Source organism: Phodopus roborovskii, unplaced genomic scaffold, assembly GCF_943737965.1.
Source record: "Phodopus roborovskii unplaced genomic scaffold, PHOROB, whole genome shotgun sequence".
Taxonomy (NCBI): domain Eukaryota; kingdom Metazoa; phylum Chordata; class Mammalia; order Rodentia; family Cricetidae; genus Phodopus; species Phodopus roborovskii.
The window spans coordinates 14681974-14754062 of record NW_026126547.1 but is presented as its reverse complement, the minus strand read 5'-3'; the positions used below and the strand labels follow the sequence as shown (position 1 = coordinate 14754062).

The 72089-nt window shown below is 42.5% G+C and overlaps 1 pseudogene; it reads right to left on the bottom strand.

Moving 5' to 3' along the window:
* Nucleotides 1-23932: 23932 nt before the first annotated feature.
* LOC127233900 (vacuole membrane protein 1-like) lies at nucleotides 23933-62408 on the bottom strand (annotated as a pseudogene).
* Between the last annotated feature and the right edge of the window lie 9681 nt (nucleotides 62409-72089).

Genomic DNA, 72089 nt, shown 5'->3' with positions numbered 1-72089 from the left:
GATTCTAGTTTGACTCAGTGTTTAGTTATGGGCGTTTGCTTCTGTTTCCAACAGGAACTAGATGAGGGCTCCATGATGGTGGATAAATTAGTTTTTCTTAAAGGATGGAAATGTGTTACTAAAAATAAAGAAAATGTCTTTAACACTCATGAGCTAAAACATATATTCAAACAAGAGGATCAAAAATAAATCAACTTTTTAAATAAGATAATTATTTATCAAATACTGTTTTATAATAGAGCTGCCTTAATGAATGGGCTCAGACTTAATCTGAATGATGTAGCTTATGTTCCTTACCTGGGATATAAACCATTTGTGTGAGTGTGCCTTTAGGTTAAGGGACACTCAGGTAAAACTATGACACAAAAAATAAAAAAACAGACAGCATTAAAACTAAAGCACATTTGCTTGTAAAATATTAGCAATAGACTCAATGAGAAATATGTTAAATGTTTGGTTCATACATGGATTTTTCTCCTAGCCAGCCTACCCATCCCACTCACATCAAACCTAATACAAAAAAGCTCTGAAGTTAAAAGTAGTTTGAATTTTACCAGCATATAAAATTATATGAAGAAATATTAGCTCATTATATACTTAAAAGTAGAACTTTTTGTACTAATTTTAATATAATGTAAATGATTAATGTAAATGTATAATAATTAATTATATTTAATAAATTTTTCCTTTTCTTTTAATCACAACAAAATAAGAAAAATATATTTCAAATGGTATTAAAGCACATTTCTGTATCTTAAACTTTAAAACATTCATATATCAGATATATGATTTAAAAAACAAAAACAAAAAAAACCCAGATACTTGCAACTCTATAGATTTCATATGTAATCTTGCTGTATGAAAGACAATAAGAAAAATGTTATAGATCATGAGGATCTGATGGAGCTTAGATGGTTCCAAACCTTTTAAAATTGCAGTTTACTCTCTTTAAAGCTCAGGAGTGACTATTTAAAGTAAGTACACATGTTGGAGTAGACATTCTAAAGACTCACAGAAATCCAAATGAACTATGATGCTTAAAATAAGTGCATATTTGATGTCAAGTGACCATCTCTGTCTTGCCATAGCAAACATTTGTCCCTGTTAGCTAAGTAGTCACCTTTAAACAGTGACTCAGGACGGGGGCTTGTTTGAATAACCCCAAACTATGACTATTTTTTGAGAGGAGGAATCTGCCTTTGTAAAAGTGATCTATAAGACAGTGTTTCTTCAAAAGTTGTATTCTTCTCTTTGATTTCTGAACCAACATTCCTAATATTTAGGCAATTTGTGGTGACTGCTTGCTAAATATTGGTTAGGGTAAATTTGCTCTAATTGAATTACCTGGTGCTACCTATAAAGCCTTTAACCGGAATTGTCTCTGGCAATTTAAATTAGTGGAAAAGTAAATAGGCAATCATTAAAGCAGAAATGTCATGGTATTTTAGCTATTTGTTAACTCTGACACCAACCAGGAAGATAAAATTTAGAATGAGGCTCTTTAATTCACAAAACCATGGCAAAAGTTACATTTTAAAATTGACATAACTCTGAATTCCTAAGTGTTCATTGGTAATGTCTAAGCTTATCTATTTGTCACCCAGGAAAGCAATGTCACTGTTGACCTCTCTTGCTATGTCTCACAGTACAGAAAACCTTTATTTCTTACCAGTTAACATTTGTTTAGTTTCCAATGTTCCGTTGTCTTTTGGAATAAAGGTTATAACCATTAGTTTCACATTCTATTAAAAATATTGTCTAAGAAATAGCAGAACAGCATGCAGTTAATTTGGCTTTTTTACATTTATTTATTTATTTATGAGTTTGTGGGTGGGTGTGCATGCTGTGGCATGGGTGGGGAAGTTGCTGACCTTTCTTGTTGGTCACAATGGGAAGCCAAGCGGTCTCTCAGAGCACAGGAGGTAACGTGTCCAGATGATAGGCCCTGGAATAGCTCTTCCCACTTGCTAATACAGTGAAGTTTTCTCTACATTTTAAAAGCTCTATTTGTTTTATTTTATGGATGAGGAGTACCCACATATATTTATGTTTACTACAGTTATGCCTGGTACTGCCCAGGCCTGATAGAGTCAGATTTCCTAGAACTAGAGTTACAGATGGTTGTGAGCCACCAGGTGGGTGCTGAGAGCCAAATCCAGGTCCTCTGCAAGAGCAGCCAGTGCTCTTAACTGCTGAACCATCTCTCCAGCCCCTCTCTATACCACTTTTAACTACTCCCAGCAAAGCTTCCAAGGCTTCCTTAATACTCATCTCTCTTCTGCATCCCAGGGTACTACCAATTTTTTGCAACTGAGGGACCACTAGTTGGCATCTGTCGCAATGGGTAAGTGCTCAGCTGTATCACCAGTTTAAAATATCTTGAACGTCCTTCTTTATATATGGAGCATTCCCAGTTCCCATTGCAGGATGCTTCCTGCTCGTCACCAAGACCACATCGTTATGCTTTTAGACTAGACTCTCTGGGTTCATAACACGGGCAGCACTGTGCAATCAACCATTTCTATCTATCTTAAAATAAACATGAAAGTTTAGTTTAAGACTTTAAAACAACAAGACATATGAATTTACCTTTCTGTTGTTGTTTAATGCAGGCTTGTCCTGTAGTTCCATAGCCCTGGGATTTACTGCCCAGGCTAGCCTTGAACTTACAGTGATCCTCCTGCCTCAGTCTCCTGAGTGCTGGGATTACAGCTATGATGGGAATGTATCTTTTTTTTTAAAGCTCCTTTATTTATTACTACTATTATTATTAGTTTGTAGGGAGAGCAGGTGTGCATGTGTCATGGTGTGCCTTCGCAGTCAGAGGACAACTTCCAAGAGTCATTTTTCTCTGTATACCATGGGTTCTCAGGATCTAACTATTGTCATAAGGCTTGTGTGGCTTTTACCACTGAGCCATCTCACTGGCTAAAGCTTCTTTATTGAGGTATAAATCAGATGCCATAAAACCCACTCATTTCAAATGCACGTTTCAGTAGATTTTAGTATGTTGGCAGAGTTTTACAACCATTGTCACAATCCAGTGTTTAACATTTTTGTCGCATCAAAAGCCTGGATCCCCTGAGCAAACACTTCCCCCTATTTCTCTCGTCCTCAGCATGTAGAAATGTGTACTCTAACATTCATGGTGGCACACATCTTTAGTCCCAGCACTTGGGAGGCAGAGGCAGGTGATCTCTGAGTTCAAGGCCAGCCTGATCTATAGAGTGAGTTCAAGGCCAGCCACAGAAAAACCCTGTCTCGATAAACAGCAAAAACAAAGAAGGAAGAAAGGAAGGAAGGAAGAAAGAAAGAAAGAAATGTGTGCCTCATGTGATAGATGGCACTTGACATTTTGTCCTCAGCATCAGAAGTTCATTTCTGATGTTTAAATCAAATTGAAATGAAAAGCAATCCCAGGAAATGTTTGACATGGATGATCCAGAACCCAGGTTATCACTCTGAGAAGAGCTGAAGAGGTGGGTCACACCTGCTGGCTTCCAGTAAAGAGTCCTCCATCCTGTGGGCACAGGAAAGCTAGTGTGGGCACTGAGTAGAGAGGGGGAGATGGGAAGGAGGGGGGCATGGTCAGATGTAGCCTTTAGAGTAGACAATTGCTCCTGAACATAAGGCTAAGACATGGACCCCTGCCTGATCTCCCCAAATGCTGGACAACTGAGCCAGTGCACTGGTGCTGTGTAGCCCTTGGCTTCCCAATGACGTTAATTAGGATGTGAGACAGATGGCTCAGTGGTTAAGGGTGTTTGCTGCTCTTCCAGAGGACTTGAACTCAGTTCCGAGCACCTACACTGCATGACTCATAGCCACCTGTAATTCAGATTACAACACACACACACACAAACACACACACACACACAAACACACACACACACACCTATATCCCTAAGTATAGCCTTTTTGGTCCGTATAATGTTCTTTGTATGTATGTTTTCGGGGCTGACCACTTGGTATTAGATAACCAATTGGTGTGTTTTCCCTGGGGAAGACTAGTTCTCTTGCTCTTGACATTCCTTAGTTGCCTGTAGTTCTTTGTGTACGGTTGAGACCTCCCTGCTCCCCCCCCCCCCACACACACATCCATCTACTTTGGCATGTCTGTTGTCCTTGTTCAGCTCATGTTTGGGCAGTCACATTGGTGAGACTTTATAGGTGTGACTTCTGGCATTGCTAGGACACAAAGTCTCACAGCTCTACAGTCTTTCACAGTGCCCTCTGAGCCTTAGGTGTGACGACAGTTAAACACGATGTCTCTTTAAGTTAGTCCTCAGAGAAAAAGCAAAATAAGTGTTCGTGGCTTGTATTAGTTAGCGTTTCTGTTGCTGTGAAGAGACACTATGACCATGGTAACTCTTACAAAGGAAAACATCATCTATGGTCATGGCAGGCAGCACACAGGCAGACAAGGTGCTGGATAAAGAGCTGAGAGTTCTACATCTTGATCTGCAGGAGGCAAAAGCAACTCTACATTGGGCCTAGCTAGAGTATAGGAGACCTCAAAGTTTGCCCCACAGTGACATCGGTTTTTTTCCAGCAAGGCCACACCTACTCCAACAAAGCCACACCTCTTAATTGTGGCACTCCCTACGGGGGCCCTTTTCATCCAAACTACCACATGACCCCAATATAGAACTGAGCATATTTAAGATGTAAGTAATTCCCCCAAAGCCACAGTTGCTTAGTTTTAACCAGGATTCAAATTGGGTGTGGCTGACATGATAAAATTGATCTCCGTGTGGGTGCTGGGAACTGAACTCAGGTCCCCTGCAAGCTCAGTATGTGCTCTTAGCCACTGAGTCACAGATGAAATCATCCATCTTACGATTTTAATGTTTTGTTTCTGTTTACCATGTTTATTATAAGAACAGTAGACAATGTTAACTGATCAAAATAAACCTTAGTCCATTTTGTTCATGTACTCTGTGTCTTATCTAGACGATTGTAACACTAGCAAACCGAAGCCAGAAATCAAGACAGCAGGTCAAGTGTTTTAGCTCCACTCAGAAGAGCCCGCATAGCAGCTGGGCAGTGAAACATTTGGTTATATTTATTCTGTTTTTCTCTTAGCACCAAATAAGTTTGATTAAATAAGAGTTTTTTTTTTTTTTTTTTTTCCAATCCGGATGTTTTGACAAAAATCAGGCAATCAGAATAAGGAAGGCATATATGCAAATATGTCTTTGAGGTGGAATTGCACTTGGTGTCTCCAACCAGCATGGAATTTGGCTTCTGAGCTTTGAGCTTCATGAGCTTAAACTTACAGGAAAGAGTCAAATATTAGAAATTATAAATTGTTAAGTGTTTCTACTTCCTCACACAAAACTTAAGCCAGTTTTGATGAAAAAATTGTATAATATAGAAGAACAAACAGTCTTCTTTTAATAACATGAGACTTAGGAATTAAACATAGCAGGCAGAAGATCCTGTAGGAATTCCAAGTGATATTTTCTAGTGGTTCACTAAAGGGTGTTTTAAGTCTTGGCTTGTAGAGCATGCTACTTTATATAGTATTCTTTATTCTTGAGATCTCTGCAGGAGAAGATATTATATTGATATACATAATCATCTTTACTTCCTTCACAGCTGACCACATGGGAAGGGATAGCAAAAATAATGTCCAGCTCTTGGAAGAGGTAAGGAAAAAAGTTTAAGAAGATTAAAGACCAGCATAAAACGGTAAGTAGTGATATATTATGGATATCCTAAATGATAAATACAAGCCTAAAATATACTGAGATGATTTAACTTCTAAAGAGTTTATAATTTTATGATCTTTTCAAGGAGACATCTACCACATTTTATAATGCATCATAAAGGGTCTTCTAATCATTTATAATGTATTTTTAAAAGTTATATAACTGATTATTTATTATGAATATTTTGAAGTAATTAAAAATGATGAAAAGAGAGAGTTTTTACACTCAGATTACTTACCTGGGGTTTAGTTGGAGGGGCCAGCAGGACAGAAGCAATACAATGACAGTGAGTCATTGAGGAGGTTCTGCCAAGGGTAGACTGGGAGAAGCAACATCTCCACTGACTTCCAGAGAGGAAGAATCCACTATGGAAATCCCCTGGACAAGACAAGCACTCTGAAGAGTTTGCCCCAAAGTTGGGAAGAGCGGAAGGACATGCCTAATGCAACAAAGTAATGAGATATTCTTGGTGTAGCCCAGGGCCAAGTACGTAGAGATGAAGAACTGAAAAGAGGACAAGGGTGGTCAGTGAGGTGAGGCAGAGATAGCAGCAAGCCACAATAACGTTTACTGTGTATTCTGAAATTGTTTGCCTGCTTGGGACTCAAATCCCCCTGCTTCCAGCATGGCCCAGCACACTGTCTACACTGAGTTCTGTTGTTTAGCAGAATGTTTTAGTGGAGTAGTTAGCTGCTGTCATGTTCAACTCCAGTGAAGGAGCTGAACTGCATGGATGGATTTGGGAGAGGGTACCTGGGAGAGCAGGAGGCAGAGAAGGATGTGAGGACATGTTGTGGGAGCTTATTTTAATTAGCCAATGACATTTGGGGTGGTTAGTCATATGGGCTTAGTTTTTCCCTGATAAGTGACTGGTTAAGATGACTAGATAGTTATATCTACAATCCTCTCATATCTTAGCTAAGGGCATTTGTTACCTATGGTATGGACATGTAGAATGTGTTTCTTGCTTGATGTTGTTTTTGTTGGTTGTAGGTTCATTTTTGTTTATATTATTACCTTTTCTTTCATGTGGAAAATACTTCACAGTTCTTACTGTATATAGTTGATGTTAGGATTAGAACCTTCTTTATTACAAAAAAAGGAGAAGTATTGTGGGAACTAGATTCTATTAGACAGTTGGGTGACTAACCACTGAGGTTGGGGAGTGCCACACACTCTCTCTGGCTTGGACATGGAAGGCTTCCTGACACAACGTTCAGTGACCTGGCCCAGAGCTTCCTCCATCCTTCCCTGGTGGATGAAGAGGCGGTTGTTTCCCACTGTGTGTGTGTGTGGGGGGGGTTTCCCTATTTCATCCCTTAATAAATAAGTCTTCTTCCCGTGGATTTCTCACAATAAGGACCCAAGGCTCAGAGAAGTTCCCTTCAATCTTAAAGGACCATGATATTTTATTCGAGTTTAGGGCAAAGGAGTCCCAGTTTATACAAATAAAACAAAATAGGATATACACAATGTCTCAGTTACCTTTCTGTTTTTGTGATTAAAAAACCATGACCAAGTAAACTTACAGACGAAAGACTTTATTTGGGGCCCACAGTTCCAGAGGGAAGAGTCCATGACCTTCACAGCAGGAACATGGCAGCAGGTAGGTGTGCATGTGATGGAGTAGCAGCTGAGAGCTTACATGCTGACTTCCAAACAGGTGGCCAAGCACACTGGGAATAATGCCAATCTTTTGAAACCTCAAGTCCCATCCCAAATGACATATCTCTTCCAATAAGGCCACACCTTCTAATCCTTCCAAACACTTCCGCAAACTGGGGACTGATCATTCAAATACCTGAGCTTATGGGATCCATTTTCATTCACACTGACACAAACTGAGTGGGCGTGTTTCCTACTGGAAAGGGAATTGGGGGTTGTAATAAAAATCTTGGAGGAAATTACTATCTTTGGTTACAAGATAACAGGTAAGCAGTGAAGAGAGGCCTAGGATGAATGGGAACAGTAGTGTACATATCCACACTCACTCAGCTTCACACTCATATAGTCTACAGTTAGAGATCCACTCTTTTGAGGCATCTTTGCCTTGGAGATTTTCTTCAAATCTCTACTGGTTTGATAAGAAACAAGGCCCCATACCAGTAACAACAGCATCTTACTTGATTAAAGATAAAGATCAAGAGTGGGACCGTCTTGCCCTCTGCTCCTTAGCTAACTCATAATTCCTAGGACTCCACAGAACAGAGCCTAGGACCCACAAATCTAAGGCCCAGTGTGCCTTATTGGTCTCTGTTGACTAGAGCCGTTGACCTTACTAGGAGACATTTCATTTAAAGATTTGTGTCAGAAAATGAAAAAGGTTGATACCATATAGGGTTGGCAAGGAGCTGGGAAGATACCCAGACCCTGAGGTGAGAGGTTGAGTTCATGTACTTTTGGAAGTGGATTCATCACTTTTGAATGTATGAGCCATGTGTAGCTTTAATTCTAGAAATCACTTACATAAAAACATTGTGTATCTCTTCCAAAGTGGCCTCACAGCATGCTCACTCTAAGACTGTGAAAGCAGGGACATTTTTAAAAGGGAAGCAGCTACTATCTCCATGAAATGAACTATTAGAGACAGTAAGATGGAACCTATTGATTTTTGTTTGTATTGATAGAGAAAGACATCCTTGGTACCATGTCAAGTGAAAAATGGAGGTCACCACCAGCATGCTTTGATGTTTTTAGTAATAAAACAGGGAAAGCCAGACCATGTGATAATTCTAATTGAACAGGAAAAAAGAGCAGACATCTAGAAACAAGTGATTAGTGTAGGGATTGTATCTCCTGGAGAAGGGGAAATAGATTTAGGTAAGGAAGATATATACATTTTGTTCTGTAAATATTTGTGCTATTTAATTTTTCTAAAAAAATGTTATAATTTTACAACTAGAAAAGCGATAACCATGTAGCACTGTAAAATATCGAGACTGTTTTACAAGACTCAGTAGGCTTTATCTTTTCTGCTAACAAAATGTAGACAGTGTGCCCACTTTCCTTTATTTCCTTGGTTACTGGAAAATTCACAGCCAATTTTAACACGTGAAACCTAGTGGTGACATTGTCCTTCAGGTCTAGAATATATATTTACATTCTCCTTTGTCCTGGTTCTTAGTCTTAGTTAATTTGTTGTTGGTTGCTTGTTTTGTCCCCTCACCCCAAAATAAAGCTTCTCCAACTCAAGACTCTTCTCTCCATAGAGATAGATGATAGAGAAACTTTTACACGGGGCAGTCTAGACTTCTCTGTCATGAGGTGAGGAGGGAGCATGTACTATTCATGTACTATTCATGTACTATTCATACTTCATTCATACTTTCCCCTCTGACTTTTTGCACATACAAGACAGGTGGGAATCTGCACTCTTGAAGGTCTATCAAAACAAATGAAGCTATGCTTTGGCGTTTGGGTTTACTTCTAGTCCAGAATTATACGGGCAGACTTGTGTGACAGGTCTTGTGTTCACTCTGCAGATTCAGGGACACTATTAAGACAAGGAATGACTAGATCTGAATCATGTTTGAAAAAGTTCCACACTTGTGTGGTGGAGGAGAAAACAGACTGGCACATAGGAAGGTAATGGTGCGAGTTAACACCCACAGACTGACTGGATACCTTGGCTTCAATGGCCCCTATGACTCCCAAGTTCTATTGAGAGTGTGGACTGTCAGTCATGCATGGTTGGATGACTTGGCCTGAACATGAGCCAGCTGCATCCACATCACTGGCCAGTGAGATTTCAAACAGAAAAACAAAAAACCAAACAACTAGCTCACAAACACAGCAAGCCCAATGACACAAGGCAGACAGCGGGAGCAGCTGTCTTCTGGGTAGAAAAGAAGTAAAAGAAGTCCCTCAGCAGGCACAGAAGGTGATCTTCATATAGACTGCGCCTCTTTACTTTGCTAAGGCTGTGGGAGGCACACTCGCCTCACCTCTGAGGACAGTGGCTTGGGTCAGACCTAGTTCAATGGTCTTGTTACTTATTAACTGGATAGCCTTGAGCAACCCCCAAGAGTCAGGCTCTTCATTTTGAGAGAGGGTAAAGGCCCTTTGCAGGCATGGGAGGATGAAATAAAGGAAGGCCATTAATTCTAAGTGTGTTTTAATTTTTATTTTTATGATTCCACTTTGTATACCCCACCCCCATCCCAAGCCAAAGGAAAACGATTTAAAAGATGATATTGTTACAAGTTCACATGGGCAGCCTGGGATACCTGTTTTAGGCCTTTTATACCTTTGAATAGCAGGCAGAATCCCTAGCTAGTCTGTGTTCTCTTTTTAAACCTAAGCCTTTGAATAACAGGCCTGCCGCCTCCGTACTTTTGCTATTCCCTAGGCTGGTGGCTCCTGGGTGTCTCTGGGGTAATTTCAGTGTGCTTGGCAGCAGCCCTAGCTCCAGCTCACAGAGACTGTAAAACAGCTGCCATTGGGATCAGCTTCTCAAAAACTGTGGCTGAATTAATATTGGCAGTGTGTGCAGGTTATATTTGCAGAGCCCTGGGATCATGGACCTATTGGTTAAAGTCCATGCTAACCTTTCTCTGTCATGCTTGAAAAACCTGGGAGGTCTTCAGCTACTCTCAGGAGTTGGAGCCTACCCCACCCTCGGCACCCCTTAGATTGTGTGCAGTGGGACACTCCTCACAGAAGGAGAAACTGTCCTGGTTGGAGTGAAAATCTTTTCCTTGGAGGACCAGTGGCTGTCACCTGGAAGTTTTGGAAAACAGTGCTTGGGTTGTTACCCACACTATTCCTACTCTATCTCTCCAGCACGTGGTGGAGCTCCACGATGCCTCACCTCTAATTCAAACTGTCTGGGCACACACAGCACAGTTAGAGTTTCCCTCGTCCAACAAACAAACTCGTTTTGTATTGTGTCAGCATAGAACCACTTATGTCAGCTGGGATTTTAACACTTAATCACTATTCTTAGCATAGATCCAGGAAAGAACCTAAGCCTTTTCTTTGTCCATTACCAATCTTTAAAAACACAGCTGTTAACAGTATCAAAAGTATCATATTAGAGAGCTGAATCTGAATTGTACTTAAGAAGAATGAAACAGTCTAGTACCACTATTCCATGCAGCTAAACTCTAAAATGCCCTTGCAAAACTTCTGAGCAGACAACAGCTAGGTTTTAAGATGACCTTTTCTTTTCTTTTCCCCCTCCAGTCTCCATCCCTAAAATTAATTCTGAAATGCCTGAGTATCAGGTTTGTCCAAAAGAAGCAGCAGCAGCAGGCTACCGATGTGGCTCAGTTGTTAAATGCCTGCAGTCCAAGCTCCAGGACCTGAGTTTTGGTTCACAGACCCCCCCCCCCCCAGAAAGCCAGGCGTGGTATTGAGAGCTTGCAGCCCTAGCCCTGAGGTTTAGTGAAGACAGCTGGATTCCTGAAGCTCATTGCCCAGTCAGACTGGACCAGTGGGGGAGCTGCAGGTTCAGGGAGAGAGAGTGATCAAGGGAAAATGCCAGATAGTCGCACGCACGCACGCACGTGCACGCACACACACACACACACACACACACACACACACACACGGTGATATCTTGTTTATACTCTAACAAATAAAGCTTTCTTGAAGATCAGAGGGTGTAACTAGCCACTAGCTAACCATAGAGGTCTGGAGGTTTGTACAGACATACAGGAAATGAGATGACTGGGCAGAGACAGGAAGTGATAACGTAGGAGGAGACAGGAGCTCTCTCTCTCTCTCTCTCTCTCTCTCTCTCTCTCTCTCTCTCTCTCTCTCTCTCTCTGTTTGTTTTTTGTTTTTCCAGACAGGGTTTCTCTGTATTGTTTTGGAGCCTGTGATGGAACTAACTTTGTAGACCGTTGGCCTCGAACTCACAGAGATCCATCTGTTTTTGCTTCCCGAGTGCTGGGATTAAAGGCGTGGGCCACCAATGCCTGGTTTGAGCTCAGTGTCTTTTTTGTCTGGGAAGCTGGGTAGGTAAGGTGGCTGTGGTTTTCCTCTTTGGCCTCTTTGATCTCTCAGTGTTTTCCTCTATATCTGATTCTAGGCTAAGTTAAGACCTATTAGAACTCATGCCACACACACACACACACACACACACACACACACAGAGAGACCACACACACACACACACACACACTAAATAAAAAATTTAAAACCATTTTTAAAAAGTCAACAGTCAAGAAGAAAACAAAAGCAACAATGAAAGGCAGCGGAAACAGCCATTACAGACAGAACTGAGTCCACAAATGTCCCCCAAATGTTCCTACTCACACATTTCAAATTAGACATTTCAAGAATGAGTTTTAAAAAGTGTAAAAATGAAGCAGCGACAGGGCTGCCACTACTGAGTGGAAAGTCTGGGTATCAGGCTGCTTTCATTTGGCTCTGTTCTCTTCAGAGTCATGTGGTCATGAGGTGCTTAACTCGGTGGCTAACACAGGGGTCAATGCTAGAAGAATGCTCCTTCTTAGAGGTCAGCAATGGGGCAGGCAGCTCCTCTTACATCTTAGGGAGCCCCACCCAAAGGGATGTGGCATATCTGTGGTGGCTAATTTAATTACTAGCCTGATGCAATGGAGAGTCATCCGAGAAGGGAGTCTCTATGAGGGATTGTCTTGACTAGCTGTCTTACTTGTAATTGATGTGTGGGGACCCAGCCCAAAAGTGGATGGCACCATTCCCTAAGTTTGGGCTTTGGATTTCTCTTTGTTGTGGCTATGTCGTGATCAACTGTTTTTAAGTTCCTGATGCTGTGATTTCCCTATAGTGATGGCGTTGCTTTCTCTGGGTATTTTGTCACAGCAATTAGAAAGGAAACTAGACTAGTTCAGGTGTCGAATAACTACTTAATGAACCTCTTGTGTGAGCAACTCTGGAGCACACCACATGGAGTTCTTAGGAGACTTCTGTATGCCATGGGGTCATATACCTGTGACTTCTCTGTTAAGACCCTACTCACAGCTGGACAGTGGTGGCACCTGCCTTTAATCCCAGCACTTTGAAGGAGAGAAAGGCAGAGCTCTGTGAGTTTGAGGCAAGCCTGGTCTACAGAGCGAATTCCAGGACAGGCTCCAAAGCTATACAGAGAAACTGTGTCTCAAAAAGAAAGGAAGGAAGGAAGAGAGAGGGAGGGGTATGGAGGGAGGAAGAGAGGAAGAGGAAGGAAGGGAGGCAAGGAGAGAGAGGGGGAGGGAGGGAGGGAGAGAAAGAGAGAGACCCTAGTCACTTAAAGTCACCCAGAGAGGACTGGAAGCAGCATTTCCCCATTTTCTCCAGTCCAATAACTCACATGCAGCTATATTGCGAGTGGCACTGTTTCAATACCTTTCAGATTTTCCTGCTTCTGTCAAGCCAACCATCAAATACTTCTCTTCCTTACAAAATAGTGGTGGAAAGCAGGGGCCGCAGCACCTATGTGGGACCATTCATTCTACCCTCCCCCCTAAGTGGGACCATCCATCCCATCCTCCCTCAAAGATGGGATGGATGGTCCCATGTAGGGGGTAGATGGGATGGATGGTCCCACATGGGGGAGTGTGGGATGGATGGTCCCACATAGGGGTAGATGGGATGGATGGCCCCACATAGGGGGAGTATGGGATGGATGATCCCACATGGGGGAGTATGGGATGGATGGCCCCACATGGGGGAGTATGGGATGGATGGTCTCACATGGGGGAGTGTGGGATGGATGATCCCACATGGGGGAGTATGGGATGGATGGTCTCACATGGGGGAGTATGGGATGGATGGTCCCACATAGGGGGAGTATGGGATGGATGATCCCACATGGGGGAGTATGGGATGGATGGTCCCACATGGGGGAGTGTGGGATGGATGGTCCCACATGGGGGAGTATGGGATGGATGGTCCCACATGGGGGAGTGTGGGATGGATGGCCCCACATGGGGGAGTATGGGATGGATGGCCCCACATGGGGGAGTATGGGATGGATGGCCCCACATAGGGGGAGTGTGGGATGGATGGTCCCACATAGGGGGTAGATGGGATGGATGATCCCACATGGGGGAGTATGGGATGGATGGTCCCACATGGGGGAGTATGGGATGGATGGTCCCACATGGGGGAGTATGGGATGGATGGCCCCACATAGGGGGAGTATGGGATGGATGGTCCCACATGGGGGAGTGTGGGATGGATGGTCCCACATGGGGGAGTGTGGGATGGATGGCCCCACATAGGGGGAGTATGGGATGGATGGTCCCACATGGGGGAGTGTGGGATGGATGGCCCCACATAGGGGGAGTATGGGATGGATGGTCCCACATGGGGGGAGTATGGGATGGATGGCCCCACATGGGGGAGTATGGGATGGATGGTCCCACATGGGGGAGTATGGGATGGATGATCCCACATGGGGGAGTATGGGATGGATGGCCCCACATGGGGGAGTATGGGATGGATGGTCCCATGTAGGGGTAGATGGGATGGATGGTCCCACATGGGGGAGTGTGGGATGGATGGTCCCACATGGGGGAGTATGGGATGGATGGTCCCACATGGGGGAGTATGGGATGGATGATCCCACATGGGGGAGTATGGGATGAATGGTCCCTATACCTTCTGGAGACTCATCTTGCATTTGCCCAGGACCTAGCTGCTTTCACTACTATTTGGTGAGGCAGAAGTGTTTAGACTCTTCAGTCCTTGGCGTCTGGTCCTTTGAGAGTTCACTCCAATCAGTTTCCTGGGCCATGCCTTTTCTTTGCCAGTTTTGAGGTTCTCTTGAGCGGTTTTGTTCACAATATGTCCAGGTTCTTTATCTTTGGTCTCTTTTGAGTCTTTTGAGCCATTTAGGTGACTGCTATTTCTCTGACAAATCTAGACTTGGAGGTCCCTTGTGGCCAGTCATGGATTCTGTTAAACTGTTTGGGCACCTGACATTTCTCCAATATGTCTCATAGACCCAAGAAGGGGGGCAACCAGTCTCCAAGGCTGTAGAGAAGGGCCGGGTGGTAGTTTATCATGTTTTTTTTTTCTTTTGTTCAGGCAGACAAAAAGGACTAGAGATATGCAATAATCAGGTTCAGACAATACAAAATGCAGTATAGGAGAGAGACAGAGAGACAGAGGGAATTCCCATGGTGATGATAAGGAGAGAATTTAAGAGAGCTATCAATGGCTATAGAAGGCGGTGAGTGTCAGTCTGGAGAATGGGCCTCCATGGTAGGTAAGTTGGCCTTCAAGCCAGGTTTCACCGCTGTTTGATCTCTTCCATCCTGAAACTGGATGCTTGACTGAGCCTCTGCAGTCAATGATAATTCTCTGCATCATGATAATTCTCTGATGAAGTTCTTGCTTCATGATCAGTGAAGATACTCATTACCTCCCACCGAATTTTAAGTTTACACCCGAGAGCTGGGGACAAGCTGGAAAGTAAATAGGACCCCTATGTGCTGAGCATAGTTTTAGCAGACTCCGGGCCATTCTCACTGCGGCGCTGCTGGGAGCCAGGGTCTGGCTGATGACTTGGCCCGTTGAATTTCCCAAAAGGGCTTTTAGGAACAGTACAGAACAGATGCTAAGATTCTGCTGCCCTCATCCCGGAGGCCTCAGTGCTGTAACTCTGATCTTTCTTTAGGAAGCTACTGCAATTTCAGAAGTAAAGAACACGTTGCTCACATATAGAAACATAGGTGGCAAAACCAAATAGGGGGTGGAGAATGATTAATAAGTGTGATTTACTATTAACTGCAAGGGTCACCGAGGAATACAAATAGGGCAGGAGCATGGGGCTCACAAGGTAGGTAATATTTGGAGCTGAAGATGGCTCAGTAGTTAAGAGCACTTGTTGCTCTTCTAGAGTTCATTTTCCAGCATCCATGGTTCATAACACCTGTAACTCAAGCTCTAGGGGACCCAGGGTACCTGCACATATATGGCAAATATACATATTCATAAATACAAATCTTTCACAAAATGCAGTTAGTATTTTATTTTAAAATGTTTTAATAGCACAAATTATACATTGTAATGGACTTCATTATGTCATTTCATAACATATATAGTTATTTTGATTATAATATTTTATCCTTATACTAGGCTAAGAGGTGTGTATACACAGGTATTGGATTTTTATTTTTTTAACTATACCTATATTTTAATAAACTGTTCTTAATGCAATAGAAAATTAAATTAATAGATGGTAATTTTGTAAGTGGCCATACATAGTCTCTCACCCACAATAGTTCCCTATGGTCATTTCACCATGGATATGGGATAAAAGATCCTGGACTATGCAGTCCAGCTTCCTTTCTATTTATAACCATGTTTATCAGATTTTGGTATTTCTTCATGATACAGCTGTAATATAAATTTGTAAGTTCATATTGTTTGGGATATTAGGTGAGTAATTAGATTCCTTTTCTTACTTCTTGGTGATGGTTTGACTCCCCCACCTCACTTTTGTGTTTGAGACAGGGTTTCTCTGTGTAGCCTGGCTGTCCTAGAACTTGCTCTGTAGACCAGGATGGCCTCAAAGTCAGAGATCTGCCTTTGTTTATTTCTGCCTGTTTTGAAAAGTGAGCTCAAGTTTTTCTTTGTAAATGTGTATATGCATGTTAGTGTCTGCATAGGTGTGCATTTGTGCGCATGTATGTATGTATGTATGTATTATTATTATTATTATTATTATTATTATTATTATCTCTTTGAGGGCCTGCCATTCAGCTCCCAAATAAATATGCAGAGATTTACTTTTACTTATGAATGCCTGGCCTTAGCTTGGCTTGTTTCTAGCCAGTTTTTCTTAACTTAAATTATCCCGTCTACCTTTTGCCTCTGAGCTTTTACCTTTCTCTATTTCTGTATACCTTTTCTCTCCTTCTTATTCTGTGTCTGGCTATGCGTCTGTGTGTCTGTGTGTCTGTGTGTCTGCCCCTGGTGTTCTCTCACCCTCTTCTCTTTTTCTCCCTCTGTTTTCTCTGCCTGTCAGCCCCGTCTCTCTCTCTCTCTCTCTCTCTCTCTCTCTCTCTCTCTCTCTCTCTCTCTCTCTCTCCTGCCTTGCTATTGACTGTTCAGAGCAATCAGGTGTTTTAGACAGGCAAAGTAACACAGCATCACAGAGTTAAACAAATGCAACACAAAAGAATGCAACACATCTTTGCAGCATCAGACGAATATTCCACAGTGTAAAAAAATGTAACACATCTTCAACTAATATTCCACAACACATGTGTGCATGTGGAGGCTGGAGGGCAGCTTCAACTTTAGCTCTTGTTTCTTAGGCACTATGCCCCTGTGTGTGGGGGGGAGAGGTGTTAAGTGTGTGCATGTTTGTGCACTTGTGTGTGTGTGTGTGTGCCATAAGACAACCTTAGATGCAAACTTTTCTTTTGCTATCAAAGTCTTTTTGCCCTTACCTCTTGGAGTCACTCAGTTCCATGCAATGGGCTTGAAGATCTGGGATGTTTTTAGCTAAACTGGCCGAGTGCAGACTCACCTACATATTTCCCAAGTGAGCCATTGGTTCAGTGAGTAATATCCTGAGAGAAACTCAGGCTATGTTGCTCATAATTATTTCTTCACCTTTTTTGTTTTGTTTTTTTGGGTTGCCTTTGAAGGCACCAGGTGTCAGCAGTGTCTGTCATCAAAGCCTCCTTTGTCTATAGGTTCTGTGATTGCATTTGACTTATTCGAAGCTCAGAGGTTCTTTCTGCCTACAATGACGATGACAGCTTCCCCTCTGTGAATGCACCCTACCTGCAGAAAGGAAGCTGGCACAGGTTCCAAGCACCCAATTGATTCCAGAGTCATTCTTGAACAAGTGCCGCTTGCTTGATAGCTCTAGATATCCCCCCTACAATTACAAAAGTGAAATCATTTGCCAGCTAGTTGTTTGTCACCAATAAGCTGAAATGGCTTACCGGACAAATGGGTAAGATCAGTTAAGAATCATGTCTTGAGAGCTACACTGTGGGGTCTCATCTGGATGAGGTTTTGGTACCCATCTTTATGTTCTTGGGCATGAAGGGACTAGAAATCGGGGCACCCTTTACTTACTCAGTTGCTGTCTTCATGGTAGGATGCAAATGACTAAGCAAACCATAGAAGCACCAGGCACTCACCATGACTTCGTTTGTTTTGTTTGGTTGCTTTGTTTTTGCAAAGGGCCAAAACTCTTAGGCATAAACTTAATAAAAACAAGAAGTTACCTATAATAAAGATATAGGGGATGTCATAGAAACAAAAAAAAAAATGTAGTTTTCCCTTTAAATGGGGTGGAAACCAAGAATCAGTAGAAAGACATGGGACTCATGGGACTCTGTCTCAGCACCGCTGTACTCCGTGCATGTACTTCATTTTTCCGTACTTTCTGAAAAGCAGGTTCTACATTTACTTATTTACTGTGTGTGTGTGCGTGCACGTGCGCGTGCGTGCATGTGTGTGTGCGTGTGTGTGTGTCTGTGTGTCTGTGTGCATGTGCACACGCTGAGCAACTTATAGCAGTCAGTTCTTTCTTTCATATAGGTCCCAGGGATCAAACACAAGACTTGGTGACAAGTGTTTATTCCTATTTCTTAGATGGACACAGACACTTCTGTGCTCATCTTCCATTAGTCAACACAGCCTGAGCCAGTGGTTCCCAACCTTTCTAGGGCTGTGTCCCTTTAACACAGTTCATCATGTTGTGGTGACCCTACCCAATCATATTTTTGTTGCTACTTCATAACTGTAATTTTGCTAGTTATGAATCGTTATGTAAATATCAGTGTTTTCCAATGGTCTTAGGTGACCCCTGTGAAAAGGCTATTCGAAGGGGTTGCCACCCACAGATTGAGAACCACTGATCTAGGCAATGCTGAAGTAAGAAATGAATCCAAAACATGAAGTTTTTTCCTCATTCATGCCACAATTTCCCATGGACTCCATGGTCCACTTCTCTCGTCTACAATTCTGTGTCTAGAGTATGTGACCTCCAAGGTGCAGAGAAACACACAGTGGAAAGATAGAGCTGTTTCCAGCATCTGAGCCCAGATGTGGCCTGTACAGTCTCTTTCCTGCAGGCTAGAACTTAGTTATACATCTCTGATGCAATCATGGGGGAAACTGGAAAATGAAGGAAATCAAATAGAAGTTAGTGCTCACCAAGGGATTCAGTTATGTCATCAATCAATTGCAAGACATCCCAAAGCAAACAGTGCAAACTCTTGTTCCAAACCTCAAAGCCCGAGGGAGAGAGTCCTCGGCCCACCTTTGGTCAGCTGTCCACTCCTATCTGTCTGTTCTGTGTTGGGAAGGAGTCAGGCTGAGGAAACAGCAGTCATCTTCCCATCTTTGACTAGGCTCTTCAGACAATCAGTGTCTAGAACCTGAGGGCAAAACCTCAGAGACTCCAACTTCCTCCAGTTACTTCTCAGCAGTGATTTCTGAGTTTTAGGGAAAACAGAACTTTAAAAATCTAGTGACTTATGTGGAGTAGGCAAGGCTTCTTGTGACACACACACACACACACACACACACACACACACACACACACACACACACACAAAATCTCTCTCTGGACATAAGGTGTCCAAGCTGTAATGATGGTTGCTAGATATATAAATGTAGAAGCCATTTCTCCTAGTCTCAGTTGACATTTCTTATCTGCAGGGGTGGTACTGGGGTCCTCTCAGGGGGACTCTGAGTGGCAATCATTGAGACTCTCTCCTGGCCATATGGTGATAGACTACTTCTTGGTCCCCTTTCCAATTAGGAGTGGGGCTATGGCTTGCTTTGGCCAATGACAAGGAAGCAAGTGACAAATGTTACAACAGAAGCTTTCAGAGCTAACTTAATTACAGAGTAGTTAACACAATTAGCTACTGAGATGGGATGGCCGAGCCTAAATCTGCCAACTCAACACTTGCTGGACATTTAGTGTGAGAGAACAAGAGACTTTTACTTTGGTGAACTACTGAGACTGGAACAGTGTGTAGATAAACTGATGCATTCAAACTACTAAATACTCACATGTGGCCATCCACACAAGAGATGCTGAGGAATAGGCAGAAGCCCATGTGACAAGCAGAGTATCCATCCCTCTCTGGGCCATCTGTTAGAGGACTTTTATGACAGTAGTTAGTACATGAGTTCATTTATATGTCATTTTATCACGAAAGTGTGAAGCATGGGTCCACTGATATTTTAAATGGGGAAATCTTTGAATGTGGAAGTCTGTAAGATAGACCAGTGGGTCTCCACCCCTTTGGGAGTCAAGCAATCTTTTCACAGGAGTCGCCTAAGACCACAGGAAAATACAAATATTTACGATATATAACAGTAGCAAAATTACAGTTATGAAGTAGCAGCAACAACAACAAAAATCTTATGATTGGGTTCACCATAGCATGAGGAACTGTGCTAAAGGGTCCCAGTGTTAGGAAGGTTGAAAGCCACTGGGTTATATAATAAATACTTAGACTCTCCTCATTGCTGTCCCGTGAAATAAGTATAGATTCATTCCCTGTGCCCAACCACAGACTGCTTACCACAGGCTTTGTTTTGTTAGACATTGGAAGGTAAAGTGCTAAATACAGAGTAAAGGAAGATCACCATCTGGTTTGTTTGTTTTGTTTTTTAGAAGCCCGTTTGTATCACTGTATATCCACAGAACAGTCTTCCCAGGCCCTGGACTAATAAACCACACTCAACTCACTTTCTAACAAGTTTTGCTTAAGGGTGTTCTGAGGTCAAATCAAGAATCAGGCAAATCTGATTATTTATCACATTGGCACATTTACCTTAGTTCTTAAAGATAAGAGAATTAAAGAGCTATAAAGAAGTAAGGAGGAAATCAAAAAGTTCTTTTAATAGGCAGGAGCTAGAAGCCAGGAGCAATTGTGCTGGATTTCTGCACGTCTCGGGTACAGTGTTAATGGCACCTGGAGCAGTCTAACTGGAACATACCAGTGGAGAGCTTACAATGAAAGTTGCCCAACAGTGGTCTAGTCAAGAATCCCCTTGCCAATGTCCTCCACATCCCCTCAAATCCTGGGCCTCAGCTTTGCTTTCAAATTATGGTTTTGGAACACTCCACCAGAACTTAGTGTCAGCTTGTGCACACTATTTCTGATGCTGGGAATCTGCCTATGGAGTAAAGAGCATACCTATCTTAGGCTCAGGGCCCAGTCAGCCTGTAGCTTGTGTGAACATGAATAAATATGTTATGTATTCCTCACTGATGCAGGTATGAGCCAAGGTGTTCAGTCTGGAAAGCAGGTCAGAATTTAGCGTGCTCATCCTCTTGGCTGACCCTGAGGTACAGGGCCCAACATGTTTTCCTATGCACAAAAGCCCTGCCAATTTGCCTGGTCCCCTGGGTTTTCTTATGGTCTAGCCTAGGAGCCAGGGTATGCTACAGTTTAGAATTAGCTACATGATACCCCAAAGAAGCTTTGATGAGGAGATGAAGTATGAGAGTAATGACAATAATTATTGTTAACCATTAGTAAGATTATTGTGGTTTTTAATTATTATGGCATTGGAGTTTCTATTATACTCCCAGAAAAGCCTGTTTAATGATTCATGTTGCTAAAACCCACATGCTGATCACATTGGCTTCAATTTCTGTTCACAGGAGCCTGGGCTGTAGGCTTGAGCTGCAGCAGGACATGGAGATGAGAAAGAGGAAGAACAGAGTACTAACATCTTTTTAAGGACACATTTAAAGATTAGTGATGTTTGTTTAGACATATCGTTTCCCTCCCTCTCTCTGTCTCTCTTCCTTTTTCTCTTCCTCCTCTTTCTCCCTTCCTCCTTCTCTTCTTCCTTCTCCATCTCTTGACAGGATATATAGTCCACACTTGCCTGAAACTCACTATGTAGTCCAGGCTGATCTGGGATTATGGGTGTGCACTGTCATGCCTGGCCTGCTACCTACTTCTTCTACTAGAGTGTCATCCTGTGTCCTTATTCTTTATGCACATAATGTCCCCTACACCACGTTTACTGAAGTGCACTTTCCTTTTCCAGAAAATGAAATTTCTTCATCTTGGTGTAGCATGTCTGTCAGGATGGAAGCAAACTGGGCTGACATGACCGACGGTGTGAAGATGAGAAAGATGATTGAATTGTTTTCCTAGAGGACCCCCGCCTTCAGCTTTTATTTGTCAAGCATTTGCTTTCATGAGGATGTTTTTGCAGGAAGAGCCCATCCCTGGCTTCTCTTGGCTCCTGTTATTATAATGTCTTCCCTTCAGAACTCTGACTTTCCTGGAGTCTCTAATTTTTATCTAGTGACTCTCGTGAGAGAAGTAGGAATCGACGCAGAGGCGGACTCAGGGGAGATGGATGGATTAGAGGTTGCACCCATGTTTTAGTTGGGAAATACAGGTGTTAAATTCACAGTATGCTCAGGCTGGCTTTCCCATGGCCATGCCCATCAGCAGCACACACCCAGTCCCTAAAAGTCTCTGCAGAGGAGGGATGCTTTCTGCAGTGAGACGTGTCCAATTAGAGTCAAGTTAAACAGGAATCAGTGTAGAAAGAGAGAGCAGCACAGAGTGCACGGCATTGCTGTCAGGGTATTGCGCAACAGATACTGGATTGCCTGGAATTTTACATTACAGGGAATTAGCTTTTAATTAGATGACTGTGGCGAACTGCATTGTTCTAAAGTGAACACCGAGTGGGCTAATAATGCCCCGCTTTAAAAATGAAGCATGGTGTGGGTAGAAAATGTTGTCTTTTAATGGATCTTTAGCTATGCCTGAGTCACTATTACTGGAGGTTGATAAAAGCACATTCATTCTTAGAATATCAATCTCATAGTTCAGAAAGGACTGAAAATAAAGTCTTGAAATCCAGACACAAGTAAGTACAGTAAGCATTTAACCATCCTGGCAGGATGAATGATAGTCTCAGGTCCCTCCCTCAGCCATCAGCCCTAGGAATTGGAATTGCACCAGGGGTCTCATCCAAGAGAAGGAAAGGCTGAAGCCAGTGCCAATCAGAGGAGGACCTTGTCTCCTAGGAAGGGCTCCCACTGTTCTGACAACTGCAAGGCCACCTTTCAGGAGAGCATGGGGTCTGGACAGTGATGACAGTCAATGCAGTGCTGTCAGGACACACCTCGGTGGGGCCTAGTGATCCACCTCTTGCCTTCTGATTAGACCTAGATCTCCTGTCTGCACTCCAAAGCTGGTCTTAGACCGGAAGAGGGCCCACTGGTCAGCTTTGTTTTTTCAGCATGGGCACATTGAACAACTGCTTTCTGCTCTTCACCCCATCCCAGATCAAAGCTGTCTTCATAAACGTTTTCACAACTTCACTTTAAATACACAGAATAAAAAACAGTGTGCTCATTTGCGAGACACCAGCCAGGTTTTCCTTATTTTGTCTCTAAAGATTAATTTCCCCAGAGGGTATGCAACGGATCATAAAGTGACCCTTTTGAAGGTGGGAATGGAAGACATGTTAAATTGTTCAATGATAGATATGAAGACTGCACTCCAAATATAATTTATACACACTTGATGACTCAGCAATAATTTGTGACAAGCCTAAAAAACCTTATACATGTAACATACTTCAGAATGTTTTGTATGGCAGGAGTTCTCTGCTGAGTGTTATCCTTCTGTATATATGTTTCTCTTATTGGTTGATGAATAAACATTGTTTGGCCAATACAGGCTGGAAGATAGATGGGACTAGGGGATGAGGAGAATTCTGGGAAATGTAGGTGGAAAGAGACTGTGAGGAAAAGTCATGTAGTGGAGGAAGGAATAACAGGTCTGGACCCTTCTCCGGTAAGATAAGACCACATGGAAATACTTAGATTTGTAGAAATGGGTTAGTAATTAAGACAGAGTTAGCCAATAAGAAGCCCTAGCCAATGGCCAACAGTTTAATAATATAGCATCTCTGTGAGTTCATTTGGGGTTGTGGTGGTGGGGCCATGTGGGCGATATAAAGGTAACAGAAGGCCAACTTTTGTTGAGTCTTCAGAAGAACATCACATCTACCCTAAGAAATATACTGTGTAGAGAGTGGAGATCTTACCTTAACATGTAAAGGAAAAGTACACCGATGTAAACCAGACTGAACTGTGTTCAGGAAGAATGTTCTGAAAATCAATACAGGCTGGAAAAGTGGACCTTCCTCCCTGAATAGAGCCCTCCCAATGTAAGGCAGGACCCTTCATGCTAATTTCTGTGGATAAAAACCTCTGCTTATTTAGTTTTCTCATTTGAGTTCAAGTTCTGCCAGATTAATCTGGTGTAACTTTATCCCATGGAATTAATGATAGTCAGGCTAAGGCAGCATTACAGCACCATTACAGCCAGCAGCTTCTAAAACATCCAGATGACTAGTTTTCTCCCTGTGTTGTCTTGCGGTGAAGTCTGCCATGGCACCTCCTGGTATTATTGAAAAGTCTTCTGCAGAGCCAGACCTGTGTGGGGACAGCACCAAGGAAAGCCACCATCTGCTCCACAATGTGCTTTCAGGAAGTTATTGTACCAAAGGTTTTCTGGTTATGCATTTTAATGATTGCTTTCCCAATCGGTTGCACCAAAGAAGGTCCAAAAAGGTACAAGGAAGTGCCCACATGTTATTCTAGCCAGGTCAAATAGGGGATTTGGAATAGAAGCACAGGCCAAAATTAAAACAAAAAGCCCAAACACCTTTCTGTACTAGTTTTTAAACTGCCAGTTTAGCCCATGATGCAGAGTCTTGCGAACCCTCTGCATGTCCCAGCATTTCTTTAAGTTCCAGATACTTTTCATCATCTGGCTCAGCACCCCAGAGGCCAGTTGCACTGGCCATGAAATGTGGAGGCAGGACACAGCTCTCCAATGGCTGCACCGATACCCACATCTTTTGAGATGACACTTCACAAAGGAATGGCTCCTTCAGTGCATTCTGATCTAGACAGATACTCTGGCCAGGGTAAGGTGGCTCAGGGAAATTAACTGCATTGCGTTGGCGTTGGTTGTTTTTACTCCTTGGCTCTTTTCCCTTTGGGGTCCCACTACCCAGCTCCCAAATAAATACATGGAGGCTTATTCTTTCTTAGCTTGACTTATTTCTAGGCAGCTTTTCTTAAATTATCCTGTCTATCTTTTGCCTCAGGCTTTTACCTTTCTCTGTTTCTGTATATATTTTCTTTCCTTATTCCATGTCTGGCTGTGTGGCTGCCCCCGGCATCTTCCTCTCCTTCCTTTCTCACTCCTCTCTTTTTCTCCTTCTATTTACTCCTCTGCCTGGCAGCCCCACTGTCCCTCTCCTGCTTAGCTATTGGTTGTTCAGCTCTTTAATATTAGACTGTAGACAGAGTTTCTTTCCCGCCTGGTCCCACTGCCCTTCAGTCCCAAATAAACACACAGAGGCTTATATTAATTATAAACTGTTTGACCAATGGCTTAGGCTTCTTACAGGATAACGTTCTCTTAATTATTAACCCATAACTATGGTCTTATCTTACCAGAGATTGCCTGGTGTCCTGTCTTCCTGGTAGCTACATAGCATCTCCATGGCGGCTCCTCTCTGTATCATCTTCCCCAGAATTCTCCTTGTCTGGTAGCTCCACCTGTACTTTCTGCCTGACTACTGGTTAATAAGTTTCATCAACCAATAAGAGAAACATACATACAGAAGGACATCCCCCATCATTAGACCAATCAGGTATTTAAGACAGGCAACGTGACACAGATTCACAGGGTTAACAAATGCAATATAAAAGAATGCAACATATCTTTGCATCATTAAATAGATGTTCCACAGCATAAACAAACATAACACATCTTAAATTAATATTCCACAACATTGCATTCATAAATAGCTAATGTAACTGAAGCTATATGTGGGCCCAGATAAAGCAGGAGTGTGCAAACCTGTTCCAAAACCAACAGAGAACAAAATCCCCAAGCCTATCCAGTAGGCATATGAAAGAAACTGCTCTTCTATCCACTGCACTCCTTCCGCATCCTACGTAGCCATTAGCACAGCAAGCAGCAGTCAAAAAGACACCACAAATGCTTTGACGATGCCACAATTCTGAGGTCCATGCCTTCAAAACAAGAGTTCCCAGGGGAAAACACCACAAAGTAGCCAGTGGCGGTCTCCACGGGACAAAATTCTTTCTTCCCTATCCCTTCTCTTCTCATGTACTGAAGAAAGCCCTGTGAAACTTCCACTCTGCTGTTCCTTACTCTTTGCTACATGTCTCTGATCACAATTTTTTCCATTCTCTGCTGTTTCACAGATCAGTAACTCTGGAGGAGCCAGCTGTTCAGACCCCAGCTTCTCCAGATCTCAGGATTCTGGAAGGCCTTCCCAGAAAAGACTCTTACACCCAATGCTAAGACAACATTCTGTTTTTCACTTCTGTTTGTCAGTTTTATTTCTACTGAGGATGGGTAGGTTAGTCTAGGTATCAAGGCTGCCACAGCCCCTAACTGCTCTATCTTGTAACAAGTTCTCTGCATCCATAGTCCCCACATCAGTAGATCCATCCAAACCACAGGTCAAAAATGTTCAGATGCACATGAAGAGATTTTTTTTTTGTCTTTATCCCCTAAGATACAGTAAAGCTGTTAGTTACTTAGTATTTACATGGCATTGGTTATCAGAATTAATCTAGAGATTATTTATGTAGGAGGATACCCATAGGTTATATGCAAATGTTGGACCTTTTATATAAGAGACTTGAGTGTCTGGCCTGGGGCCAGCCTCCCCAGGAGACAGGAACAACTGCGTGTTATGTTCATTCATGTCTCAGCACTTCAGTGGGAAATCAGTTGAGTTACATATCAAAAGGCTCTTTCTGCTCTTTCCCAGCTTCTTGCCTCTGTTTCATTTGCACAAACATAAAAGGAATGTGTTGGTCTTTTTTTATTTTTATTCCCCAAACAGAAACTGGAAGCTCTTGTTGAGCACATTTGATATGACAAGACTCAAGAACAATCAGAAGAATTGTCCTTTGGAATCAGGTCTGGGTTGAGGACAAGCTTACTCAGCAGCTTCCTGCCACCCTGGGCAGTCAACACTCTCCAGGAGACCAGTATCTGTGGCCTTCAGTGGGAGGGGTGAGCAATTTAGACCTAGGGAGCAATTGGTCCCTAGGTCTAAAAAGGGGGCCTACAATGGCTACTTTGTTTTCTGATGTTCCAAAGAAGGATAAAGAATATGGTTAATTCTGAAGGAAAAAAATCATGCAGCTAGATTTTCCCCCCTAAGAATTAAAACAGAACAAACAATATTTTCACCCCATGTGCAAAGCATTCTTGGGATAGCTGCCGCTGTGCTGTGTGGAGGGCGCTTAGAAGAGTGTTCTATTTGTTCTCATCCTTTCCAGGCTAACAAAGGACGAAAGCTGTGGTGGGGCTGGCACTGCACCAGAAGGGAGTCGAACAACCTCTGGTAGAGCATGCGGTACCTGAGAGATGGAGGGCTGCTCGCCTCTCCAAGCTGTGAGTTAGTTCACTTTTCTGCAAAATTGGAGACAGGACTGAGTCAGGGGACCCAGCATCCCCTGTGAGGTTTTCTGATCCTTAACCCTATTCTCTCTCCAAAACATCAGTTTAAACTTCTTTACCACGATGTTCTCTTAGTCATTGTTTTTAATTTTAAAAGAATTTTACTTTGTTTTATGTATGTGAGTGTTTTTCCTACATGTATGTCTGTACATCATGTGCATGCCTAGTGTTCTCAGAGGTCAGAAGAGGGCATTGGAACCCTGGAACTATAGCTACAGCTGTTTGTGAGTGATGCTGGGAACCAAACCTGGGCCTTCTGCAAGAGCAACAAGTGCTCTTAACCATTGAGCCATCTCTCCTGCTGTGTCTCAGTCATAATTCTTAGGTCAATATATATGTTTTTACATTTTATCACCAGCTGTTCCATATGGATAAATTGCCTGTCACTCCTTCCTTGGATAGCTATAAAAGAAAGAAATGGAAGTTGAAAATATTCAAAAACTAACCCAGAAACAAAGTTGATATTTTTGAAATGGAGACTTGCGGCAGGACTAAAGAGGCTGAACAACACAACCCTGGGCTTTGGAAGTGGGGAGGGCGCAGGAGATTCATTAGGGCTTAGTGGTCTCAAGTTCCCAAATCCTAAGTGTTGGAAGAGATCAATTCTCAAAGGTCTGTTCATCTCCAAACCTCTCCCATTTCCCTGGGCACCAAATATTGAGGTAACGAGGTCTGGGGATGGGCGCGATGGCATAGACAGACACTAAAGCATCGATTTTAGCATAAACGGTTGATCCAGATGTGACCCAAAGAAGTCAACATGAAGTGTTCATGAACATCCTCACTGCTGTCAAGTGGGGAGCCACAGCTCTAGAAACCTCTGGGAACAGCGTTCAGGGCCTGCCTTTGATTGTCCCACTTGAGGAATAAGGGAGCCTGACCCCCTAATTCTCTTTTGCCCCCTGGAAGTTGTCAGTCCCCTGTACATCTAGCCTGTTCTCAGTTACATCTGACCATGCAGATGAGGCAGAGTCACAGATTTTACAAGAGGCCCTTGGAATGTGAGGGCTAAGGGCAGGACAAGCATTGGTCTGATGGAGACTCCCATGTCATAAAATAGAAGAGACTCCAGCAGCTCTGAACACTACCCCCAATCAGAGCTCTTACTGTGTTTATTTTTAGCAGTCTCTGCTAGATATTTACAAGTGTCTTATTGAGACTATGGAAATGAATTCCTGAGAAATATCTTACTACTGAATATTTTGGTAAAAATGGGTTCAACCCATGCCTAATCATAGTTATTAATTTAAGGTACATTAACTCATGCTCATTTTAACATTAAAAATGTCCATTCTAAATGTGATGTGGTGGGACTGCCTGTAACCCCAGTGCTTGGGAGGTGAAGGCAGAGCAGTGAATTTAAGGCCAGTCTGGGTTGCATGAGACTATCTTGGAATAACAATAATAAACAGCACACACACACACATAATGGTTGTTTTGGCAAGTTTCTAGCAAATACCATTTCTCTGATCTGAGTTTCAAAGTTCTTGACACAGTTCTTCAGTCTGTATCCTTAAGAGGACAAATGGTCTGAGGAGCTTGGAGGTGGCCCGGTGGATAAAGCACTCAATGTGCAAGCCCAGAGACCTAGGTTTGAATTGTTAGAACCCGTGTAAAGCTGGCTGCTTGTGTCTATGATCCTAGAGCTCCTACAGTGAAATAGGAAGAAACCCTGACTCAAAAAATCAAAAGGAGGAGGAGGGTAGAGAGTCTTATTATATAGCCCTGTCTGGCCTGGAACTTGCTGTGTGAGGGCCTCAACTTCACAGAGATCCTTTTCTGCATCTGCTCTCTGAGTGCTGGGCTTAAAAGTGCACCAGCATGTCTATTAAAAACAAAAACAAAAAAAAGTGTGTGTGTGTGTGTGTGTGTGTGTGTGTGTGTGTGTGTGTGTGATGTGTATGAAGGTGCCCATAGCTCATGTGTGGAAGTCAGAGGACTATTCGTGTCATTGGTTTTCTCATGCCACCTTTACATGTATTCTGGAGGCCAAATTCATGTAACGAGGTTGCAGAGCAAGCACCTTTACCTATAGAGTCACCTTGCAGGCCTGAGGAAAATATGTAAGAAGTATTTACAACTTGAGTTTATTCTTCCGTAATTAAGAGAGTCAAACACATTGCCCAAGGAAAACACCTACTTTGGTGGGTGAACAGTAGGAAATGAACATTTATTGAGTTTTAGGATGCAATAAATGGCATGCTAAGAACTTTAACAATAGCTGGCATGGCCAAATGCTTACAATGTGTTGAGCATAGATCTGAGGGCTGACATATACATATTTAAGATTCACAATAATTGCACAAGATGGACACCATTATTATTACTGTGCTTTGAAGTGAGGAAACCTTGCCCCAAAGACATTAAGGAATCTGTCCAGGTCCTAAGAAATAGGCCAGCCTGCCAGAACTTGCATGCTTGGCTGTGTGTTACATGTTACCTCATTTTACTCTGGAATGTGTAACATAAACTACAGAATGATTTATAATTCATAGTTCAGGGGGAAAAAGAAGACTGGGGAGACATCTGAGTCAATAAAGGGCTTACCCCAAAAGCATAAAGACCAAGAGACAACCTTGAGTGTCATTCCTCACTGGCTGTCTACCCTGAACAGGATCTCTTGTTTGCCTAGGGCTCATGAACACTAAACTGGCTAGCCAGCTAGCTCAAGGGCCTGCCTGTTTCTGCTTCATCAGCAATGAGATTAACATAACCAACAGCTGAGTGAAACACACAAGCACAACGTCAATGAACAGGTGGACCACAACAATAGTATACCAATACAATAAAGCATCACATTGCTGGTAAAAGGAGAAATACGAGAAACACCAATTAAAAAAAAAACTATAGAGGACAATAGCAGATTAAAAAAACCATATACAATGCAGAATGGTCAAATACTGATTTCTGAAAACTACATGCAATAGCTTATATGCAACAGGTTTAATGCAGAAAGTCCTGAGGTTTGTGAAACATGGAAAGCTGGTGTGTGTTTCCTTCAGTAACCATCATGTTGCTGTTGCTGCTTAGACACTCCTATTTAACCCTTATTGTAAGGTCATTTAGGTTCCACCCCCAAAACCAAATTTATTAAAGATTTAAGCAAATGATCATTCAATATAATAGAAAAGAGAACTATGTGAGGTCAGGGATTTTTGTTTTAATTTTGAAAACCTCATTTGAAGGATATAAATTAAAGCAAGAAAGATTATAAAAGGTGCTGGGATGGTTAACACTGTCTATCTGAGGTTAAGGGTTACCCAAACAGTAGGTAAAATATCTTTTCTGTGAGTGTTTACAGAAGCGATAAGCATTTGAATCAGTAACCCAAATGAAGGACATCTCCCTCAACCAACATAGATGGGCTTGCTCCATCCAGCCTTTGGGACCCCAGGGAGAAGACAGGGAAGGGGTAGTTTTACTCTCTTCTTGATTCACAGTCTCCTTTCTACACTCAGATACTTGGTCCCTTGAGCTTGGGCCTCTGAAGTCTGGGACTTGCACAGTGCAACTTATGCAATCCTCTACCGAGAATATCATCATTAGCCTCAGCACTGCTTGGGGCTTTGCATGGGACTGAATAGCGTTTCTGGCTTTCTAGTTCTCCAGTGGTTGCATGTGCATGAGCGTGTGCAGGCGAGCAAGGGATTGAATTTAGGGCTACATATACTTTGGGTAAACACATGCTCTGTCTCAGCTCAGCAGGGTCTTTCTTTTTATGACTGTTTAGTTTGAAAAACAATTTTAATCACAGTGCATTTTTTGGAATGAGTGAAGTAGATTGAACCTTCCAAAACCATAGTGACTACATTGGTTCTTTACCAAATAGAAAAGAATACATAGAATCAACTTCAAACAATAAGATTCCTGAACTTTCTTCACACTGATTGTTACATTAAAGGCAACATAGCTCTCACTTAGAAAGTAGAAAAATATCTGATTGTCTTGTTAGTTTTTCCTTCCTTCTTTGCATGATTTTTTAGGAAAAACTTGCAAGTTCTAATTGTAAGCTCTATGAGTCTTAGGAGCAAGTTCATGAATTATACACAGTGTATGAGCAATGCTAAGCTAGCCAACTACTGACATGATTTTTTAAAATCTATTCCCAGTCACAAAATCTTTAGTATTATCAATACTCTTCTATAGCCAGATGATTCCTCTAAGTTGCCCATTAAATACAAATTTTTTGTTAAGGAAATTATCTTTCAGTAACTTTTAGTTTATTGCCTATAATTCTTCTCACATTAAAATGTAAGCTCTATGAGAACAAAGGTATTTTCTGTTTAGTTCAATATCACTTGGTATTCAATAAATACTACATGTTGAATGCATGAATAAATGGAGGGGCTGAGTGTTTGTGGCTTTGAAATCTTCTGTAAGCATTAGCCTTAATATCTTGCACGCATACATACAAACACAATGTGCCAATGACTTTCACCCCCTCCCATGCTTCCTCACCAGTTCATCATTTAAACTATGTAATTGCTGGCTACACATAGGGATCCATTTCACTAAGTAGAAAGTGAAAATGCTGGCCCCGGAGAAATGGCTCAGCGGTTAAGAGCACTGAATGTGTTTGCAGAGGACAAGGGTTCAATTCCCACCACCCACATGGCAGCTCACAACCATCTGCAACTCCAGTTCCAGGAAGCCTGATGTCCTCTTCTGACATTGGAAGGCTCTTGCACCTATGTGGTGAAGGCACATACACCCAGGCACATGCGCACACGCACACACACACACACACACACACACACACACACACACACACTAAAAAAGGAAATATTTTGCTCTTACAAAAACTTTTGTGAGGAACTTGCATCTGAAGAGAAGATATTTGTAATGCCAACATGCATTTTGTTTTATTAAATCCAGATCCTTGGGTGGAGTTCCTCAGCTAAAAGTCACTCTCGAGCAAAACGGATTGCTTGTTATTTTCACAAAGAATTTACAGGAAGCAATTTTAAAAGGTTGCTATCAGCCTGAAGTCATTGTTGGCACTGGGAATCAGTGTGTCATCAACCTTGCAGTAATCACTTAACCTGGGCCTGCTTAGAGAAATTTCCATCATATCAGGAAAATTGAATTCTACTGCCTCAGATCATAATCACATTCGATATTATTCCAATTTGATCATAGAGTTTGAAATATTTGACATATCAGTCTCTCTTATCCACCCATCATGTTAAAATACCTGTTTTGCATGTACTTCACACTGGTCCTGTCATTACTGGCTATTTCAGAAACAGGTTTTTTAGGCAAATTGCCTTTCTTTCTTTGTGCTCAGAAAGTTGCAGTAGACATAGCTAGGAAGCAAATGGTTTGCCATCCTGTTCTGTTTGATAATTACATAATAATAGCCAAAAACGTAAAGTAACATTAGACAAACTGTCTTTCAACATAACTGAGAGGTAAGGGGATTATTCCAGGTGGAGGGAGGAGGACATCAGAAACGTTGGATTTAGGTGTAGAATAATGATGGGTAGTTCTGTGCTCCCAGCTGCCCCCCCAAAAGTGCTTACTTCTAAATCCCTGAGAAAATAGGGCTTTACAAGATGTAAACCCTTATATTCATATCCTTAGGAAGCATTAGACCAGTTTCCTATGTTTCCAGAGCCATCCAGTTTCTACGTTGGAAAACAAGGTCTTGACAAAATCCAAATGATTGCTGTTCAATTCATTTACCGATTTCTCAAAAATGTGTAAAATGATATGGGAAGTCTGCACAAAAACTGACTCTAAAATAAAGCAAAACCATCTTACTGCATAGGCATTCCTGCTATTAAATGACTCTAAATGAATGTTCCCTTGTTACATACACTGAGAACAATCACATACAGAATTTAAATTCCTTCTGCTTGCCTTGCTAGAAATTGTGGCTACATCAAGTTTAAGTGCTCACGGGTACTGCACTTAGCCTGGAAAAACACTGATTAGAAGTATGTGGTCCTTGCATGACACACTGATTCTCAGTGCCAGCAATGACTTCAAGCTGATGGCAACACTTACAAATCATTTCCTATAAATTCTGTGTGAAAATAACAAGCACACACAGCTATCCCCTTTATCCAGTTAGCTAGACTGGATATAAGACTGAGTATAAGATTCTTGTCTTCGGCCTTTCCAAATGGTATAGATTCCTTGACTGAGTCAAGCCACAGACCAAGCCTGTGTAGCCTGCTAGTTTCTGACCCTACCCAACAGGTATGCCTGTAGATTTGATGTGGCCTCCTAGCACTTCTATAGTCATCCTGCTGTTCTTATCACTTGCTCATCACAAGCCTGATTGGACAGCATCGTGTCCAGGGGTTCAATGCATCTGGGTCAAGGAAATTAATTCATACTAGTCAATTTTTGTTACTCCAGGTTCCCCTTGCTTTATGTCACCATATACAATAGTTTATGTTACTGTGACTAAACAGAAACCATGTGAGGGACAGAGGGTTTATTTTGGCTCATGGCTGCAGAGGGATTTCAGTCCATTATGTCAGAGAAAGGTTTACTGTTGTGGTAGGAGCATGAGATAGAGCAAATTTTCATACAGTGACTGATCAGCAAGAAGAGAAAGCAAGCTGGAACCAAGGGTAAGAGTAGCCTTCAAAAGGTCTCCCTCTTAAAGACCCTACCTTCAAAATGGCACCGTGGGCCAGGGACCATGATCTCAAAACCCGAGCCCATGGGAGATGTTTCATATACAAACCATAGTACTGTAGAATTGATCAACATTTCCTTAATGATTAAGTGAAAGAAATATATTGGGAATTTGTTACCTGGTCCAGCAATATACAAAATGCAGCAGATCCAAGAGACCATGTAGATTCCAGAAGCCAAGAAAACACATGTTTTACAATATTAAAATAGCACAAATATCACATTTCTGAAGTACTTCTAAGTCCTTAAACATAAGCAATCGTTTCTTCTAGAAGGCTAATGAACATTCAGGGCAAGACCCTACCCAGCTAAGCTTCCAACTTGTGGAGAGGAATTCAAGAAAAAATTAAGCAGTGAGGGAAACCAACAACAGAAATATGATGCACATAGGTTTGGCTTTATAGTCGAGAATTCAAAAAAGGGGGTTGTGAAATCTTCCTCCCAGGCTAAGGAAAGCTTCTGAGGCCAGGCATGTGTCCAGGGTGTCCCTGCATGCAGGCCCAGAAAGGTCATTGTGTGAAGCTGAAGTCTGGTTTGCCTTGGAAACCCCAAGATGTTGGAGACAGCAGAGTCATGGGATGCCTGCCAAGGAGAGCTGCTCACAGGGAGTGGAACCAGCCCAAGAGAAAGTATGTTTCTGTTAACAGAGCTGAAAGGAACTGGAGATCTGAAGAGGACTTTAACATCAGTCATGGAGATGCAGAATTTGGAGTTTGCCCAGCTGGTTTCTGGAGTTGTTTTGGTCCAGGATTTCCTCACTTTGCTTCCTCCCTTTGGGGATGGTAATATATATCCTGTGTCATTGTATGTTAAAAGCATATGATCTGCTTTTTTATTTGGATTTTACAGGGGTTATAGTGAAGGCATTGCCATGAGTCTCAGAAGAGACTTGGACTTTTAAAGCGGTGTTGAGACTGTGATAGACTATGGGGACTTTTGAAGTTGGACTGAATGCAATCTGCAATGTGAGGGCCAAGGAGTGGAAGGTGGTGGTTTGTAAAAGAGTGGCCCCATAGGATCATCAGTAACTGTGCCACTGGGGCTTGGAGATTTCAAGAGCCAAGCCAGACCCAGTGGCTCTCCCCCCCCCCCCTCTCTCTCTCTCTCTCTGTCTCTCTCTCTCTCCCTCTGACTACAGACCTGGAGTCAGAACTCTCAGCTAACTCTTCAGCACCATTGTCTGCCTGTGTGCCACTATGCTCCCCACAGTGACAACAGACTAAACCTCTGAAACTGCAAGCAATCCCCAATTCAATGCTTTCTTTTATGAGTGTCCATGGTCATGGTGTCTCTTCACAGCAATAGAACAGTGACTAAGACAATCTGACTAGTTACCTGTCTATTAACTTTAAACATTTAGCCGACTCATTTTGCTAGGCGCATAGTTAATTGCCTTCAAGTGGTAATGGTTTCATTTCCCCACTATTTATTTCCCTTGGTGTGTTTCTTCTTTTACTTACATTGGCTGAACTCCCTCAACAATGGTAAATCAGAACGGTGACAGAGAGCATGTCCCTATTAGCATCATCTTATTAATACTTTCCCTTCTGCCTCCAGTTAATCAACACAGTGAGGGCAGGAAAGTGGCAGAAAGTTTAGGGCCAGACTCGAATGCATGGAGACATTGGCATTTTGTAAATTTAATCTCTATGACTAGCGTAATCTTTCAGCCAAGATCTGGTCATTACAATATTACAGTGTTAGTACTGAAATTGTCATAGACACTGGAACTATGTCACAGCTTAGGGCCATATTCTACCAGCTGGGGTTGACATTGCTGTTATTGTTACAAAGTTATAGTTTGTCAGATTTCCTCCCCAAACAGTCCTACATATTGATTTAAGAGGCTATACAACTACAAAAGAAAAAAATTATGATTCTGAATAACAATATAAAGAAAGTTCTTTATTCCACTCTGTCAGCTGCTAGAAAAGCTACTCGGTGTCAGGTTTTTATTTAACAGAAGTTGAGTTTTCTCTACAAAAAATAATGGTGTAATAAATTCAGATTTGAACTTAAAATGGGGCATCAAATTTCCGAATTGTCCTAGCAATGACTGCAAACACTATATTAATTAAATATAAATGATATGTAACAAAATTTTGTTAAGCTTATGTTTCACTAACTAACCTATTAATTCATTGACTAGGATGTGCAGTAACCCATCACTTAACTTTATAACTTCTCTGGCATTATCATGTTCTATAAGCACTTCTCATTTTAATTTTTATTCCTTCCATTTTGAGACAAAGGGATACATTTATTATAAACTGTGGGTTAGTTTAAATCCTCACTTCTTAAATTGTGAATCACAACCCTGTATGGAATTCTGCAACCTAATGTGGAACTTGAAAAACTTCAACAGCTGCAAAAGGTCTTTGGATGTACAATAATCAACACTGAATTTAGTAAAACACACAAACCTGGGGAATTCTGGCAGTGAATGACTTCACTGCAGTCTTGGTTCTGAAGATTCAGCATGCACTGAGCATGCCATCACATTATGCAGTGCCAATGAGGAGTGCCTAAGACACCTCGACTCAGATTCAAAACTATTGTGTGTTATCAATTGCAGTGCTTTTGTTTATATACAAGGTTTCCTGCTGTTACAGACACTTAATAGCTCAAGTACAAAACAGGTCTTTGATATTTTCTGTTATTCTTCTGCAGGGACTTATCAAATCCTTGGGTTATATAGTATTAGAATGTTTGATTTTAAAATTGATGTTTGAGTTGCTGTCTTAAGTTCCATTAAAAAAAAAGTCATTAGGCAAATTTTGCTTTAAGATTAGGACAGAATTTCCAACAATTTCTGCCACTTGTTCTACACACAATTGTGTGAAGCAGAATTTTCAGTACTGCTGATTATAAAATAAAAATATTGATCAGCTCTGAAAGAATGTTGATGATGTGCATGTTGCATTGTATCAAATACCCAGCCACAATGCTACTTTTATGTAAAGTAACCATCTCATTAATATTCAAGTTAGCTTTTACGTTTAATAAATGGTCAAATTACAGGCACACTAAAGACTAGCTTTAAATAATAGTTTTTATTATTTATATAGGTTTGCATACCTATTTTCTATAGCTATATGTCCAGGATTACACTAGAATTTCTTGGGTACAAAGAGGCCCAATTATAAACTGCAGTTTATAATTGCAGTTTAAAACAAAGGTTTGAAACAGAGATTTTATTTGATATAAAGCACACTTGGGTCCATAGTCTGATTTTATACTTCATTCCTTTAAAGATATCTATTGACTTCTGGATACTGAGTACATAACTGTGCATAAAATAGTGTTCCTGCTCTCATAGCTCACATTTCAGTATTTCTCACTAGTCACTGGATCAGAAAGACCAGTAAACATTACAAACTTCAGTAATAATTTACAATGCAAGAATAATAGTATCACCTTGTTCTAATGCCTGGAAGTATTTATCACACATGAGAATCAGTAATAGCTGGGTTTCCTAGTTTGCTATGTAGCCCAGGCTAGCCTGAAACTCACAATCTTTATGACTCAGTATCACACTGCTTCTACAGACATAAACAGCTATGTCTGCCTGGTTCTACAGACCTGCATGGCTATGTCTGCCTGGTTCTACAGTCCTGTCCCACTATACCTGAAAGTCTTCATGCTGTAACCTTTTGCTTCTAAAAAATTGTAAAAAATAATCACCACAGAAATGCATAACATTTAAAGTCATTCATAATCTTACCTAGAGATGTCTACTACCGTTTAATATGCTTTTATTTTTCCTGATTATATGTTGACTTAGTCAATGCTTTATTGCCATGAAGAGACACCATGATCATGGCAATTCGTGACAACTCTTACAAAGGAAAGTATTTAATTGGGGGCTTGCTTACAGTTTCAGAGGTTTAATCCATTATCAGCTTGGTGAGTCACATGGAGGCACACAGGTAGACATGGTGCTGGAAAGCAGCTCAGAGTTTGACATCTGCATCAACAGGTGCAAGCAGAGAGAGAGAGAAAGACAGAGAGAGAGAGAGAGAGAGAGAGAGAGAGAGAGAGAGAGAGAGGCACTAGGCCTTCCTTGAGCATTTGAAATCCAAAGCCCACCTCTGGTGACGTACTTCCTCCAACAAGGCCACACCTCCCAATGGCCAAGCATTCAAATATATGAGCCTATGTGAGTCATTCATATTCAAACCACCACATATGTATAATTTTGAAATCTATGGGGGGGTATTCACACAATAGCGTGAATGCAGAGGTCACAGAACTCACACAGTAGTGTGCATGCAGAGGTCACAGAACTCACACAATAGCATGCATGCAGAGGTCACAGAACTCACACAATAGCATGCATGCAGAAGTCACAGAACTCATATAGTAGCGTGAAGGCAGAGGTCACAGAACTCACACAATAGCATGCATGCAGAGGTCACAGAACTCACACAGTAGCGTGCATGCAGAGGTCACAGAACTCATATAGTAGCATGCATGTGGAGGTCAAGAACTCACACAATAGCGTGAAGGCAGAGGTCACAGAACTCACACAGTAGCGTGAAGGCAGAGGTCACAGAACTCACACAGTAGCGTGAAGGCAGAGGTCATGGAACTCACACAGTAGCATGAAGGCAGAGGTCACAGAACTCACACAATGGCATGCATGCAGAGGTCACAGAACTCATATAGTAGCATGCATGTGGAGGTCACAGGACAACTTCCTGGAGAGAGGTCTCTCTTCCTTCCTACCTTTATGTGGGTTCCAGGGATCAAACTCAGGTCACCAGGCTTGGGTAGAAGGCACGTTACCTGCTGAGTCCTCTCACTGTCCTTTTGTCTTCTTTAAAGGAGAATCCTGAGACAGCATTCTTCATACACTTTAATACCTATTTCATTCTGTTGCCCTTCAGAAAGGTCCACCAATCATATGGGGTATGGCTGTCTAGAAAGAACAAATGCCAAATGAAACTTGCTCTAGTTCTTAATTAAGACTTCCAAATTAAAAAGAAAACAAATAAATAAGACCACCAGATTTGTGTCAAAAGTAAACTCTTTTCACTGTAAAGAACTTATTAAGTTATTTAAAAACAGTGCCTTTTAGGACACATAGGCACCGGAAGCAGAACCAGAGTCGGAAAGCCATCAGGGCATCAAGCAGTCACCCCCTGCCCTTCCCCTTGGAAACATGTCACAGATTCATGCTGCCTCTCTTCTGTACCAGTTGAGCCCACTCTCCACAGCCCACAAGCCTGCAGCTGAGCCAATGGTGACAGCCTTTAGACTTCTTAGTTTTAGCTGCTGTTTTTCAATCCCAGGTCTTGAAAGAGGAGTCTAAGGGACTCAACCCCTTTTCTTCTGAACCAGAAATCCCAGTCAGTGGACACAACAGCCCATGGGAGGGCAGGTAGGGTGGAGTGTCCATTCTTAGTTCAATTAGTTGTGGCCAGGGACAAAGTCTTGTAAAATACTATCAGAACATCAGGAATTATGAACAGGGAAGGGTAATGAGAAGGCAGGCATATCTAGAACATTCTGAGGACCTTTCCCAAGTGTCTTAGTTAGGGTTTTTATTGCTGTAAAGAGACACCATGACCAATAAAGAAAAACATTTAATTGGGGTGGCTTACAGTTTCAGAGGTTTAGCCCATTATCATCATGGTGTGACATGTAGGCATGCAGGCAGACATGGTGCTGGAGCAGGAGCTGAGAGCTCCACATCTTGATCCACAGGCAACAGGAAGTGAACTAAGTGTCACATTTGCCATAGCTTGAGTACAGAAGACCTCAGTCCCCCCACCCACAGTGACACACTTCCTCCAATAAGGCCACACCTACTCCAACAAAGCCCCACCTCCTAATAGTGCCACTCCTTTTGGAGGCCATTTTCTTCAAACTACCACACCAGGCATAAGGAAGAGTCTAATGTAATTTTGACAGTCAAAGATCCATATCCAGAGTCACATACAAATGCAAGGCATGAGTTACAATATTTGAAATTTGACTCATCTCTCCAGAAGTTCAGTTGGGGCTGATGGATGGACTATAGTTATTCATAGTGCAAGACTGGTCTTGTCAGTGACTTCTAACTTATGATCTCTTCTGAAGTTTCATGTTTAAGTCACAGAACTCTACATGAGCAGTGTGCACAGTCGGAAGAATAGGGGTCATGCTCATTTTATCATATTAATTTTATTAGAAAAGTAGCTCAACATTGGATTACCTGTAGAATATACATAAATATAAATTAAAATGAAAAAATCTAACCACTTACATTATCCCATACTCAATTTCCACACTCTGGAAGTGGACACTGTCGATGGTTAGAATCTTTAGACTAACTCAGAAAACTTTCAGCACAGGCATTCTTCACACAAATGCAGTCATAGTCCACATCTCTTCGATTATTTCAAACCTACCTCTAATTATTGAATGACTACAAGTGTTTCCATTTTGTGGCTACTTTATCTATTCATCTGTTACTTATTGACTGCCAGGTCATCTAGCCTGTTTTAGATAATATATTTAGATAATTATTTTTAAATACTGTTCCTTGTGTGTCAGAAGATATCTTTTTGGGGCTGCAATTGGAACCAACCAGGTGGCCCCAAGTTTGTACCTGAGTGAGGGTGTGTGGCTGAGGGAAAGGCTAGTTATATACAATAAAGAAAAGACAGAGAGACAGAATAAAAGTCAGGAGGGCAGATCAGTCAATGCTGAAATGCCACGAGTTTATTTTTCACCACTCATATATTTTAACCAAAAAGGGGAACATGGTATCATGTATACAGAACAAACAGACTTGCCTTCCTTACTTATTCTAAGGGTTCAGTAACCACACCTTAGATTCAACTTCTTGTTCCCTAGCCTTGAGGGTCAGGAGTAGCCACACCTCAGATCAGATCTGTTGTTATCTAGAATAAGACAGCCAAACACCAAGATAGAGTGTGGCCACCTTTTGGGCACTGACACTTGTGTAAGTATATAAGATACGAATCTAAAAGTGTGAATTTAAAATATTATAACTTTAATAGTTGTCACATTATGCATTGTCTATGGTTGTCATTAATAATCATTTATACCAATTTACTTGATACCAGAAACATGGAAACTTATTTCCTACATGTTCTGTTCACTTTCTTTCCATCTTTTTCTCTCCAACTGAAGGACAATACACTCTTCTGAATAACATTTCTGTCATGTTTATAATTTTCCCCATTATCTGTGTTATTAATATCTGTGTTATTAAGGTATAATTTTCAAGCCATAAATTCTCTTGTCTACAGTAAAGAAACTAATAATTTCTGGTACATATGGCAATCTGGATAGCCATAATTCCAATCAGGTTTTAGAGGATTCTAAAGAGAAAATTTCTACCCCTTAGTAGTTACCTGCATTCTTCAGGAAGTTGGTCATTTAAAAAGAACCCAGTTCCCCAGACATATTGCAGACCATATGCATAGACACGCATGCCAGGGATAATATCCCTATCTGTGTTCTAGAAGGGCCTTGACCAGGTGGAAGTACCACCTTGCTAAGTGCTTGATGGGAAATGAATCAAGGAGACTTGCAAAGTTAAATAATTCATTGGAATACAATTTAAGAATCAGAAATTCTTCAAATTACCTTGGTAACATAAGATCCTTGAGTCCAGAGACTGGAGCAATTCACTTATATATTTTTCATGACGCCAAGTACAGTGATTTACATAAAGATGATATTTCAAATATACTTTTAATGTAGGCTCTACAGTATAAAGATGGCAAATCTACAACGATTATTCCCTAAGGAAATTTTTCACTCAACATTAAAATTTATTTAGAAAATTCATGGTTTTCATGTAAAGCTCTCAAGCTTATAACTTTAATTCTAGCATGGGATAAACCAGCACTAAACATTGTACTCCCAAACTAACACCCTTCCTGTTCTTAGACAAAGCCAAATGGTTCATCATAATAATAACGCTACATAGCAAACAGTGCATAGTGTTAACTGCTGAAAAATGTGTTGCATTTAATTAGCCAGAAAAAGCATTTTATGTATGTTATAAAATACTTTTTGTTGTTTTTTCTACTGGAGATGGCAGGCTAGCTTCTGTGGATCCTCCCATCTCCCCATAGGAGAGCTGGGCCATAAGAGCTTCTACCCAGAAAACATCTCATCAGACCCAATTTGAAAATAGGAGCTAATTTCTCTCTTGTTTGTATTCCTTTTCTTTCTTGCTCTTGGCTTGATGCTTTAGATAAAAACTTGAAGCAATTTATTGAATAAAACTGTAGAGAGCAGATACCCTTGCTTCTTTCCTATTTGTGAAGAAATACCCAGATCTGTCCCCACTTTTAGTAGACTGTGGGTAATGGTTTGTTAGATATAGCCTTTGTTATGTTGGGATATGTTTCTCTTGTGCCTAGTTTCTTTGGGATATTTATTATGAAAGGATATTAGACTTTAAGGACTTTCCTGCACTTAACTAAGGTAATCATATGATTTCTGTCCTAGAAGCGGCTTATACGCTACATCAATTTATTGATTTTATATGTGTTTAAATATCCTGGTATCTTTGGAATGAAGCCAATTTGGTCATGATAAATGATATTTTGAATATGTTGTTAAATTTGGTTTGCAAGTATTTTAAAATATATTTCATTAATTCTTTGAGAATTTCATAAATGTACACAATGTATTTTGATACTATTTATTCCCTACTATTGCACTGCATGCACCCCACCCCCTCTAAAGTCTATGTCCTTTTTTTGTTTGTTTGTTTGTTTGTTTTTGTTTTTTAATAACTCACCAAGTCTAATTTGTGCTGACTAAATACAGCTATGGAGCCATCCCCCAGACCGTGGTTGACCTTAACCAGTAGCCCACAAGCACAATAGCCCCTCAGCTGGGTGGGAGGCTGAGTCCTTCTCTGGTCCAAGCTTGAGTGTTGACTAATCTTTTGTGAGTCTTGTACAGGCAGAAACAGTTGCTGTGAGCTATTGAGTGCAGTGGTCCTATCATATCCAGAAGCCACTACTTCATGCCTGTAGGAGAAACCGAGGCCAGCCTACTCAAGCCACAATCGCCCTGCCCCTGGTGCCCAGGTCAGCTCACACGTACATGCGCTGCTGGCACCTCCTTCCTGAGCCAAGCTGCCAAGCCTGCCTCAATGCCCAGAGACTGCTGATGGAGAGACACCTGACCAGAGACACCAGTGAGAAAAGGACATGCAGCAGAGTCAGCGCCTGAGCCAAGAAGACCATGGAAGAGAGTATAAAGGCTGGTCTAACTTCCTTAATAAACGAGTCTGAAGCATGCGCTGCTTCTCACAGACTCCCAGTGCCTGACTCATTGGTGCTGCATCTTCTTACCCTCCCCCAAGGGGTGTCTGAGCAGGGTAACTCGCAACAACATACTGGTCCCCCTTAACCTCTGTCTCTTGTAATCTTTCTTTCCCTTCTGCATCAGTCTCTGAGCTTCGAGAGGAAGGGCATGATATGGATATCTCATTTATGATCAAGTACTCGACAGACATTTGGTCTCTGTACTATGGCCATTTGTGAATTTTGTATTAACTGTCATCAAAAGCATACTAAGAATTTATTGATTAGGTCTGAGAGACACACTAATCTATGTGTACAGAGATATAAATTTAAAGGACAGTTTGATATTATGTTCACTTAACAAAATGTCAGTAGGTAACCCCTGGGGCCTATAAACCCCCAGATTCTTGGCTAGATTTACTGTACCAGTATGTTTCCTTCCATGAAACAGTCCTTAAATCCAATCAAAAAGTTATTGGTTACTCCCATTATACTTGTGCCCTTTCAGTATATGCTCAGGAGAGGAGGTGTAGCTGGGTCATATGGTAGAGGCATTTCTAGTTTTGGGGTTTTCTTTCAGCTTTTAGGAAATTTATTTTCCTTCCGCTCCCCCCCCCCTTTGCTCAGAGGTCTGCAGATCAGCCCAGGAGCACCCAGTGGTGAGTGTAAGCTTTTGGGGTGAATCAGATGGGACAGGGACTCTGGCAATGGGGAGTCCCAGAATATTGAGTATTACAGCCAGGAGGGAAAGGAATTCTGGCACTCGGGAGCCAAGGAATACCACAGGTCACACACAGTAAGCTTAGCAGTTTAGGGCTCTGCTTCAGGGAAAGGCTTCGCCCAGTGTATCAGTTCTGCTCTGGCAGGGGAGGGTTTCCCAGGTGAAGTTGTTACAGTTCGGCTGTTATCCGGGAGAGTGGACAGCAACTGTAGCAACTCTGCTCTGCCAGGGGAAGGTTTCCCTGGCGGAAGTGTTACAGCCCTGCTCCAATCTCTGCTCCCCTGCAAAAGATCTTCACCCAAACCTCATTCAAGACATTTATTGGGAGGGAAGGATCCAGGAGTGACCACCTCTACCAGGGTATAAGGAGGCGGCTGGACCGCCAGGGCTTCTTAGGGGGCGGAGTTTTCCAGGATGGGGATTGGCCAGATTTCAATCCTTGTGCTCAGACAGGCTAGAGCTCATGCTCAGGGATTGGTTGGTTTTCTGCAAAGATTTAGGGTCAGATTTGGCTCTGGTTTCAGGGCCAAAGTGTGTTTCTTTCACTGGTCCTTTTTAGCCTTGGGCTCTAATTTTAGGGCCAGGGTGTATTTTTTTTCACGGGCTCTGATTCCAGGGACAAAGTGTGTTTCTTTGGCACTGGTTTCAGGGTCAGGATGCATTTCTTTGGTTTGGGTTGCAAGGCCAAAGAGTGTTTGGTTCTGCTCAGGTTTCTTTAGTTGGCCCTTTTCCCCTACATCACCCCTAACCCCTTTTTTGTTTATGAATAAAACAACTGGGGCTTGGAAAGGGGGCGGCGTTATCATTAGACTACTTCCTGCTGAATTGGGGCTTTGGGGTTCATGGGACCGTCTTCATCTTCATCATCAGGATGTGTCCAGGTGTTGCAGTTCCCTGGTTCCTTAGCTAGGGGCTGGTGATCCTGCAAAAGCAACTGGTTGAAAGTCTGGTCAGAAATCCTTTGAACTTGTTGCTGAAGGAATCTAGACAAGAAGTTTATAAGACACAGAGAGAAGAGGGATTAAAAAAAGGTAGCATCCAGTTCCATAGTGGACTATCAGTGATCCACTGGCCAGAGCCACCAAGCTGTTCCTTATGTTTTTGAAGGTCTGTCTCAAGTTGTTGAATCTTATCTTTTACGATACCTGACTGGTTAACATAAAAGCAACATTCTTCCCGAGAAAGAGGCAAAGGCAACCTCTCTCTGCTGTTAGTAAATCTAATCCTCTCTGAGTTTGTAGTACTACAGTAGCCAGTGAGTCTATCTGGCTCTGAAGGGTGAGGATAGTCTAAATTACCCGTTGGAAATCCTGGATGAATTGTGAGGGAAGCCTACGTTCGGTACATAGCTAGGGAAGTGGTCAGCCTTGCCCCTCCTGTGGCCTCACCTGCACTTATGCCCAGCAGCCCAGGGCTGCTGGAAGGCTGGAAGGGTATGACCTGCATTGCTCGCTTGTCATGCTGTGCTGCTAGAAATTTATGATGGGAATTGGCAGGGGCTCTTCACCAGGTACCACCCCTAATTTAGGGGAAAGCAACACCAGGGTACAAGTCCCAGAGCACCTAGCAGGTAGGCAGCAGTATACTTGTGTGCCACGGAGAATCGAAGCGCTGTGAATGTCCGGACATAGCGGGTGTGTGGTAGTACTCAGAGTTATGGTATTACTGCAGTCTGCGGAATCCAGAGTGGTCACAAGGTGTGTTCCTGCAGAGTTAGAGCAGTCTGCAATACCGAAGAGAGAGATGTGGAAGAGATAAAGGGTGGTAGCAATGTTTGGCTCAGAGCAGTTTAGATGTTGCGACATAGGAAAATCTGATAAGACAGTGGGTGAGGCCACAAATGGTGGTTGTGAGTTTGACCCAGGAAGGACACACAATCAGCATTTTTCGTTAGGCAAGGCATTATTCAGTAGCTAATATGAAGAGTTTAAGGTTTGAAGCAAGAGATGATGTGACGGGAAGATGGGGTCAGTATCATCAAAAAGGGGTAACATTAGGGAAGTAACCTTTGAGGAGCTTTGGACCACTTCTTCTACCATGTCTATACTCAGGGTTTGAGAGAGTGGGAGGTGTACCCTCTGTATTTTGAGTGTGCCTGATGGGCGGCTGTAATAACTGCTGTAGTAAAGTTTACCAATGATCCCTGTCTTCCATCTGGGGTGCCATGGGTCTTTAATTAGAATATAAAAATTTCCCCATTCTGCATAAAAGGTAGACTGTGTACCTGAATATGCGTTGTGTCTCTTACAGGACCAATAAGGGCAACCTCCATAAGTTTCTGGCCAGTGTTGACAGTAATCTCTAGTCTGATCATAGAGAAAAGAAGCTTGGGGCAGGTGTTTCAGGAATGGATTTATGTGTTACAGAGATAACTACCTCCTTTCTAAACCAGCTAGTGGGCAGCCTCCAGACCTCACTATGTGAGTGTCTGGTTGGACTACTAGGTATAGGTTTCCTGACCCTCAAATCTCATAGATAGAGTTCACCACTGGCGGTGGGGAGCAAAGGGAGTAGAAGAAAAGGCATGAGCCAATAGAGTCGGCCTTGGGTCTTAGGATGCGTAAGACCCCATTCTTCTGAGACGGGAGACAGGCGGCTCGACCTTGGTATTCTCTGAAACTTAAGAGAACAAGGCCTTTTGGGATTGAAATGTAAGAAGGATTATCCTGGGCTAATGATATAAACAGTTTGAGATGAGGAAAATGAGTCCAGTGGGGGGAATCCCTTGAGGGTGGTAAGGAGGACCCTGAAAGGCCCTATCCATTTTGGAGAAAGAGAAGGGGGATTGTGACCTGGAGGAGAGAGGAGAACTAAGTCTCCTATGTTGATTGGGGAGGGGAAAGGATTAGGATGGGGCTGAGGCTGATGATGGTGGGTGAAGTTCCTCAGAAGAGTGCAAAGACAGTGTAACAAGGGGTAAGAAGGTGATCGGGGAGAGGTGATGGCTGAGACACGAGGCCAGGAGGCATAATTGGTCATCCATATATGAGCTCAAAAGGGGAAATGAGGGGCTTCTTTAGAAGGGCTCTTAGTCACAGAAGGGCCAATGGCAGGGGTTTTATCCAATCTGGGCTATTCATTCAGCCTGTTGGTTTGAGCTGGAAGGGCCTGTGCCTCAACCACTTTGGTGTCTGAGACAATAGCATAGCCTGCTTTTCGTACTCCTTCATGTAGGAAGGAGCTGCCATCCATGAACCATGTATAGGTGGCCTGAGGTAGAGCTCCCTCTTGTGTATGTGTAGGATGAGGTAGCAACTCCAAGGGTCTCAATACAAGAGTGAGATGGGGAGCATTCTGAGATTGGTCGGGGGAGAAGACTTAAAATATTAAGAGGTGGACATGGCTGAATGGTAAGTATTGTATCCTCTACTAATGCTACCTGAAGGACGAGAACTCAGGAGGGGGTTAATGTTTGGAGACCCTTGTATGTGAGAAGACGGGACAGGTTGTGAGGAGAGAAGACAGTAATAGGTGACCCAAAGGTTAACTTCTTTGAGTCACATATGAGAAGTTCAGCTGCAGCCAGAGCTCGCAGACAAGGTGCCCACCCTTGGATTTTTTTTTATAAGTATGCAACAGGTGAAAAGGAAGGTCCCAGTTGGTGACCCAGAACCCCAAGGTCGTATTCCTCTTTTTCAGTAACATAGAGAGAGAAGGGATGTGTTAAGTCTGAAAGATGTAAGGCTGGAGCCTGAAAGAGGGCCTGCTGAAGCTGATGAAATGGCTTGGTAACAAGTGCAAAGAGAGGTCCATGTGATGGACCAAGGGCTAGAAGAGAGAAAGAAGGAATCCAAGAGTGTAAGAAGCTGGCCATTCCTAGGAAGGATAAGATTTTATCCTTTGTGGTGGGGTAATGGCCTTATGAGTGGGAGTAATAGTTAATCCTAGGTAAGTTACCCGAGGAGTGGACAGCTGGACCTTAGAGGCTGATACCCTATATCCCCGCCTACACAGAAAGTTTAACTAAGTAGAGATGTCATCTACGTACTGTATAAGCTTGGATTTAGGAAGAGACAAAGGCAATAAGTCAGAGGCCAGGGTCTGGCCAAATAAGTGAGGGCTGTCTTGGAACCCTTGAGGTAGCACTGTCCAATTGAGCTAGGTAGAAATGTGTGTGTCTGGGTCAGTCCAAGTAAAGGCAAAGATATCCTGTGACTTGGGTCCAGGGGAATAGGAAAGAAGGCATCTTTGAGGTCGAGGACGGGAAATGAGAAGTTTTTGAAGGGATGGCAGAGAGGAGAGTATAAGGATTAGGTACGACAGGATGAAGGGGAACTACTGCTGAGTTAGTAAGTCAGAGATCCTGAACCAGGCAGTAGGACCCATTGTTTCTGTTTGTTTGTTTGTTTGTTTTTACTGCAAGTACAGGGATGTTAAAGGAGGAAGAAGTGAGGAGTAGATTTTTTCTCAGGAGGACAGAGATGAGAGACTTCGGAGTGGAAGTGGGTATTGAGCCTTGGTTATATATTTGGTGGGTTTTGTCGTCGAATGATTAGAGGGTTGTGATGTTTGGCTATAGAGGGGTTTTGAGTGTTCCATACCTGAGGATCTACCTGAGAGGACGGTAAGGGAAGAAGTGTGTCAGATTGTGTGGTTTGGAGAAGGAGAAGGGGAACAGCTGGTGAGCCTGGGGCCAAGCGGATGGGGGGAGCAAAAGGAATAGGGGCTCCCACTTTGGCTAAAAGGTTCCTTCCCAACAATGGGAGGGGACAGTTGGTATCACTAGGAAGGGCTGAGTAAGGAGGATACCCTTAAAGTTACAGCTAAGTGGTGGGGCTTGGTGGGCCTGGTAAAGCTGTCCCCCTACTCTGACAATAGAGGAACAGGAAGGAGTGGTGGGTTCCCAGGACCGAAAAAGTGGCTCCAGTGTCCAGGAGGAAGGAGATGGATCACCCTGATCTGTCATAGCTACCCGGGGCTCCCTGTCAGAGATGGCGGTGGTCAGGCCAAGGGAGCCCGGGCCCCCTCAGTCATTAATGGCCAGATCAAAGAGGTCAGCTGAAGGGCAATTTGGGATTGATGTCTCCATGCTGCCAGGAACATGGGGACAACCAATGCCCCAGTGCCCTTCTTAATGGCACCTTGGACATGGTCCCCGTGGTTTATGAGGCTTTGGACAGGCCCAAGCCCAGTGACCCTCCTGACCTAATTTGAAACAAGGACATAAAAGTCTTTGTCCATTGGGAGCCTGGGCGTTCACTTTGGCTGGCTGAGAGGTCTTAGTCATCATGTGGTATTTTGGTTCTGGGGCTTTTCATCCCTCCCATGGTACACCTTGAAGGGCACATTGAGGACTTCTGACTGTGGCATCAGGGGGACCCTTTTCTAGACATCTAAGTTTGGCCCTAATATCAGGGTAACTTCGGGGGGAAAAGTAAGTCATAAAGAGTTGGTTCCCATCTTGAGTCTCAGGATCCAGATTGGTGTATTATAAGAGGCCCTTTATTAGGCAATCTAGAAATTGAGATGGGTTTTCCTCCTTTTCCTGAATGACCCTTTGGACTTTTTCACAATTCACTGCTTTAAGAGCAGCCTCGCCTTACAGAGACCAGCCAGGAGGCAAGTTAAAAGTCACTTCCTAGCTAGGATACCCCTTGGGGTAATGTAATCCCATTCAGGCTCCTGGCCAGGGACCGACCACCATAGCTCCAACTGGGTAGGTGTAGTCAGTCTGTGGATTTCATCTGCACAGGACCTAACCTGTTCCCAGACTGTTAGTAAGAATCATATAAACATCATGGAAGGGAAGCTTGTACGATTGGGTAACGCACTGGAATTCTTTAATAGGATTGGCACTATAGGATCCCAATCTTTTCTCTATTTGGGAGAGTTCAGTTAATGAGAAGGGGACATGAACTTTGACTAAGCCATCCACCACCACAACCTCCAGCAAGGGGAGAACTGTAGCTGGTCTAGGTGGGGGAGGCGGGCGGGCGGTCCTTCAGTGCTGAAGGTGGGTGCCAGTGAAAGCTGGCTGGGGTGACTTGTCACTGTGGAGGGAGAGAGGGAAATCAGAGGGACCAGAGCAAGAGGCTGAGCTGAGGGGATCACCTTTGTTCAAAGGGGATCACTTTGTTCAGACTTTCTAGATAAAAGGGGTTGAGTGGGAGAATATGAGGCACAGAGAGAGGGCTTAGAGCAGAGCAGAGGGAAAGCCTGGACATAGAAAATCTCCTTCCATTTCTTCGATCACTCACAGTAGTTGTAAAGGTCCCAAATAATATTGGGATCTAGGGTGCCATTATGTGGCCATTTGGACTGGTTATCTAATGGGTATTTAGGCCAAATTTGATTGCATAAGCGAGTAAGTTTGGGGCCCTTCAGCTCAGGTGTCAGATGTAGAGGCTGGAGGTTCTCTAAGAGACATCCCAAGGGGGATGGTAGAGTGTGGATGACATTATTCCCATGGACGAGAAGGGAAAGGTCACTGCAGCCTGTAGTCAAAGCATCCCCGGGACTCAGGGAAGATCACTGAATGAGGACCAAGTTGTTCAGACTCAACAGGGGTCAAGCTTAGCCCAGCTAAGCCAGAAGAGAATTGGCCCCTGGTACCAGGGTTTAGGCCAGAAGGTGTAGGCCAGAAGGTGTAGACGGAAACCAAGCTCTGAGAGGGATCTCATCCACGGGAATGGGTCAGGAATGGAGTCGCAGAAGCCATAAGGGCCTAGGGGAGCTGAGGGAATTGGCCAGCTCGGGGGGGGGGGGGGGAAGGGGCAGGAAGGGGCGCAATGACACAGTTGGGCCTAATGAACCTCCAGAATTGCAATTTCAAGAGTGGTAGGATAGGGTCAGCTGTGGTCTTAAGGACTTGGCTAGGGGGTAACTCCACCTCTAAGAATACCAGAGGGGTGCTGGACAATCAACTGTCATTTCCTCTGACTCAGGGAGATGTTTACACCGACTGAAAGGGGACTTACCCAATTGTTGATGGTGGATGGTGTGCTGAGCGATCATGATCTGGAAGGTGAGTCTGCTGCAAGCCGACTGGAGATGAGGGATAGGGACCCAGTGCAGCTCAGACCACAATGGGGAACACAGGCACCAAATGTAAGCGTGAGGCCTACCTAGTGGTGAGGACCACTCAGTGGTGAGACCTACCCAGTGGTGACTCCAACCCACTCAGTGGCCTTCAATGTGGAAGCTGCTGACCAGTCCTGATTGGCTGGCTGGGCACTTCAGTCTTCAGAAGGAAAGGGGTCAGAGGGCATCCATCAGCACATCCTCAGACCAGTCTGCCGCCTCTGCCTGAGCAGCATTGAACTCAGGAACTGGTTCCATTGGCCTGGGTCCATTCCTCCTGGGTCACAAACTTCTTCTTAGCAGCCTGCTCCTCCTCCTCAGTCTCCTCGGGTCTCTGTGGAAGTAAAGATCAGGCACTAGAGATGTTGCTGTGCATGCGAAGTACTTCCCAGGCCAACATTCACATCAGACACACTGAGCTTCCTTGTTGCACCAGTTGGTAATGTCTGCATAGTGCAAAGCAGAGTCTGTGGTACCCAGAGCAACGATGGGCTGATTGACAAAGGCGCCCTTGTGAGGTTTTGAAAGGTATGTATTGATTTTTCTGTATTTCGTTGTTTATTCTAATGTCTCCTAATTTTATTAGCATAAATAAATATTCTCTCTTTTAGTTAGTTTGGGTCTGTCGATCTTGTTAATCTTTTCGAAGAAACAGCTGTTTTGCTGGTTTTCTGTATGATTCTTTTCATTTCTTGTATTATTTTCTGCTTTGATCTTTATTATTTATGTCTACTGATTTGAGATTTGTCCTATTCTTGTTTTTCTAAGACTTTGAGGTACATAATTAAGGTATTTATTTGAGTGGTTTTCAAAAATATTTTTTAATGAAGAGAGAGAGAGGGAGAGAGAGAGAATATATGCAAGTGAAAGAGGTCAGAGGTACCAGATTCCCCTAAAGTTGGAGTTATTGGTGGTTGTAGGCTACCTGATGGGGATGCTGGGGACTGAACATTAGTCCTCTGCAAGAGCAGTACATACTCTTACATACTGAGCCATTTTCCAGTGTCTCACTATGTAGCTCTGGCTGTCCTGGAACATAGAGATCTTCCTGCCTCTGCCTCCTGAGTGGTGGGATGAAAAGTGTCTACCATCATGCCTAGCTTTCTGATAGTTTTACGTTAGTTATTTATAACTGTAAATTTCCCTCTTAAAACTTTCATTGTATCCCAGTTTCCAGTATGTTGTATCTTTGCTTTGTTTTTAAAAATATATCCCCAGTTACACTTTTATTTGTTCACTATGTATATATGCATGTGTGTGAGTATACACCTGTGTGAGTGTGCATGTGAATGAGTCTACCACGGTAATTGTGTGGTTAGACAACTTGCAGGAATCAGCTCTCTCCTTCCATTATGTAAGTCTTGGGGATCAAACTCAGGTTCTCAGGTTTGGCAACAAACCGAAGCCTTCTTGACATCCTGTCATTTACTTTGAATTTGGTGTTTTAATCAGATAGAATTCAAGACTACTTCAGTTTTATTGCATTTGATAAGACTGGCATAAAGCACATGCTCTGTCCTTTTGTGATGACCTAGATTGCATATGTGCAGGTTTGGACTGTATCTGGTCCCCCAAGCTGAGGTGTGGAGAGTTTTTATGCTGTCACTCGCTGATGCAGATGCTGAGGCTATCTCTACACAATGTGCTTTCTTGTCTGGCTTGGTCTCTTCTGAACTTGGTATGATTTTCTCAGATCGGTGGATGTGGTTCAGGACCCAAGCAGTGGAAATTGTAACCTGAGGTCATTTCAGCCTCTAGGTCCTAGGAAGAGCCGTTGGTGAGCTTCTTGCCGGTATGTGCTCTAGTGTCTTTACATAGTTGCTATTCCTGAAAGGAGTTAGGGAGTCTCACTTCAGAGAACAGCAGACCACTGTGTGGAACACTGAGCAGCTCTGACTCTGTCTGCCCTGTCCAGGCAGAGCATTTTGTAAGCCAGGACTCAGAACAGTTCTCTGATAGTAGCCTGGGTTACCAGAGTGGGTTGTGCAGGGGAGGGAGGCTTGCTGCTACTCTGAGCCTCTGATCTGCCCAGGTCTTCTCCCTGCCGCTGCAATCAAATGCTGAGAAGAGAAGCTTAGCCACTAACCGCAATATACAGACTCCAGGAGTCCTGTTCATTTGCTCACATCCCCCATTACTCCCCCTTTGGATTCCGCTGTTGTGGTCAGTCTCTGTCTCTCTTGTGTCTCTCTGTCTCTCACTTTATCTCTCCCTCTCCTCTGTAAATTATCTGGTACTGAGAGTAGAGTGGAAGTTCTCTGACTCTCTCCCTGTCTGAAGCTGAGGTCTAACTTTCTTGGTAGCTCTCACTCCACTTTGGGCACAGAGACTCCCTGTCTGGGGATCAGTGCTCTAGAATGCATTTTGGACTTTCTGGTTCTGCTTAGTAAGCATTTCCCCCTTTTGGTCACTGTTTTTCTGTTGTCACTTCCCCATAGGAAAACTGTTTTTAAAGTACCACCAAGTTATTTTCAAGAAAATCCAGCAGTTGATACATGGGTGCCATCTTCTACCTTTCTTCCTCACCTTTTAATACTGTAGTTTCTTTATCTATTAGTCAATCGGTTGATGGACATTTAAGTGCTTTCACCTCTTGGCTGTTGTGGATGACACCTCTCTCTCTCTCTGATAGTGCTGTGATAAACACAGGTGTGCACACCTCTATCCAAGCTCCTGCTCTACTTTTGTGGTATAATATATCCAGAAGTATGTTTTCTTTATCATACAATCAATCTACTTTTCTTTAGAAAAGCAGAGCAATTTTGTTTTTGCCTTTCCTCTTTGACTGCCCCTCCTTTTTCTTGCCTGATTGCTTTGGCTAGGACTTCCAGTGCTATATCGAAAATAAGTGATCAGAGTTGGCACTTTTGCCTTTTCCTGATTATTTTAGGGAAAGCTTTCAGTTTTACCATTTAAGTTTTAATGCTTAAGTATTCAATGGAGATGTTACATATAATTAAAGATGTTCAATGTATCAGTACCAATTCCCCGAAAATAGAGAGCATTCATAATTTTGATTGAGATCATGAAAGTATATATAACAACAGACACAGGAGAACAGAACAATACATTTGTGTTTCTTCCAGAGCAATCGCTAATTGTTGATTCTGCTAATTTAGGCAAGCATTCTCATTTCTCCTGTAATTATTTATTTTCTCTTCTATAAAATGGGACAGTGTTGTCAGATTCATTTTGCCTTCTAAAGCTCCCATGAGTCTAAATTAGACTAAAGTTTGTATGTAAACTACTTTATGTTAATTAGTGATCAGAATAACTTCAGTAAAATGAAGGATTATAGCAAATCTTTTTATAGGAAAAGATTATTGAGATCCTCACTTTATTCTGGAGAGAAAACTTTGTAAAGATATATTATATCTTGAACAGTAACTACCACCCACATATAAAATAACTATATGTTTACCTGTAGTGCCTTGAATAAGTATACAAAAGTTTTTTGAATATAAAGGTAACTATTTTTAAATAATGTTTCTTATTCTTTGGCAATTCCACATGTTTATACGATGTATATTGTCCACATCCCTCTACCACTACCACACTCTAACTTCCCCTAGTGCCCGGAAACCCATCTCCCTCACAGATTCATAGCCTCTTCTCATTTTTATTTTCATTCTCTTATTAATAAATCCCCAAGTCCAATTAGGGTTGTCCGTGGGTATGTGGCCACCCACTGGAGTATAAGCAACCACATCCTCAAAGGAGAGGGCTCTGCCACCTCGGCAGCCTCAGCCGACTGACAGTAGAGCCTCTTTAGGGCCCCTCCACCATCTGCACTGGAATTTGTCCTGGCTTCCTCTGGCACAGCTGCTGTGCAATGTCACACTGGAGGACAGCATTCACGGCACTCTCCTGGGCTCTCACACTCTTCCTGCCCCCTCTTCCGGGGTTCCCCGGGGTTTGAGTGATGAGAGGCTGGTGTGGAAGTCCCACCAGTGCTGAGCACTGAGTGGATTATTCTCAGCGCTTTGACCATTTATGTCTCTGCGTTAACTACTACCCACTGTAAAAAGAAACTTCCTCAACCAAAGCAGAAGGTGTTTTTGAGACAGGATCTCACTATGTATCCCTGACTGGCCTGGGACTCCCTCTGTAGACTAGGTTGACCTCGAACTTGTGGAATTTTCCTGCCTCTGCCTCCCAAGGACTGGGATTACACACATGAGCTACTAATGTCTAGAAACAAGTAAATTGTAATTGTTAATTTTATTGCCCTTCCCTTATCTGTTATATTCATTTTCCTCTCTTTAAAAAATTATTTTTGTTTTCTGTGCGTTTGTGTTTTGCCTGCATGTATGTCTGTGTGAGGGTGTCGGATCCCCTGGAACTAAAGTTAGACAGTTTTGAACTGCTATGTAAATGCTGGGAATTGAACCCTGGTTCTCTGGAAAAGCAGCCAGCGCTCTTAACCGCTGAGCTACCTCTGCAGCCCCTCATTTCCCTTTCTTATCTATGTTACCTAAGCTCTTTGATCTCACCAGTTTTTCTTCTTCTTAATCCAAGCATCACTGTCAGAACATGGTCCAAGAATGGAGTCAAGAATTCTGAGTGCTTGTGAGAAAACTCCAAAGTCTTGCGGCCTCAGTTTCTTCAAAGCACAGGTTGTTCTTGGAAGGTGTCTCTGTGCTCCTCCCAGGGGTGGTAGGTAGGAGTGAGTTTACTTCAGCTACTGTTGTTCACAGGCCTCGATGCAAAAACATGTTTACCACATGTGGCTTGTCCTTGTGAATGTACATTTTACTCAGGTGACTTTTTAACCCTCAGAGTATAAACTGTCTGATGCTCTGAATAAAGTTGGCTGTTGTGTGAGACTTTAGTCTGCCTCATTTTAGGCCCTGGTCTCCCAGGTTCACACCACCAGCTAGAGTAGTAAACACATCACTTATAAGTCTGATTTTAAAATTTTCAAATAGGGGGGTGTGTGTGTGTGCGTGTGTGCATGTGGATTTAATGTCATAAAATATAACTTTTGTAAAGGGGCCCTTTGTTTATATAAAGCTATGGATTTTCTATCTACCAGCTATAAAATTCTATGCATCTAAGATGTTTAGTTTTTTTAATTATGTTAACCAAATTCCTTGTGTCCTTATTTGTTTTTACCAGATTTATCTGTCTGGTTTTGAATTTGAAGACTATGTTGGAATTTAAATTACTGTGGAATGTTTGGGAGATAAAAACATTAATATAGGCCTAAGGTTTTATGTACAAAAGCCAAATCATTCTTGAACAGTGCTGTAACTCATGGAAATGGAGGGAATCTGCCTGCACTGTGCCTCAGAAGAATCCCAACAGCTTCTCTGCCACTTTTCTCCTTGCATATCATGCAGTGCTGACACCCACACCAAGCTACTAACTAAGTTCTTTCTTATCGCTGTTTCCTGGGATCACCACTCTAGAACCTTTGAGAATAAGAGAAATGCCAGTGAGTGAAGTGTTCTGGGATGGATAATGGGATAAGCAATATGGTCCCTGATCCCAAAGGAAATATTATGAGACAAAGAAGATTCAAGGGTCAGCTCTCTTCTGCACATGCAACAGCCAGCCTGGAGGAGACTTAAGTGATCTCGTCTGAGTTTGGACAGCACATCGGTGAATTAAATTAGTAAATCTGTAGATTGTGTTTGTTTTGGTTTTGTATTTTTCAAGTTACTCTAGTGACCCATATTTTTGTGTGATAAATTAATATCCCAAGTGCCACCTGAAAAGAAACTACAGAGAAATTTAAATCTCATAATCCTGCCTTAAATATAGAACTCTACATTCCTACATTAGGGTACATCCAGGAAGAATTGCCCCCACTTTTTATTTTAATGGAAAAAAAACACCACCCCTTAAGACTTGTACATTTCCATTCTTAACTTAATCTTAAGTACTTTAAGTACCCTGTCATTAAATGCATTTCATTTGGAGAGCTAAGAAAATGTAAAAACCTATTTTAAGAAACACAGTTTGCTTCCTTACATTAGGGGAGCAAATTCAACAGGGTCCTGGTGATAACGGGTCTGAGAAGATTGACTGTCTTAGCCATTCCAAGGGCTGAACCTTAGGTTTTCTTCTCTTCACTGAACTAGTTACTCTGCTGAACTTCAAATTAACAAAATAAAAACCATCCAGAGTACAAAAGGAAGCAGCTGCAATATCCTCTTATCGAAAGAGACAAGGCATAAAATCTTCGGCTTTAGGGACAAATAGTAAATCGTTTATGCAAGAGAGATTTGGGGACATGGCAGGAGGACAAATAAATGAAGTCCTGACAGTGCAGTATTGAAATGAAGTTAGCATCTGACCAAAGGCTGGGAAGAGCCTAGAGTTAGCAGTAGTCTGCTTGAGGAGTGCAGACTTCTCAGCTCCTGCGCAGGCCTGCAGACAGACTCTTGCTGTCCCTTCATGCGCCAAGAGAAACATTGTTTGTTTAGACTCACCCAGAATGGGGTTCGAGATCCTGGGGAAACACATCCCTTCACAGGAGGAAGCACAAAAGGCTATAGGAAACGCTCCATGTCAAGGGTGATGGGTCCTTGGCAGCTGCTCACTAGTATCCAAGCTATAGAATATTTTCTTTTTCCTTTGTCTGAGCTGGAACCTTAGACACCCCACAAGAGCTCAAGTCTAAATCTTCAGCTTTGTCTGACAACTCTTGACTAGAAGTGGTCTTTCTCATCTACCTTTGAATTTTTGCATCAATTAGCATCCATTTAATTTTTAAGAAATCGTGTGCTGGTGTGTAAATTTTCTGTTACTGTCTTTTAAAATTTTCCCTGTTATTGAACATTCTAATTTTACACTTAATCACCTGATCATCATGAATTTTGAAGTCAAAGCCCATGCTTTGCTCTCAGTTGGTGAAGAAGTAAAGGAAGGGCTGGCTAGATGGCTCAGAGTGTAAGGGTGCTTGCTGCCAAGCCTGATGACCTGAGTTCAATCCCCAGAAGTCATACAGTAGAAGAAGAGCACTGACTCTTTCCAGTTGTCTTTTGACCTCTACACATGCACTGTGGCATGAATGCATCACCAAAACATTTAACTTCGTTAATGAAAGAGGCAAAGCAAAGAGATAAAACAAGGTAACCTCTGTCTGCCCTCAGTTACTGAAAACCCATGATACAAAAAAAAATATCCCCTCATCCTTTCCTTTGCTTATGTTTATTGAGACACAGTCCAGGCTGCCTTGAACTCCCAATCCTCAGGCCTCAGCCTACCAAGTTCTGGAACAGTAAGTGTGTAACACCATGCCAGGTATCATTTTTAATGACAATGTACAGAGCTTAGCCAGGCTGTCTGGGACGTTGTCGTCATTATCAAGGTCACCACCCATCAGAGACAACTACTAGTGTCTTATCACAGATGCCCTGTCCAGTATGCCTTGCTGGAACAATCGAGGAGGAGGAGATTTGCAAAGGTAATGAGGGTTCCGGAGGTAGTCCTGTGGTAGAGCACTTGCCGAGCATGCGCCAGGCTCTGGGCTCGCTCCCAAGCACTAGGGGGAAAAGGGAAATGTCATTGAACTGGAGGGGCCAGTGAGGATCAGGGCCTGAAGGAGACAGGATGCAGGGTCAGGGAATAGCTAGTCAAGTGAACAGATGAAAAGGGGGCTTAGGGACATCAAAGATAAAAATAGGCACAAGTTCAAGTACCAGAGACAAGGAAGGCATGTGTAAACTTCAAAAACAAGTTTGGGGCTCACAAAAGCAGTTTATCTACAGGGCTTCCAAAACACAAGGTTCTCTGAGTTCAGGTACCATTTAGGAGTCTAAGCAAAGGCCCTTTTATCCTATTCTTCTGTGTGCCCTCTGCATCCTGCTCAAGCTGTCTGCCCTTGTTCCTAGCAACACCACCTTCCATGAAGTGTCCTATTCATATACTCAGCTTTATTTGAACACCTCTTCTTGTGTCCCTGCATTCAGGCTGCCAGTGTGAACTGCCTGGATCAGAGATGTGCATTCTCAGGCAGGAGTTGCATCGTGAGGCTCCTGGTTTTGGTTGTCTTAGCATGTGTTTGCAATATCAGTGCCTGAAGTGGCAATAAAGTCCTATTCATAGATGATGCTATATTAGGTCCCCCCCACTGACTTCTATTATGCCAATCCTTGGGGCTGATTTAAAGAGCTTTATCTGTTCCCCCCACTTTCGCAGCATTAGCCACGTGCCCATTTCTCCTGGCTATTTATTTAAGTCCAGCATACCTGTTTGGTCTGTGTGGACAGGAATTAGAAAGTCCTGCTGATGTAGCTTACAGGGTTACTTGGGGTCTGTGCAGATTTGCTCTTTCTCAGATTATTTATGCAATTTATTTGTTAGCTTTTTCTTACTCCTGTATCTCTGAAATTCATCTGAATGCAATACAGCCCGTAGTGCCAAGCCAATTTTTTTTCTTTCTAATACATGTTTCCCCTAAAGCCCCAATATCTTCATTTCTTTGTTCTGATTTATTGCTGCTGCCTAACTACAGCTACGAGGCAGAAAAAATAATAATAATAATAAAAATTGTAAAACCCTAGTAGCAAGCACATTAGGATTAACTTGCTAGGTCTATGTTAAACCATCAACAATGAATAACTCATCTTTAATTTATTAGCTTGATTCCGGTATAAATTCTGAATGAAAGTAAAAGGTTATGTAGATTAATAACATTAAAGTTGCAAAACAAACCTCTGAAAAATAGGAAATGTTCAGCAAAGGAAGTCGTGCCATCTCTAATTCATTTCTCTGTTCCTAGGCAATTCCTTGCATGGAGGACAAAAACTCATAGATGTATTTTCAAAGACTTTACAGAACCCCAACCCTCTCTGCAAGGTATAATCAAAGTAGCATATTACTCTAAACTTTAGGACCTAATTTGTGCATATTCTGTAAAATACTGGCAGGAAAAATACTTTTTCAGAAATAGGTTTGTTATTCTAGAGGCAAAAATTGCAGGACAGATATTAAAAAGAGACAACAGCAAGTTTTGCATGGCATCCATAGTTGAGCATCAGACCTGCAATATGAGAGTAAGTCCTGGAGAGCTAGAAATATCTCAAAAGAAAAAAAAAAAAAACCAACCAAAAATTACTCAGTTGATTTGGTTATCAAAAGCTATTAGGACTTACTAATGCTTTGTTTATTTAACCCAATTGGAGAAACTTGTCCAAATCTGCAAAGTGGATGCAAGACAAAAGGTTTTTAGATGATGTAAATGGTTTATCAGTTTTCAGTGAGTTGATTATTCCAGTTCACTCTTGGCACTACTAAATTAGGGTTCTGTACCTCTTGTTTGAACTGACAAGAAAATGCTAAATTGATTATAGTAATTCTAAAACCACTAGAAAACTCTTCTAAATTTAGTTAATAATTAACACAAACATTTTCCTTCCAATATTTACATTCCCAACATGACATACTGATATTTTGTAACCAGCCTAACACCAATCAGGGTAGAATTATCAACATTTGAAAACCATTTACTTTTAAAAATAAATCAGAGAAAATATAAGGTTACTACAGGAGCACTGCATGACTACATTTCAGTGTATTTTCTTGAGAGAGAGAAAGGAAGCGTTGTGTGACAGAGGTGGGACCATTTACTGGCTATGGCCCTGTTGCTCAAACCAGTACATCTCTGCATCATCACACAAGAAAACAGTGAGAGTAGCCTTTACTTGGTGTATTTGCTGACATATACTTTTATCCTACAAAAGTAGACAATCCTTCAACTCTCTAATTGCAATTAATTAGTTTTAGTTTAGTGTCTAAGCCTGCATAATTGCAAAGAATGCAAGTCTCGGATGATACCCAGTAGTGGTTGATCGCATATTGTTACAAAATGAGTCCTGGCAGAGAGGAGAGAAGTATAGAGAAATGGTGGTAAACTCATCACCTTGATGAGTTCATCCTAGGACAGTCTTAAAGTAGGACAAGCGTTCCCTGCCAGGCCGTAGCCTCCACACTGAGACATCGGGTGTGGACTATCCAGACATTCCCACGGCTGCCGTACACCTTTATCCTCTTATAATTTGGGATGTTTCTTTCTAATTACCAAAGCTACCTTTTGATCTCCTAATACTCCAAGAATTGAATTTATAATTATAAATCTGACTAACAAATAAAAAAATTGTTAAAGTGTTTTGGGGAATATCCCCTATCTAGATAATAATATACTAGACATTTCAAAAACTAGTAGGAAGAACTTTGGAAGTTTTCACCAGGAAGGAATGACAAATACTTGAGGAGATAGATATAGTGAATGGGAATTAAGCACTAGCATGTGAACATGCATCAGGACATGAATAATTGAATATTTTCATATATCTGGTTCTCTTTTTATTTGTTCTATGTGTCTTATCATGTACCTTGATCCCATCCATTTCCCCATACTTTCACATCTGCCCTGTGCCCTGCACCCCCTCCCCAAATAAAATTTAAGAGAAAAAAAGGAAAAGAAATTTAAAAGGAAGAAACTAAAAGTCTCCACATGGAAGCTGCAGTGAGGCACACTGAGTCACCCCGTAAACCCCTTTGCCCATACATCTTTACCTGCCTCTGGGTCCTCCTGCACTGTCGGCGCTGGCCCTCATTAGGACTCTTCCTGGACATCCTGCTGCCACCCTGTCTTGTGGAGACCCTGCAGCCTTGGGTCTGTGTGTCAGGACCCTTCACATGCTCCCGAGATCATAGATGGGATGGATGTTGGGGCAGGCCAATCATAACCCTGGATCTGGGCCTGGGTAGCTGTAGGGTTGGTCCACCAGCCAGTACTCCCCTGTCCTCACCAATGGGGTGAGATCTCCAGTGTTGTCCTGGTTGTCTCATGTAGCATGAAAAATAAAAGACCCAGAAATAGTTATCTGGGTTCAGGCTTCAAGGTGAAGATCAGAAAAGCAAAGCAGCCAGCCATTAGCTCTCACCGCTACCTCAGACTGAAATGGCTGTCCTCTCCTCAGTGTGGCGGAAAATAAATCTCTCCACCAAACCTCAGACCGCAATCCCAGACTGCTGCCTCTTCTTTTTATACCACTCAGATCCTGAGATTACAGGCGTGTGACCCCAAGTGCTGAGATCACCTTTGTGTGCGGTGTTTCTCTTTAGGACTAGTGTGGCCTTGAACTAACAGAGATCCATCTGCTTGTCTCTTGAGTCCTGGGATTAAAGGTATGTGCCCGGCCCTATGACTAACTAGTATGGCTGCTGGAATTAAAGGTGTGTATCACTATTGCCTGGCTCTATGGCTTGTGGCTAGCTTTGTTTTCTATGCCCTCAGGCAAGCTTTAATAAGTCATAAATAATCTATCACCCCAATCTCACCTCTTGCAGCAGTGAGCAAGGGGTGTGGCCGGTTCTCCTGCTTGTACCGCTCAGGGTTGGCTCTCCCACACCTACACCATTGCAGCCAGCTCTAATGTGTTGCCCAGACAGGTTCAGGGGCCATTCTCCTGAGTACTGGAACTGGTGGGGGAAAGGGACAGCCGTCCCACTCTTGTGACCCCAGGGCCAGCTCCTCCTCCTGTGTCAGGTGTGGATGCGTGGGAGGTGGGAGGAGCATGTCTCCTCCACCCATGCTACCGCACTGTCCCATGTGTAACGGGACAGCTCTCCTTTACTATAACACTGGCGAAGGCTCACCCTCACCTCCAACCACTGGGCTGCTCTGCTGTTCGCCTAAGCAAGAGGCAGAACCCATTCCCCAGCTGGTAAGGAGGTCAGCTCTCTCTTCCGTGGCAGGTGTTAAGGGGCAAGGAGTAAGGGGTAAAGGGGGCATCTCTCACCCTCCCATATCTACACATAACAGAGTAATGGGAACAGCTCTCACATGCTTACAACGTTGGGACTGGCTGCCCCACGCCTCTGCCAATAAAGTTGGCTTTGTTGTGCTACCCAGGTGAGGTGCAGGGAGGGCCTGCTCCCCTGAGTGTTGCAGCTTGTGGGGGGCAGGAACAGCTCTCCTACTCTTGTTACCTTGGGTAGATTCTCCCACCTACCTTAGGTGTTAATGGGTGGGAGAGGGGGAAGGGCATCTCTCCCCTCCATGTGGCAGATGGGGGGGGCTAGGCACATTCTTGGGGTTGGCTGCCTGTGTTCTCATCAGCAGGGTCATCTCTGCTGGGATGCCCAGACAAAGTGTAGGGTTTTCTGGTCAAGGGGTCAGCTTCCTCACCATCTCAACCCACTCCCTTCCTCTGTCCACAGAACCCAAACCATCTCATTCTCTCTCTCTCTCTCTCTCTCTCTCTCTCTCTCTCTCTCTCTCTCTCATCACACCATTCCATACCTATGCTTTCTTTAATAGTGCCCATCTGGCTGGGGGCACACAGCACCACGTGGGCAGGTGTTTTCTCCTTGGAGTCCAGGGTATAGAGTCCTAGACCTACTCGTGGGTCTCCTTGTCCCACTCAGGTTGCCATGATGCTAGGTTGGACCATGGTTCCTCATCACAAAGAGATCATAATGGTGCCCAAGGGCCCGGCACCATAGGCACAGGGCTGGCTTCTGCTCAGTGCAATTTGGTTGTGTTCTGCCCACCTGGCCATGAGGCATGGTGTGGGGTCTTTGCTTCTGTTTTTCTTTTTAAAGAAAGCTTTCAGGCCATAATGAAGTCTGAAGAGTTGTCCTTGGCCCACTGTAGAAAATACCCTTTTAGCCACCTGACTGAATAAGCTCCCAGGAGCAACATACCCCTCTCAGTAGTGCTGGACAAACGAATTCTTTGGTTTGCCTCTAAGAGGTCTGACCTGAGTCCCTTCTGTTCAGACACTGATGCAATAGTTATGATTCTACAGTCATGTATAATAGGAAGTGACTTCAACTAACTCAAATACAAAAGTGGGATTTATTGGAAGGAGCCAAGAGCTACTGGAAAAACTAAACGAAAAGCTGAAGTTCCAAATCTTTAAAAGAATCCAAACAGCTGCCCGAAGGCTGTTTGCCTCTTGGTAGCAAGAAATAGGTATTTGCATTTAAAAAAGAAACATGAGGACTTGGAAAGATGACTCAGCAGGTAAGAGTAATGGCTGTTCTTCCAGAGGACCTAAATTCAGTTCCTGTCCCCTACATGTTGGCTCACAACCACCTATAATTCCAGCTCGAGGAGATCTGATGTCCTCTTCTGACCTCAGAGGGTATCTGGCACACATGTGCTGCCCAGACACAGTGCAAACACTCATACATAAAATAAAAATAAATCTTTAACAAGAAACATGAGGCATAGCAGTATGGCTTCAGAAATATATTCGTAATAGTAATTACAATGGCCAGTTGTCCCTGCAATGGGTGGTAATATTGGTCAAGGTAAGGAAAAGCTACACAGGAGAGGTGACTGAAACAAGAGGTTCTTTGTCCTGGCTGCCTGGTCCTGCCGCCATGTTGGCCCAAATAAGCACACAGACACTATATTAGTTATAAAACTGTTGGCTGGTGGCTTGGGCTAGCTCTGTCTTAATTATTAATCCATTTCTACCAAACTATGTATTTCCATGTGATCTTACCATGGGTTAACAGAGAATGCCTGGTGGGTCCTCTCTTCCTGGGCTCTTCATGACAACTCAGTCTGCCTACATTTCCCAGCATTCTTATCTCCTAGCCCTGCCTATACTTCCTGCCTAGCCAATCAGCCAATCAGTGTTGTATTCATCAATCAATAAGAAAAAACATTAATACAGAAGGATATTTCCCATCAGGTGACAGCCAAACTGACTCTTAAAAGTACATTACTTTCAAGTATCTTTCGAAGCGATGATTAACTGGTGGTCAAAAAAAGAAAAGGCAGTGCCCTGCTTGGAGTGTCCTGAGGTCTGAGAATTTTGTGAAGGGGAGCCCGCCCCAGGACCGGCCCATCTGGAGTCTGCCAGTACCCTAGTCCCACCTCCACACACTGGAAGAGGAGAGCCATCAGAATATTGTAACTGCTTGCACCCACCAGAAGAGAACCTTACTCCTGCACCCACCAGAAGAGGGGGAGACCCTGCCAGTATGCTCTGGAAGAAGGGGTAGGTAGACGACAGTATAAGAACACAGTCAACAACAGAAAGATCAATATGATACCACCAGCAAGACCTAAGCATCCCAAGACAGATGAAGCAGAAGAAAATAACCCTTAAAATAACTTTATGATGATGAAAGAGACGCTTGATGAGGTAATGAGGAAATCCCTTAAAGGATTGGACGAAAAAATTCAAGGAGGAAAAGACAAACCAAAAATTACAAGAAATAATCCGAGCAGTGCAAGGTTTGAAAGCTGAAATAGAGACAAAACAAAAACAAACAAAAACACAAAGAAACAAACAACAAAACAACAACAACAACAAAAACCCACATAGTCTGAGGAATGCTGGAAATAGAAAAGTTAGGCAAATGATTAGGAACTACAAATGCAAGCATAACCAACTGAATACAAGAGATGGAAGACAGAATCTCAGGCATTGAAGATACACTAGGAGAAATAGATTCATTGACCAAAGAAAATCTTAAGTCCAACAAATCCCTGACACAAAATATCCAGGAAATATGGGACACGGTGAAAAGGCAAAACTTAAGAATAATAAGCATATAAAAAATGAAGAAACCCAACTCAAAGGTGCAGAAAATATATTCAACCCAACCATAGAAGAAAACTTTCCCAACCTAAAGAAAGATATGCCAATGAAAATACAAGAAGCTTACAGAACACCAAATAGAGTGGACCACAAAAGAAAATCCCCTCACCACATAATAATCAAAATACCAAACATACAAAATAGAGAAAGAATATTAAGAAAAGCAAAGGAAAAAGGCCAAGTAACATATGAAGGCAAGCCTATCAGAATTACACCTGACTTCTCCATGGAAACTCTGAAGGCCAGAAGATCCTGGATAGATATTCTGCCAAAACTAAGAGATCATGGATGCCAGCCCAGATTACTATATCCAGCAAAGTTTTCAAACACTATTGATGGAGAAACCAAGATAATACATGACAAAACCAAATTTAAACAACAAACATCAATTAATCCAGCTCTACAAAAAGTTCTGGAAGGAAAACTCCAACCCAAGGAAATTAACTACACCCACAAAAACATAGGCAATAGATAATCCTACTTTACCAACAGCCAAAAGAAAAATGGGGGAAAATCCACACACAATACTACCACCACCACCACTACCAAATCCAAAACAAGCAAGAATTAACAATCAATGGTCATTAATATCCCTCAATATTAATGGTCTTAATTTGCCTATAAAAAGACACAGGTTAAAAGAATGGATATGAAGACAAAATCCACCCTTCTGCTGTATGCAAGAAACGCACCTCAACTTCAAAGACAGATGTCACCTCAGAGTTAAGGGTTGGGAAATTACTTTCCAATCAAATGGACCCAAGAAACAAGCTGGTGTGGCAATACTTATATCTAACAAATTAGACTTTAAACTAAAATCGATCAAAAGAGACGAAGAAGGTCATTTCTTATTAATCACAGGAGAAAACCATCAAGATGAGTCTTAATTCTGAACATCTATGCCCCAAATACAAAGGCACCACATGTGTAAAAGAAACATTACTAAAACTCAAATTTCACATAAAATCTCACACACTTATAGTGGCAGATTTCAACACCCCACTCTCAACACAAGACAGGTCCACCAGACAGAAACTTAACAAAGAAACAAAGGAACTAACAGAAGTTATGACCCAATTGGGTTTAACAGACATCTATAGCACATTCCATCCAAACACAAAAGAATATACCTTCTTCTCAGTGCCACGTGGAACCTTCTCTAAAATCGACCACATACTCAGCAATATACTAAACCTCAATAGGTACAAAAAATTGGAATAACCCCCTGTATCTTATCAGACCACCATGCTTTAAAGTTAGAACTCAACAACACAAATTGTAGAAAACCTACAAACTTATGGAAATTGAACAATGCCCAATTGCACCATTCCTGGGTCAATGAAGAAATAAAGAAATTTAAAACTTTCTAGAATTCAATGAAAATGAAGATACAACAAAAACACCAAAGAGAGTTTATGCTGAAGAGGATATGGAGAAAGGGGAACACTCCTCCACTGCTGGTGGGAGTGAAAACTCATACAGCCACTTTGGAAATCAATATGGTGGTTCCTCAGGAAAATGGCAATTAGTCTACCTCAAGATTCAGTAATTCCACTCTTAGGCATATACCCAAAAGATACACATTCACAGAACAAGGACATCTGTTCAACTATGTTCATAGCAGAATTATTTGTAATAGCCAGAACCTGGAAGCAACCTAGATGCCCCTCAACTGAAGAATGGATAATGAAGATGTGGTACATTTACACAGTGGAGTGCTACTCAGAGGAAAAACACAATGGAATCCTGAAATTTGCAGGGAAATGGATGGAACTAGAAGAGACTATCCTGAGTGAGAAAACCCAGTCACACTTATATATGGATTTAGACATAGATAGAGCAAAGGATTCCCAGCCTACAATTCACACCAGCAGAAAATCTAGGAAACCAAGAGAGAGACATACATGGTCTCCTGGAGAAAGGTAAAGGGACAAGATCTCCGGAGCAAATTGGGAGCATGGAGGGAGGGGAGAGGGAATTAAGAAAAAGAGAAGGGGAGAAGAGGATGGGAGAGGTGGGCATGATGGAACAGGAAGATTGATACAGGGAAAGAAAAGAGGAGAACAAGAAAAGAGATACCATAATAGAAGGAGCCATTATAGATTTAAGGAGAAATATGGCACTAGGGAAATGCCCAGAGATCTATAAGGATGACCCCAACTAAGAATCTAAGCAATAGTGGAGAGGCTACCTTAAATGCCCTTCCCTGATAATGAGATTGATGACTATCTTAAATGCCATCCTAGAGCCTTCATCTAGTAGCTGATGAAAGCAAAATCAGACACCCACAACTAAACACTGAGCCAAACTCTTAGAATCCAGTTGCAGAGAGGGAGAAGTGATGAGCAAAGGGTTAAGACCAGGCTGGAGAAAGCCACATAAACAGCTGACCTGAACATGGGGGAGCTCATGCATCCCAGTCTGATAGCTGGGAATCCAGCATAGGACTGACTCAGACTCCCTGAACATGGGTGTTAGGAGGAATTGGCAGTCTATGGGGCCTCTTGTAGTGGATCAATATTTATCCCTAGTGTACAAATGGACTTTGGGAGACCATCCCACATAGAGGGATGCTGCCTCAGCCTAGACACATGGGGGAGGGCCTGGGCCCTGCTCCTAATGATATGACAGATTTGAGACTTCCCATGGAAGGCCTCATCCTACCTGGGGAGCAGAAATGGGATGGGCTGGAGTTTGGTGGGGGTGATAGGGGAGGATGGAAGTGTGAGGGAACTGGGATTGACTTGTAAAACAACCTTGTTTCAAATTTAAATTTAAAAAGGAAAGAAAGAAAGGAAAAAAGGAAGTAAAGGCTTCCCAGCCCCAAAGGCTTAGCCCAGGAGTGAAAGAACATGGTGTGGATGTTGCACTAGACACCTTCAGCAAGGGTTGGTAAGTGAAGTGCAGTGAGAAAAAGGGGCCAGAAGGAAGGCAGGCAGTTCTCCAACCTCATGTTTCAGTGAACCATGACCCCAGAAGTGTGCAACCAAGTCCAAAAGATAAGTGTGTATGTAAAACTTTCTCAAGCCTCAAACAAAGAAAAATGTTCAAAATGTTTTTCAAATCTTCCTTCTGGTCCAATACCTCACCACCTATACCGTCTTTCCACTGCTACACAAGTCTACAGTGCTGTGATATTTTATGCGATTAAGTTATTTTTTCCTAATTTTTCTTTTATTAGTTATTGTGTATATATGTTTTGGCTGCATGTATGTATATGTGTGCACCGTTTGTGCAGGACTAGTACAGGCCAGAGGAGGTTGTTAGATCCCCTGGGTCTGGAGTTAAAGACAGTTGTAAGTCACCTGTGTAGATGTTGCCAATAGAATGTGGGTCCCCTAGAAGAACAGCTACTACTCCTAACCACTGAACCATCTCACCAGGCCTCAGTAGTTGGTTTTAACTATTAAAATTAGGTCAACTTTACAACATAATTTCATGAAGATTGACCAGACTTCATTTATTTGAGGATCAATCTCTGAAAATGCTGGCTTCACAGCAGGAGACAGCTGATAATAAATCAAGCCATTTCCAGGGCATAATTTCCCTGTGGAGGAAAAAATATTGAACCTGTTTTTCTAATCCATACTTGGTCATCAAGTATGTTTAAAATAGTTCTATCCATGGGGGGCTCAGAGAGTAGAACAAAGATTTTCAGACTTGGTGTATCGTGGAGCTAGAGGTGTGGTTCACAGGAGGCAAATGGAAGGTCTCTAAAGACAGTACAGACCACTGAGGAATGTCTCAGGGGAATTGCTGGCCCTGTCTCCTGCATTCCTTTTTTGCTCCCTGGCTGTGAGAAGAGTCATTTTGATCTATCACACATCGATATTGACATATAGTATGTCTGCTAATGCCCAAAGCCCCAGCCATGTGGTGCAACCTCTGAAACCATGAGCCTAATAACCCTTTTCTCTTTAGAGTTTTATTGTCACTAGTATTTTGCTATAGTGATATTCTAGAACTGTGGTTGTCAACCTTCCTAATACTTCGACCCTTTAATTCAGTTCCTCATGTTGTGGTGACCACCCACCATAAAATTATTTCATTGCAACTTTATAACTGTAATTTTGCTACTGTTATGAATTGTAATGTAAATATCTGATTGCAGGATATCTGATATGTGACCCATGTCAAAGAGTAATGATCCACAGGTTGAAAACTGCTGTTCCATCATCTTTATGGATATGTTAATATAACATATGATATAACTAGACATAAATAAACTTGAGGACGGTTCAATGCTGAAAGGTTTTGTTTATTCTGGGCATAAGCTTTTTGTCGTTGTTGTTTTAAATATAGGATCATAGCATGTGGCCCATCCTGGCCTCAAACTTGATTTTCCTGTCTCCATCCCTGGCTAGACAGAAAAAGCTTATCCTTCATTTTTAATTGTTCTAGATTATTCTCAGATGCCTGCAAAGACAACTTGAAGGCATTCTTATTTTTGTAAGTTTCAAAGACAACCAACAGATTTTCCCGAATAACTGAATCCTCTTTCTGAAATAGATGTCAGTACTTTAACATTTTATCACACATCATTGCATACAGTAGAGGGCACTTGTATTTATCATATTCATCATGGATTCATCATCTATTTTCCATTCCCCTTCTTTACTGACAGAAGAACCGGGGTGTATCCCTAATTAGTGGGGCCTAATTAGTTTTGGCTCTCTTAACCTTAAAAATGCTCTTGTCTCAGCTGTCAACCTGGGGGAAATTCCACATACCTTGTTCTAATGGTACGTTTCATAGGCTTTTCTTGTCCATTCCTCAGTGTAGTGTTCATGGTTTTATCAGCTGTTTTCTCTGAAAGACTTTCTTTCTAACTGCTCTGCAAAATGCTAGCTGCCTGCTTTATCTTAGGATGAATAGCTGCTTGTTGCTGAAGCTTTCTATTTCTGAGTGCTGGCTTTTTGTTTGTTTGTTTGGTTGTTGTTGTTTTGTTTGTTTGTTTGTTTGTTTGTCAACTTGCTACAAGGTAGGGTCACCTGGGATAAAGGATCTGTAATTGAGAAAATGCTTCCATTGGATTGGCCTGGAAGAAAGTCTACGCAGCATATTCTTGATTAACCATTTATATAGGAGGGCCCAGCTCACTTGGTGACACCCCTGGGGTGTACAAGAAAGCAGGATAAGCAAGTCATGGGGAAGAATCCAGTAAAGAGAACTCCTCAACGGCCTCTGTATCAATTTCTGCCTCCAGGTTCCTGCCTTGAATTCCTGCCCTGATTTCCCTGGCTGATGGACTCTAAGATATAAGATGAAATAAAGCCCCCATTTTCCCTAGATGCTTTCAGCCATGATGCTTCATCACAGAAATTCTAAGACAACCTGAATAGTTTTGGGTCCCATCCCATCCGTGCCACTCATGGTCTGTGATATGGAATGCAGGGAGAGGGTTTACTAATTTATCAATATCCCTACCTCCCCTCTTCCCCATCCCCTTGCCACAGAAAGTAACAGCTCACACAATTTTTCCCAATAGCATATAACTTTAACAGAAGATTCAAAAATAAAACTGAACTTACTGTTTGTAGTTTTGTGCAATGTCACAATTAATATCTATAATGAGAAATGTATTTTTAGGGGGACCCTAAGATTACTTATAAATTTCAATTTTCCACCCATCTCAAATTCTCATTACCACTGTGCAGCTGTTCCCTTCCTCTGGATGGAAACATTCCCTACTGGAGGGAAAACTCACAAGACTTGAAAATCCATACAACCTAGGAGACACCAGAAGCTCATAAAATTTACAGGATTGATGAGGCTCCTCTCAGTTATGTAAGGGGATAGAAGACTCTTCTGCTGGGCAGCTGCTTGGACAAGGACTCTGGTGACAAAGCTTTATGGGTTGCACTCACGCTGGGGAGAACCCTTCAGTGATGGCCTTTGAGCCACCTGTGCTTTTGCAAGGAACACCAATAAACTTACTAATTTACCCAGTCTGGGGTGAATTTCTTTGGTTTGTCATCAGTGCTTGTTCAGGGGAATAGGTAGATATTGGTTCAAATGTCTTCAGGAAAAGTCACACATTACAACTGATGCCTGAATAGGGACAACAGAACCAAATATTCATCTGGGAGGACTGGTTGCATGTCCTCTGACATGGATGACAAGATAGGGGTTCGGGGTGGGGGGGGGAGACATCCATGAGAGCCAACATGTCTACCTTTTCCCATGTGGTAAGGTGTGCGTCCTTGCTTTAGTGCCAATCATCTGGCCCCTGCTGTGGGTGGAGAGTCCCTGCAGGAATCCTAGGTTGAATGCCTTCCTTTACATGCTATAGAGTAGCATGCTTCCTTGATAAATGGGGTCTGCCACGGGAGGATAGGAAGTCCCTCAAATTACTGATGGACTAAAGAACATATTGCAAGCCCTGAAAGCTGCTGCTGTGTGAAGCAGCTCTAAAAAGGCTTTGTTAGCAATTGTCTAGCTCCTACTCTGAGACATGCAACTGAAACCAAACTGTCTGGAAAGATCTGGCCTATGTAAGGAGGAGTTGCAGTGTTTAAAGGGCATGCAGATGATATCCTTGGCGTAGTTTTTGATTTGGCAGGAAAAGTGGGAAATGGGGGAATATGAAATGGAGGTGCTGGCTTGGCATTTATTATAACTGGCAGGATGCAGGGAAAAGAGATCTCAAG